The sequence below is a fragment of the Cajanus cajan genome, chromosome 2, assembly GCF_000230855.2.
Source record: "Cajanus cajan strain Asha chromosome 2, NIPB_CcT2T_4, whole genome shotgun sequence".
Taxonomy (NCBI): Eukaryota; Viridiplantae; Streptophyta; class Magnoliopsida; order Fabales; family Fabaceae; genus Cajanus; species Cajanus cajan.
In genome coordinates, this window is record NC_138518.1 from 72,031,468 (window position 1) to 72,086,177 (window position 54,710).

At 31.0% G+C, this 54,710-nt stretch overlaps 7 protein-coding genes and 1 pseudogene across 19 annotated transcripts in view; 4 read left to right on the top strand and 4 right to left on the bottom strand.

Moving 5' to 3' along the window:
* LOC109799474 (cation/H(+) antiporter 15) overlaps positions 1 to 2,539 on the top strand; it is a 39,861-nt gene extending 37,322 nt beyond the window's left edge. The window contains exons 33-34 of the mRNA XM_083068942.1: positions 1 to 940; positions 1,049 to 2,539. The exon at positions 1 to 940 is cut by the window's left edge and continues 68 nt beyond it. Of these exons, the coding sequence (XP_082925068.1) occupies positions 1 to 940; positions 1,049 to 2,296 (2,188 nt within the window). The 3' untranslated portion in view covers positions 2,297 to 2,539. The remainder of the gene's footprint in view (positions 941 to 1,048) is intronic.
* A 2,775-nt stretch (positions 2,540 to 5,314) lies between these two features.
* On the top strand, positions 5,315 to 7,595 carry LOC109799533 (E3 ubiquitin-protein ligase RING1). Of its 8 annotated transcripts, none has more exons than XR_002239876.3 (4): positions 5,315 to 6,369; positions 6,617 to 6,665; positions 7,044 to 7,090; positions 7,182 to 7,595. XR_002239876.3 is itself a non-coding variant. In XM_020360109.3 (2 exons), the coding sequence occupies exon 1, from the start codon at positions 5,444 to 5,446 to the stop codon at positions 6,347 to 6,349; it is 906 nt and encodes a 301-aa protein (XP_020215698.1). In that variant the 5' UTR covers positions 5,315 to 5,443; the 3' UTR covers positions 6,350 to 6,369; positions 7,203 to 7,595. The 8 variants fall into 8 exon arrangements, 3 of the variants coding, with proteins under 3 accessions (XP_020215698.1, XP_020215697.1, XP_082925069.1); XR_003804207.2 differs by having other exon boundaries at positions 7,203 to 7,595; XR_002239875.3 differs by lacking the exon at positions 6,617 to 6,665.
* Positions 7,596 to 7,613: 18 nt separating this feature from the next.
* Positions 7,614 to 8,096, bottom strand: LOC145955185 (putative amino-acid acetyltransferase NAGS1, chloroplastic pseudogene; annotated as a pseudogene).
* Positions 8,097 to 10,252: 2,156 nt separating this feature from the next.
* On the bottom strand, positions 10,253 to 15,067 carry LOC109799623 (tetratricopeptide repeat (TPR)-containing protein). 2 transcript variants are annotated; one of them, XM_020360218.3, is made up of 5 exons: positions 14,568 to 15,062; positions 14,433 to 14,482; positions 14,226 to 14,313; positions 10,798 to 10,914; positions 10,253 to 10,521 (listed from the first exon to the last, which is right to left on the bottom strand). In XM_020360218.3, the coding sequence occupies exons 1-5, from the start codon at positions 15,000 to 15,002 to the stop codon at positions 10,456 to 10,458; spliced, it is 756 nt and encodes a 251-aa protein (XP_020215807.1). In that variant the 5' UTR covers positions 15,003 to 15,062; the 3' UTR covers positions 10,253 to 10,455. The 2 variants fall into 2 exon arrangements, 1 of the variants encoding a protein (XP_020215807.1); XR_002239882.3 differs by lacking the exon at positions 10,253 to 10,521 and having other exon boundaries at positions 14,039 to 14,313; positions 14,568 to 15,067.
* A 4,117-nt stretch (positions 15,068 to 19,184) lies between these two features.
* LOC109799689 (homeobox-leucine zipper protein HDG11) lies at positions 19,185 to 23,530 on the bottom strand. Of its 3 annotated transcripts, none has more exons than XM_020360298.3 (11): positions 23,221 to 23,530; positions 22,887 to 23,034; positions 22,696 to 22,813; positions 22,434 to 22,622; positions 21,875 to 22,357; positions 21,694 to 21,807; positions 21,397 to 21,606; positions 21,118 to 21,301; positions 20,795 to 21,039; positions 20,607 to 20,696; positions 19,185 to 20,511 (listed from the first exon to the last, which is right to left on the bottom strand). In XM_020360298.3, exons 2-11 carry the CDS (start codon positions 22,997 to 22,999, stop codon positions 20,140 to 20,142), a joined length of 2,118 nt encoding a protein of 705 aa, XP_020215887.1. In that variant the 5' UTR covers positions 23,000 to 23,034; positions 23,221 to 23,530; the 3' UTR covers positions 19,185 to 20,139. The 3 variants fall into 3 exon arrangements, with proteins under 3 accessions (XP_020215887.1, XP_020215886.1, XP_020215888.1); XM_020360297.3 differs by having other exon boundaries at positions 23,186 to 23,527; XM_020360299.3 differs by having other exon boundaries at positions 19,187 to 20,511; positions 21,694 to 21,795; positions 23,186 to 23,508.
* Positions 23,531 to 31,954: 8,424 nt separating this feature from the next.
* Positions 31,955 to 32,718, top strand: LOC109799412 (uncharacterized). Of its 2 annotated transcripts, none has more exons than XM_083068945.1 (2): positions 31,955 to 32,423; positions 32,535 to 32,718. In XM_083068945.1, the coding sequence occupies exon 1, from the start codon at positions 32,036 to 32,038 to the stop codon at positions 32,411 to 32,413; it is 378 nt and encodes a 125-aa protein (XP_082925071.1). In that variant the 5' UTR covers positions 31,955 to 32,035; the 3' UTR covers positions 32,414 to 32,423; positions 32,535 to 32,718. The 2 variants fall into 2 exon arrangements, with proteins under 2 accessions (XP_082925071.1, XP_020215553.1); XM_020359964.3 differs by having other exon boundaries at positions 31,956 to 32,423; positions 32,531 to 32,718.
* Positions 32,719 to 33,466: 748 nt separating this feature from the next.
* On the bottom strand, positions 33,467 to 41,332 carry LOC109799410 (Rhodanese/Cell cycle control phosphatase superfamily protein). Of its 2 annotated transcripts, none has more exons than XM_020359961.3 (8): positions 40,976 to 41,328; positions 40,537 to 40,590; positions 40,063 to 40,212; positions 39,628 to 39,790; positions 36,944 to 37,035; positions 36,458 to 36,561; positions 33,912 to 34,175; positions 33,467 to 33,809 (listed from the first exon to the last, which is right to left on the bottom strand). In XM_020359961.3, exons 1-8 carry the CDS (start codon positions 41,288 to 41,290, stop codon positions 33,650 to 33,652), a joined length of 1,302 nt encoding a protein of 433 aa, XP_020215550.1. In that variant the 5' UTR covers positions 41,291 to 41,328; the 3' UTR covers positions 33,467 to 33,649. The 2 variants fall into 2 exon arrangements, with proteins under 2 accessions (XP_020215550.1, XP_020215552.1); XM_020359963.3 differs by having other exon boundaries at positions 33,650 to 33,823; positions 40,976 to 41,332.
* A 793-nt stretch (positions 41,333 to 42,125) lies between these two features.
* LOC109799355 (putative ADP-ribosylation factor GTPase-activating protein AGD15) lies at positions 42,126 to 47,707 on the top strand. Its single transcript, XM_020359886.3, has 8 exons — positions 42,126 to 42,427; positions 43,004 to 43,062; positions 44,433 to 44,523; positions 45,027 to 45,081; positions 45,433 to 45,529; positions 45,635 to 45,833; positions 46,361 to 46,541; positions 47,385 to 47,707. Exons 1-8 carry the CDS (start codon positions 42,377 to 42,379, stop codon positions 47,396 to 47,398), a joined length of 747 nt encoding a protein of 248 aa, XP_020215475.2. The 5' UTR covers positions 42,126 to 42,376; the 3' UTR covers positions 47,399 to 47,707.
* The last annotated feature ends 7,003 nt before the right edge of the window (positions 47,708 to 54,710 follow it).

Genomic DNA, 54,710 nt, shown 5'->3' on the forward strand with positions numbered 1-54,710 from the left:
AAAAGGGGTCCTTAATATTGAAGTCCTGGCAAACATTGGTCTCATCTATTATGCATTCCTTAGTGGTTTGGAGATGAACTTAAATACCATTCTACAAGTAAAAAAGAAGGCTGCAAGCATTGCAATTGCCGGGATCATCTTTCCCATGGTGATGGCACCAGGCCTGTATGCTCTACATCGAAAATTTTACAGCAGTAATGACAAAAATCGCCTTGAAGAAAGTACAAGTAATGCTTATTTACTTTGGACTTTAGTTCTCACTGTTACAGGTTTTCCTGTCCTAGCTCACACACTTTCTGAGCTCAAGCTCCTTTATACTGGTCTTGGTAAGGCTGCTTTAACAGCAGCCATGATCAGTGAGACCTATGGTTGGATTCTTTTCACTTTACTTGTTCCATTTTCAATTACTGGTAAGAGAGCTATTTACTCGGTGGTAAGCACGACATTATTCATTGTTGTCTGCATCTATCTGGTACGTCCAATCATTCTGCGGTATATTGATCGCAAGACAGACGAGGAGGAGTGGGATGATAACCAATTACTCTTTGTGGTGATGGGTTTTATAGCTTGTTCATGTATTACAGATATTCTTGGCACACATGGCATTGTTGGGGCTTTCGTATACGGATTAATTTTACCACATGGGAGATTTGCCGACTTGGTGATGTCAATTTCAGATGATTTTGCTGGCGGGTTTCTGGCACCACTCTTCTTTGGTGGCACCGGAATGAGACTTATATTGACCACGATTTTCTACCAGGCACATTGGCCCTTAACATTGTTGGTTATAGTCTTCTTGTGCGTTCCAAAGATTTTAAGCACTTTATTTGCCACTTTCGTCTTTGGTATGCAAGCTCGAGATGGATTATCCCTAGGCTTACTTCTGAATACCAAGGGTGCCATGGCTCTGATAATGCTAAACAATGCATGGGATCGAGCGGTAATGATCCATTTAAACGTTGTATTTAATTTATTTATTTCTATTTTCTAGCTTCTTTAATTACTCATACCATTGTAGTTTATAAGTTCTCGTGATGTGTTATTGCAGATTTTTTCTTTACCTACCTATGCCGTTATTACTTCTGCTGTTATTCTAATGACTGTGATAGTGTCTCCTGTCATCAACGCCATCTACAAACCAAGAAAGAGATTTCAGCAAAACAAGCTAAAAACTATACAAAAATTAAGAGTTGATGCAGAGCTTCGAATTATAGCATGTGTCCACAATACTCGCCAAGCCACAGGCATGATCAACATCATTGAATCTTTTAATGCCACAAGACTTTCCCCTATACATGTTTCTGCCATGTACCTCATTGAACTTACTGGACGTGCTGCTGCACTTGTTGCTGCACATATGGAGAAGCCGAGTAGCCAACCCGGAGTACAAACTCTCACCAGATCACAAGCAGAGTTAGAAAGCATTGCCAATACCTTCGATGCATTTGGAGAGGCATATGACGCTATCAGAATCGAGACCTTAAATGTGGTGTCAGCCTATGCAACCATTCATGAGGACATATACCACTCAGCTAATGAGAAACGCACAAGCTTAATTCTCCTTCCATTCCACAAACATTTAAGTTCAGAAGGTGCGCTTGAAGTAACCAATGCTGTATACAAGGATGTAAACCAAAATGTAATGCAACATGCACCTTGCTCTGTGGGAATCTTTGTTGATCGTGATTTTGGGTCAATTCCCAAGAAGAACCTTCGTATTCTTATGCTTTTTGTTGGGGGCCCTGACGATCGTGAAGCCTTAGCTGTAGCATGGAGGATGGCAGGACATCCAGGAATCCGGCTATCAGTGGTCAGGATTCTGTTGTTTGATGAAGCGGCAGAAGTACATACTTCAATTCACAATGAAACGCAAGGGATATTGTCTGCTGTAATGGATAGTGAGAAGCAGAAAGAGTTAGATGATGAGTATATAAATTCATTTAGACTTACGGCAGTAAACAATGAGGATTCTATATCCTACTCAGAGATTGAAGTCCATACTGGTGAAGATATTCCCAAAGTTCTCAACGAGCTACAAAAAATTGGTTGTGATTTATACATAGTTGGACAGGGGAATTGTAGGAACACTCGGGTGTTCTCAAATTTGTTAGAATGGTGTGATTGCTCAGAACTTGGAGTTGTAGGGGATATTTTGGCGTCAAAGAATTTCGGTTCGCGCTCATCTTTACTAGTTGTTCAACAATATGGGTACGGAGGAATGGCATTTGCAAAGAATCTCAACCATGTGTCCACCAATATTCATGGCTTTGAGTCGCTTGTCGTGCACACAGAATAAGCATTAGGATTGGTAAGGAACCAACGTATGTAGTACAAGAAAAAGGCTTGGTTAAGTGTGCTTACGAAGACTAAAGAATATTTCATATAGTACCAGGTTTTTGTTTAAGATTAGAATTGGTACCATGACAGTATTCAAAAAGCAACTGTGTCTCATGTTACCATACTAGTGTTCTTTTTTGGTCACGACTATGAATTATTAAATTATAAAAAATTAATTGTAAAGAATTGTTTATTATGAAAATTTAGAAAGGTTGTGTAAATATGATATCAATGATTTTTCACCTTAACCTGTTGTATATGTAGTTATGTTAAATATTTGATAACTTTTGGAAAGAGTTTGAACGTAATTATCTTTAGAAAAAAAATACTTGTTATCTATATAAAAAAAATAATATCAATAATTATTTATTCTGGATATAATTCATGAACATTAGTAAATTCTCCATACTCCATATATATATATATATATATATATATATTTTTTTTTTTTATTTTTTTTTTTTTATTTTTTTTTTATTTTTTTGTCTCATTTGTTTTATGTTGTAGTGCGTGTATAATTTATATTAACAACTAAGATATGCAACATTAAAAAACTGTAAAGATAAATACGAATTATAAAGCTTAAAATAAAGAAAACTTATGTTTTATGAAGCACCTGTGGGCCAACGGAAGCTTGTGAGTTGCATTCATTTATGCTTATGCTTTGCAAAGACATAACAAAACAATATCTCACCAAAATAAATTTAATTACTAAAATTATTCATATATTAAAGGCAAATATAAAGCTCAAATAAAACAGTAAGACAATGAGATTGATTAATGAAATGGTAAAGTTTAAATGACAAAGCTAGTAGTGACATATGAGTATGTGTACATTAGTATCTCACATTTGTCTTTTTAATTTTTAAGTTACTTATAAAAAAAATATATGATTTTTATTCTTTTAAATTTTGAAATCATTGTTTTAGCTTCTTAATAATCATTTTAAGATACTCTTTATGAGTACATCTTGTACTCTATTAAGTATGATTTAATAAAAAGTATGATTAATTAAAATCTTAAATTTTCTAAAATTATTAAAATGATATTTTTATTAATTAAATATTTTTTTTAAAATATTTTAGAGACTTTTAATAATTATGAGTATTTTAAATAAATAATAAATATTTGTGAAAATTATTTTGTATAACATTTGTTAAAGAAATGTGTATTTTATGATATTTTGTTATAATAGGTATTTAGAGAAAAATATATTTTTTTATTATAATTTTTTATTGTTTATATATTTTTATTTTAATTATAATGGTGTTGGGAAAAATATATTTATTTTATATATTATATATTGATTAATTATTAATTATTGTACTTTGTTATAGTTATCAGAGTTGGAAGAAATATGTTTATTTGATATATTATTTATTTATAAGTTTTAATATTTGAGAGAAAGAAAAATAGAACTATGGTTGAAGTATTTTTTTCTAAAGGGTTAAGTGTAGGTTAAGTTTTTTTAAAAGGATTACTACAGTTCTTTATTTTTATGCTTTGAGGAATGAGAGGGAGAATTAGAGCTTATAGGATAACATCTTACATCCTTCATCAAGCTTTCATCAAGGTAAAAGGAGAGTAAGTAATATCACTTTAGGATATGAGATAAGTGTTGGGTTAGGTTTTTTGTACAAAAATTTGATACCCAATCCAAAGAATAATGGGTTTGATTGAGTTGGGTTGAATTTTACATAAATGCTCTAAAAATTCAATCTAAATTGTTTGGGTAGGGTTTGGTTGGTTTAAGTTTATGAGTACCCATACCTTTGAATACTTCTAATATTTTTATTGATGTATGAGAAGTTATTTTCTATCACACTCATAACTTTTATTTTGAATTTTAAAAACTACAGTCTTAAAATATTAGTCACACATGATATTAACTATAGATTCTAACCCAACTGGTTAGTAGGTTCCTGAGTGTTATAAATTCCTTATACATATGCGTTGAGGAATAAACAAAGTTTCACATTTATGAAAAGATTTATAAAACATACACATAATAGATAATATCATACCAACATGGAGATATGTGTGTTTGAACTCCTAGTATCCATTAGTGGGTTAGATTCTCATGCATAAAAAAAAACTACTATATTGGTCCTTATATATGAGACACTTTTCAATTCTTTATTTGTCTCTTATTTATAAGCCCAATTTTTAATTGTTAATTGCATTAGATATATTTTTCTTACAATACCTTTATTGAATTAACATTTTTTTAGATGAAAAATTATAAATATTTGAAATTAATTAAATAAAAATGTCTCTCTCTTATCAACATCAAAGAAGATAAATAAATATATAAATATTTTTTATAAATTTTTACATCATTCTTTTTTAGACATTAATCCATATATATAAAAGACAAAAATTATCTTACACGAGAACGTTTTAAAAAATTTATTTGATAATAAAGTTTTTAGGAATTCTTTTAATTTTATATCTATTTTAATTTTTATTTATCATAATTATTTATAAATTAAAATTTAATATTTTTAAAATAAATTATTAACAAATAAAAATAATTTTACGTTAAAATATAAATTATTTATCATAAATCTAAAATATAATTTATATATTTATAAATATTTACTTATTTAAATTTTAAATATAATTTATATATTTTAACATAGTATTTATTTATATACATAATTTAATTTTAATTTTAATTATATATGATCAACATTTAATATGTGTATTATATACATTGAAATACTAATTAACTAATTGTATGATAAATAATTTAAAAAATTAGAAAGTTAATTTTAAAATAGTATTTCAACATTCTAAACTAAATTAACTAATTTTTTAAATTATGTAATTTAGTTAAAAATTCTTACAGTAAAGAGGAGATACTACAATAATATTCATGAGAAATGCAAATAAGTGAAATAACTATTCCTTAGAAATATAATGATAGGTTGTAACTTGTAACAAACAACCCCCTCAAAAGTAAATTTTTTCCTTATTTCTTTTTCTGTGGCTTACTTACAACTCGATCTCTGTTGGTCTTCCGCTTTTCATTCTCCTTCTTAGTCGCGCTCTATCCCTTCTCTCTTGCCAAATCTTCCTCCCTTCTCTTTACCTTGTGATTGACATGTCTTCTGTCGCCGACGGCGTTACCTCCAACGCTCCTCTGCAATATTTCTGCTATCAGTGCAGCCGCACCGTCTCCATTACTCCTTCCTCTGATCTCGTGTGCCCCAATTGCAACGGTGGCTTCATCGAGGAAGTGGAAAATCCAATTCCGAGCACTCCCCATCCATTCTCTTTCACGTACGAGTTTGGTGGCGACGATCTCCCCAGCCTCTTCGGCGGTCGATCGTCCCATTTCGGAGACGCTGACGCCTTCAACCCTTTGGTATTTCTTCAGAATTACATTCAAACCCTGAGAGCCGGTGGCGCTAATGTTCAGTTCGTAATTGACAACTCTGGGGACCCCACCGGAGCATTTCGTCTCCCCGCAAATCTCAACCTTGGTGATTACTTCTTTGGGCCGGGTCTCGAGCAATTGATTCAGCACCTTGCGGAGAACGATCCTAACCGGTATGGGACACCCCCGGCCTCCAAGTCTGCCATCGAGGGGCTCCCTAACATCCCAATTACGGAGGAGTTGCTGGCCACGGATTCATCACAGTGTGCGGTGTGTAAAGACACGTTCGAGCTTCGGGAATTGGCCAAGCAGATGCCCTGCAAACACATCTATCATTCTGATTGCATCCTGCCTTGGCTGGAATTGCACAATTCTTGTCCTGTGTGTCGGTATGAGTTACCTACTGATGATCCTGACTACGAGCAAAGGGCTCGCGGTCAATCTACAGCTGCTAGTGCTGATTCTTCTGCTGATACAGACACCTCACAGTCACCCAGCGAGCGGAGCTTTAGGGTTTCTTTGCCCTGGCCCTTTAGGCAGTTTTCTTCCGTTGCGGAGACGAGCAATAACAATGGAAACACTACTGGGGATTCTAATCAGCCAGAAACCAGGCAAGAAGATCTTGATTGAGTATCATCAGTGTTTCGAATGTAAGTATGCAACTTCCTGCCCTTTCTTTCATACCTTGGCTTCATGCTGCGCTTACTGTATCATATTTATCATGGTGAAAGAATATGGTTTTTCTGTTTTTACTTTACCGATCAATTAGTCGCTTCATACAAAAGCAATTGGTACCATTAGCAATTAAAGTACGTGAGTTTGTTTTCTGGCTTAAAATTTTTTGGTTCTTATAATATTGACCTGATTCTAATTTGGTCCCTACATCACTCACCGCAGCATACTTCTCTTCTGATTAAGTGTGTCCAGTCCAGTGCCGTAAAATAAGGTCCATTTAAGAAGATAGTGTCCATTCTTGGTTATTTAATAAATTATGCATGATCAATATGGTAATTGAACTTGATAATTTTAATATCAGCAACGATTATTCTACTTTATACTAATACACTAATACAGATTGTTGCTGTCCTAGGTGCTCTGCTTCTCCATCTCTGCTGTCCCAACCACCTATGCTGCCCCAACATAATGCCTATATTATCTGTTGTTATTTTATAATTTTGGGAATGTTTTGTTTGAATGTTACAATTATTATGTTGGATATCTATTTATTGTTAATTCAATGTTGATTTTATCATTGTGTTAATTTGTTATTTAATAAATTATGCATGATAATGTTTATAAGTACCAATGGAATTTAAAATTTCAGATTGCAAAGCAACTATTGGTGAACATTTTTGTTATTGTTTGAAATTAGTAAGTATCATTCCTTGCTATAATTGCTATAATTATTCAATGTGTTTCTTTATATTACTTATATTTGGTCCACTATTCTTGTGAATCATAGAGCTGTCCCATTCGATTGAAGGTGAAGGATCTGATGGGGAGCCACCACAAAGGCGGGAGCTCCAATTCTGCAAGTGATTTTTCAGACCTGTCTTTGCAGTCTGAAGTTCTTAAAATGGAGCTTCAAGCTACCAAAAAGGAAAGGGACAAAGCAATTATGAAGCGTGATGTGTACAAGGAAGTGTTGGAAGAATTTGTTGATATGAAGTTGAAGGACTGTCAAGCGTGATGTGTACAAGGAAGTGTTGGAAGAATTTGTTAAACTGAAGTTGAAGGACTGTGAATGAATGAATTATGTATCATTTTTTTGTTGGGAAATATTTACAACTATGTAAATTAACCTTTCTTGTTCCATCAGATGCTGTGTGAATTTCTTTCGGGGCAAGAGCCTTGAACTCAGCATTTTCATTCAACATTTTCCACGTGCCCGCATCTATACATCATTGTCATCTATACTTTTTTTATAGAAATCAATGACTTGACAAATCTTTAAGCTTGTCTGTCATGATTGAACATAACAAAAGATAACAAAAATAAAACTAAGACTTTCAATGACTTGAGGTGCTAAGGAAATATGTACCTAAATAACCAATGACATTAAGGAAAAGTTAAATCATCAACTCACTTTACAAACGAAGGCTGCAACAGCCAGTTCTGACAAGTAACCACTCATTCGACTTAGCCACTCCTGACCTCCAATAGCAAAACCTTGCTCCCCAGACCACAGGCCAGTACCATTCTCAAAACCAACACCATTATGAAAGGTTGCTAGATGAGATTCTGAAAATGGTTTTCCATTCTGTATTGAATGGACTGCCCCATTAAAATTGTTAAGAGAGTTGAAACTTTCTTTATCAACAGCTTTCACATAGTTAGCAGTTGTTTCACTTTGCTCAACCCGTTTACGAATTAGCATGTCTGCCTCTTGAAGGGTCAAGAAACGAATAAGGTGCCCACTCTCATCAAGTATCGGACCATTTTCAAAAACGATTGCCTATACACTCTGACAAAGCGGTAAATCGAGCAGCAACAAGTTACAAAAACTTAAGCGCGTTAAATTTTCAATTGCGTATTCCTCAATTGTTTCACATTACAGAACAGAGCAAACAAGGTGCAAAATATGAAACTAGCATTGGCAACATAAAGGTTTCAGCTTGCGGAATCAAATTAGGAATAAAACCTATGGCAAAATTCGAAGTTGAAGGAAAGCGCATAAACTTAGATATATATATGTTTCAATTCAATCAAAACACAAATTAAACACACAAATTAGGAAGGAAGCTCACAAACCCTTCAAATGGAATCGCCTTACCGAGAATGTGATTAAGTATAAATTGCGATTGAAGGATAGAAAGAAAGAGGGGCTGGGAGTGAGCGAGGGACTGGGAGTAAGCGAGTGGGGGAGTGAGTGAGGGAACGAAGTGAGAAAAGAATTAGGGTGGGATTTTTTTCTCACCTTTTTTAATTAAAACCGCCTCCACTCACACTAAATCGTCCCGTTGAAAATATCATTTTTTTTTTGTGGCGGTTAAAATAACTGCCAGGAATATAATATTTTGTAGCGGTTTTATGAAACCGCTAGAAAAATACCCCTACTAATTTCATAAATTTTTTTAGTGTACTAAGAAAATCATTTGAAAGTTAAATGAAATGTTGATGAAGTCTTCCTCTGTAAATTCTCCATCTTTACTTCGTTATGATACCACAGTTTTTGAGTTTTTTTTTTTTTGTCACATTTAACCATGCTTCTGTCACATTTATTTTTTACAATATTTAAAACTTAATGTTGATGCTTTCAAATATTGGTTAAGAGCTATTTTTTTGTGGTTTAATTCACTTTCTAGTATATTATTATACCTCTAAAATGTTTAGAAAAATATGAAGTATTAAATAATTTTTAAATTTAAAAAAAAAATTAAATTTAATCTATATATTAAGAACTTTTAATTTAACGATTAAATTGCTGAAATTTGATATAGAACGTGAATTATTAATAAGAATAAGTCTACCAAAACATACTCTTAGAATAAGTAAATCTTTTATATAAATTCAAACACGTGGGAGAAATATTGTTTAAAAAATTGAAAACGCTTCCTTATATCAATAAGCTATTCATGAGTCTTAAATGTCCAACTTTTAAAGTTTTGATTAAGGATATCCGCAGATATTTACGAATAAAATCTGCAATAGATACAAAATCAATATTATAAATGAGTATCAATGGGTAACGGGTACGAATATTTTTTATATCTACATGTTATACCCATTAATATTCAATTTATTTGTACTTGTATGAATTTGATTTTATTTAAAATTTGTTTGGACTTATAATAGTTAAGTATAGTACTTTATTATCTTTTATTTTGATTTATGTGTAATCAAAATATTTTATTTTAATAATTATTGTTTAAACTTTAAACTTATATAATTGAATGTTTAAAATTTATATTTTAAACTCACTTATTGTTATTAGTATAGCTGTGAATTTTATATTTTATTTAAAATTTTATATGCAAATTTTTATTATTTTTTTTAAAAAAATATTACAAATAATTAAAAAAAATTGAATATTTTTAAAATATTTCTTTTAGTAATTACTCGTCGATATCATGGATACCACAAATATTGAAGAAAAAAAATGTAAATATCCGCTCAATGGATACCTGGACGAATATAAACATGGGTATGAAACAGATATTTATCCAATAAAAAAGATAGTCGAGAATTACTATCTATATTCGCTCTACCCATTGATATCCTTGGTTTTCCCTCAAATTTCTCAATCATTCAAATAATCTAGTTCAATTTTAAATTTGTGTTTGTTTATTTAATTAAATGAGTGAGTATGAATGAGTAAATTGACAAGTGAAACACTAGGAATGATAAAGCATATTCAAACCCTATGCATAAATATCCACTAGTAGGGGCATGTATTTACCTGCAATTTTGGATAAATGCCCGTAAAATTGTTCGGTTATGAATTCGGGTACTATAGTACCCACCATCCTGTACTTATTATATATTAATATAATTCAATAAATAATATATATATATATATGAAAAATAACTATATATATGAAAAATAACTATATTTACGACTAAGGTTTCAACAAATCAATAATATAATAAAACAGTATTGTACCCTTCCTCAACTGTAATAATTTGATAAAATTGTCCACTTCGTATCAATCGCTCAATAAAATTGTCCACTTCCTCAGCATATATAAAATTTATTCCTTCTGACATCACTGTAATAGAATTAAATGAACTTTCATCTACAAGCCTGATCTCACCGGTGTATTGGCAGCAGCAAGTTTTTCCTGAAGTTTTGTTATCCGAGCCTGTTTAAACATAAATGTAAATAACAAGAAAAATTCTAGATCCTCCTAAACACATTTCGATGTAATAAAGAACAAATGAAGTCAACATCCTTTCATCTCTTTCGAGGATTACTACAATTATTTAGATTGATGTTTGACATAGCTCACAAAATCCATGGGAAATGCAATCATTTTTCTGACTTACCAGGTTTATTACATCTTCCTTTCCAAAAACCACAGATATCTGTTTGTGATAAAAGAAATACATTGATGAGAATAGCTGAAAGCAAAAATTACCTTGAATGATTTAGAATGACGAATCGAAGGATCTACATCTAAAGATGCTGAATAAGACTGTTCTGCCAAATCAAATTTGTTCATTGCCAAAAAGGCATCACCCTGGCAGATATAAGCCTGCAGAGTGAAGTAACAATAAAGTACATTTACATTTAACAAGGACCATCAAATCACAAGTTTTAACTGAATAAAGGTTTTGTTAAACATAGGCATAGCAAATACTAGTGAAAAATGAACAACCCACGCTGATGATAGGCAAATCATATCAAGGTGAGAACAGGATAGAAATCTGTTGCTGTGACATTTTATCATATGAGATTTTAGTAACAATGTGAGGGTAGGGGAGGGGGCATGGGAGACTGACTTAGCATTAAGGTACTTATATCAGTTATATGAAAAGGTGGGCCTCCGTGGGTCAAGAAACTTGTCTACTGTAAAATCAAGATGGAATTTTCAAAATGTTTCTTATGCCGAAAAAGCTCAACCTCGCGAGTATTTCACCTTTTCACAAATTCTTCACCATTGATTAAAATTTTATTAAAAATAATAAAATTTAGTGAGTCTTTTTGTAATTTTTAATTAATTTTTTATCAATAATAAAGAGTGTGACAAAGATTCTTCTTCCATAGAATTTTTCATTTTCATGTACTACTTCTCTGTTCTCTACTATAAGAAAAAAGAATATATTTTTTGCTCTTTAATACTACATCTGATTGTACTATTAGTAACAAATTAAATTTTTTTAATCCTAATTATAAATAACAATTATTAATTTTTAAAGTTATTCAAGCTAAAAACCCTTTTATACCCTCCATTTATTATTGGCTTTATTTTATATCATTCAGACTAATATTAGATATAACAACCACTTAAAGTAAATAATATGTTTGAAATAAAATTTGAATTTGTGATAGAATTAATTAAAAATAATCATATCAATTACATTTCTTGATTTTGATGATTTGTCCTGTTGTTTATAATTAGGACAAAAAATAATATAAGCAAATTTTAACTATTTTTATCTTATTTAATGATATTTCTTCTAAAATATCTCTATTCTAAGTGACTTTTCAGTTATACTATCTTTTTTTAGACATTTATAAAAAGAATAATTTAAGAAAAATATTAAGAGATTAATAAAATTTAATGTAGATAACTAATGTTCTTAATATGTATAATTTTTTTTAACTTATAATAGAGAATTGAGGGAGTACTCTTCATCCCTAAAAACTTTCAACATTTTAATTTAGAACACGCAAGGCAGCACGCATTCTTTCCCAAAAAAAAGTTAATAATTGTATGTTGTTATTAGCGATGGCAGAACATCATTAATAATAACCCAAACTATACTTCAGTACTTCACACAAATAAAATCAGTTGAAAGTTTTAAGTATTTAACTTTGACTCAGCATGGATAACTTTCTCTGTAGACACTCATAAGTGAAGAAAATAAAAAGAAAAAAAAAAAGTTTAGTTTCTCTCAATAAAACCTACATTTGCACTTTAACTTATGTAGAAATTTTCTCTTCTAACTTGTTCAAAAGCTAAGGCGCATAAGTTGAATTTAGTTTATGAGAGAAGTTAAACCCACTTGGGTTGCCTAGTGGTGAAGGAGTTCGTATAGTTTATCCAAAGCTTTATGTTCAAACTTTGTTGTCATCAAAAACAAAAAAAATAAAAATAAAAACCTTATAAAAGAAGGTTGATTCATTTTATCATCTTACTTGTTAATTCACTGTTTTAAATAATAAAAAACTGTTGTTTAAAATTTGTTTTTCCCTGAGCAAATCTAAAAGTTTGCCCTTGAGCACTTGAACAGAACCCTTAAAGAAAAGGGAAGCTGAAAGGAAAACATCTCCAAAGATGGAGGAGTTTTAACACATTCTTTTATATAAACTTATAAAAATTAAAAAAAAATTAATTATAAAATAAATAATCTAAATTATATTTATAAAATAAAAAGTAAGATAAAATTATAGAGATTAAAATTATAAGATTTCAATAATGTTATAAAACATTAAAAAAGAAAAGAATTAATAAATAGTAGAAATAAAAAATTATTAAAATTATAATATAGAAATTCAAAAATTTAAGACACAAGACAAAAATATACTTAAAAAATTATTAAAATTAAAATATAGAAATTTAAAAATTTTAAGTGAAAAGACAAAAAAATATATTTAAAAAATTATTAAAATTAAACTATTTAAATATATAATAATATTATTACAAATAAAATTAGAATATATAAAATAAAATAAAATGACTAAATAATTTAAAAATTTAAAGAATAAAATATCATAAATATTATTTAAATAAATTATTAAAAATATAAAATATAAAATAAAATTATAATTACAACTGTACCAGTACCCTCCCAAATAATATGGGTATCGTAAAAATTCTATAAAAAAACTGTTGTTTAAAATTTGTTTTTCCCTGAGCAAATCTAAAAGTTTGCCCTTGAGCACTTTAATAGAACCCTTATGGTTTGTTTGGATGAGGAATTTTACAAATTCAAGGAGTTTTAAATTCTTGGTATTGAATTACTTTGATTTCAATTTCTATCATTCTTAAAATATTTTGTTTGGATGAGTCAATTCAAATTTTTTAAATTTTAAATTGTTAGGTTGAATATGATAATTTGATTTCACCATAATAAAATTGATTTTAAAAATATATTTATATGTTGAGATTTTAAAATTAAATTTTATAAAAATGAATATTAATCCATTTTTAAATATTTAAAAATTTTAAAAATTAATATTAGATAATATTTAATAATTTTAAAAATATTTTTGAATATCCAATAATTAAAAGAATGAAGAGATAAGATAAAATATATAGGTGAAATAAGAAAACAAATATGAGAAATTTCAAATTCTCCCATTTTTGGAAGAATTTGAAATTCTACTACTTGAAGGAATTTCACAAATGCTTGGATTTCAAATTCTTTGTAAATTCCTCATCCAAACAAAGCATTTCACCTCAAAGAATTTTAAATTCTTCAAATAAATGAATTACCCTATATAAATTCTCCATCCAAACATATCATTAAAGAAAAGGGAAGTTGAATGGAAAACATCTCCAAAGTGTTTCTTTTTTATGTTTTTAAAACACTAGTTTAGGAAATCATTCCGATACTAAATAATTTTTTAAATAGAAATTGATTGTTGAATAGTGTAGAATTGTTTTAGAAAACAGTTTTTAAAACAAAAAGTGAGTAGGGAATCAACAGAACCTAAGATTTTTTCTTCTTTTGCAAGCGCATCAATCATGAACCACTAATCTTTAAAGGGGTGCCTCACGATGTAATCCCAATTCCAAAGTATAGTTTTTTCATATCAGCGAGGATCGGAACCAAATGATGAACTGGAATACCAGTGCCACTCCAAATGTCTAGGAAAGAGTAGAAGAATCCGAGTCACCTCAGAATAGCCGGGAGCTAATGCCAAAGCCTTTTCAGCATCTTCGAGGGCACCAGAGTAGTTGCCCAATTCCAGTCTTACATATGACCTAAATATCAAAATACATAATAGCGTAGTTATTTTAACTCGCGCCAAATTGATAAGGGATAATTATGAAACTAACTACCAACCAAGTAACCAACGATACAGAATGCATAATCAACAAACCTGCATTTAAATGCGACATGCATGCCACCAAATGGTTTTAAATCTATAGCCTGCATCAATTATTTTGAAAATGTAGCACTGCACAATCGGTCTCCCTCGGAATTCAAGAATATTTCCTTATTAAAGAATGTGTACCTGTGAGAGCAGAAGCTCAGCCTCAGTGAAATTTCGGTTCGCAAACTCAATATCCGCTCTCTTCCTCAGAGCAAGCGCATCCAAACAACTATTGGGGTCATAGCCTCCGGCGTAGAGAGTCACCATAAGCTCGGCCGCCCGAGCAGCCGTCCCGCAGTGGCCGACGATGAGGCCATCAGGCAAGAGCACCAAGTTGGGGCCGCCACCGCACCGCCCCAAGCAGCCGCAGGACTTTACGGCAACGTTTGGAGGAGCTAGGCCAGAGAGGGTTTCTAGGGTTTGAAATGAGCCCTGTCTGCGGCAGGTGCGGTTAGTACACACCCGAATTTCCTGGACTTGCTGTGCTTTGGCGCGGCAATCAACACGACAACATCGTTTGACGGGTATGGATGACGCTACATAAGAACTAAGCAAGACATTGTGACCGCTGTCCATCTATTGTTTCAAGTTTAAGCTCCACTTCAATCTGTTCTTTTCAATGGAATAGAATGTGGTATGGAACCACATTATCGTATCTAAAAATATTAAATAGTATATTCACCCCAAAAAATAACAATAATTACAAATAGTGTCTGCCATTAGCTCCGTAATTCTTCCAAATATGATTTTTTTTATATTAGTTTTGAAGAATTTTCGACATTTATTTATTAAAAGCGACTCTTTATTTTTATTATACTCTAAAAAAATTTAAAACTTATCTTTTTTCCTCCCTTCTCGGTCTCTCTCAAGTCCTTTTTAAATTAATTTACTTCACTATTTGTAATTTTTTTTATTATAGCACAGTAGTGAAAACTAATATTATGTTTTATTGTTGGTGTGAACTCATTTTCATGTGATTTTTATAATATCTATGATTTTTTATTCTTAAACTTAATAAGAAAAATTTTACATAATTTGTCTCGATCGACATTTTTCACAAACTTTACGAAAGAAGACCCTTATTTTTATAGTTGTAATTCCTTAATAAGTTAATTTCAAATTAAATTATTGAAAGAAAATAAGTTTTATTTCTTGAATTAATAAAAAAATAAAAATAAAAATTGTGTTCCAAATTCAAAAATGATCATTATTTTGTAAAATACTAAATTGATCTAAATTTAAAGAATAAAAGATAAAAACAAATATTTTGAAAGTTAAAAGACTAAAATGAATATGAAAAATAAAATAAATAACTAAATGTATAATTTAACTTAATTTTTTTCTAAATATCTTTTCACGAAAATATGTATATATTGCGTAAATATAAAAACAAAGCATATTTCCATTATATAATGAGGTTTTATTATAAAAATAGTTTTGTATTCTTGTATTTTCGTAGTTTGACCCATAACACATAATAAATAGCATAATATAATTTTTCAAACATAACATAAGAAGAGAAAACATAGTTAAAACAAATTTTGTTTGACAAAGTTTGTTGTTATGGTTGAGTTAAGCTAGTGATGGGCTCCTCATCGAGGCTGGATAATAGTTCTATTTGTTGAAAGCTGGTCATAATTTGACGCACACAGGGTCTTGCCATTGAACCTTACCATCTATAGTTTAATAAGCTCCAGAGTTTCATTTTGCTTGAAGATGGAAAACGTCGCTACTACATCATCGTTTTGTAGAAGTTTAACAGCTTCGTGTATAAAACTATCACACCCTATTAATATAAAGAGTTGATAATGAATCTCAGACACTCTTTGGGAATTGTTAGATCTAGTTTATCATTAAAAAGAATATTCTTGAGGGCATTAAGTGTTATGCATACAGTGATCTTAAGTGAATTTGGGACAACACACTCAAACTTAATTCTTTGGAAGTTGTTGTCTGTCTATTATAATAAATAAAATAAAAAAATTGTTGAATTCATAATTTTGTAAGAAAGGATTTGGGAGAAACGTTGAATGATGAAAATCATAAATGTTTATCAACGTCTCCAAACACGACCATTTATATCAAGAGAAACATTGTGTATATACAAAAAGAAAATGATTGAAATTGTACCGATGAAATAACTGATTTTGATTGTTTAAAAATAAAAATGAAAAAATTTAGGTTAAAAAAAATATTAATGAAAAAATACCTAAAAAATTTATTTTTATCATTGTTAGATAAAAAATAATATCTTAAAATATTATCAGTTGATATAGTTATTTAAATTTATATAAAGAGATCATTCTTTATAATTATTATTTTAAATAAGTATTAAAAAGTGGTATTAAATTTAGCATTCAAAATGTATTATGTTGCCAATTATTGTTTAACATTTGAAATATATTTTGTCGCTAATTATGATTATGCCAATTTAGCATCCAAAATAATTCAATTACTTTATTTGTGGCATTAAGCGTAAGTCTCTTGTTCTGTGTTTTTTGGTTTTGTTTTAATGTGTTGATGTGTTATTGTTTGACTTGTAAATGGAACATAATAATGATTATTATGCTATAATGATGTGAATTATGCTCTGTTTTGAAAATGATTGAGAATTTAGCCTATAGTAGTAGGTTTTTCCTATGAGAATTTTGAAACTATAGACATTGCTTGTGAACATGCATCATATGCATTATGAAAAATGATTTTTTTAAGATAATGTTAATTGTACTTGGCTAATGGAAGTCACAAAGGATTGTATACCCCAGTTCTTGGGGAGATTACATCTGGTGGGAAAATCCCAATGGGTCATATTACTAGTTAAAATTGTGGTAAACGACTACTTGCTAGTTTTAGATGATACATGTTACATTTATTCTTAGTCCATTTTTGTAGTGTTTTTTAATGGTACACATGCATGAGAGTGTTGCATTATACATATGTAAGTGATTGGGAATGATATCATATGTTGGACGGTTAATAGTTTATGTGTGTGTGTTTTACTTGTAATGCTTGTTATATTCTGATGTGATGTGAGATGTATCTCACTCTTTATAATTTTCTATTGTTTGTATTTAGGTTGATTGCAATTTGCAAGTGAGTGTGTTATAAATGCTAAGAATGTAGATATAGAGAATGCTTATACCCTCCGACAAATTCAAAACTTTAAATTAACGAGAGAACTTATTTATAAAAACAATACACAACTAAGATGAGTGAGAAATTAAGAAATTAAATGTAGTGATTCAAATGTATAAAGTAGAGTATGACTATTGAGCTAATATTTTGACCGGTCATAACTCATTAAAATCAAAAGCAATATTAAAAGAAAATATGAAATCGTTCATTATGTATCCATGTTTGTGCAGTTGTAAGATTTTTAAGGTTGATTTTTTTTAATAATTATGCTATTATTAATGAAAAGTACTTCTCGATATTATTAATAATTATTTTTTATCAAAAAAAATTAATTGATTACATATTTACTGAAGTTTCTTCTTTCAAATTATTCCTTTTTATCCTATTTTTTAATTGAAATAGTTTAATTTGATTCATTTATAATTAAAAGTTTCATTTATTTAATATTGTTTCTTTTAATCAGACAAAATGATAATATTTTGTATTGTTTTTGAAAATAAAAAAAATGAATTCAACCACTAGAATTGATCGCACGAATTCTAAGTTCGAACTCTGGTCTTGTAATTATAATTTCAATAAATAAAAATAAAAAACTAAAATTAAATGAATCAATTAAATACAAAGAGGAACAAAACGCTAATTTAGTTAGATATTGAATATACATTATTAGACTTTTATATCATTTAAAAATCATTGAATCATTTTGTATTTTTTTATCTAATATTTATAAAAAAAATATTTTTAACTTCCTATTATGTACTTATAAATACATAATAATTTTTTTTAAAATTATACTTTTAATTATTTATTTTATTTTTAAAATTATTTTTAACTCTGTATCTTTAAAAATATCATTTTATTCCTTTATCTTTTAAACTTTAATCAATTTGATCCTTATGAAATAATGATCCTTTTAATTTTAGAATACAATTTTAGAATTTTTTTAATTGATTTAAAACTTAAAAAAAATCCATTTTACATTAAAAAAAATATATGAAATTCAGTTGATATTTAAACTGAAAAGGGCTATAAGTGAAAGTTGGATGAAAAATAAATCGAGCAGAAATTACTTGTAACTTTATCAATGGAATGCGAAAACTTGAGTTGATGAAATTGAAGGACACTGAGTTGATGAAATTGAAAGACACGTAAATTTATCATTTGTCACGAGAATAAAACAAATTTTAGGTATAATACCTTAACTTTTTAAAGGGGGAAAATATCGTGAAGAGAAAAAGATTGAAGATAAGGAGTTTCTCTTATTTACTCTTTTTTTTTTTATATATTAGGAGTTTCAGTTATTTGGAAATAAGAAGGGGAAGAAAAAAAAAACGAAGAAATAGAGACAGGGAGTTCTCTTATTTAAATATATTTATAAAAAAAAGGAAAGAAATGGTGTAGATCCAAAACTTTTTACTATCTATTTTATTCTCTATACAATACACTATTATAATAAGACAAATTGTATATTATATTATTTTATATAAATATAGAAAATATTTTATGTAAAATATAATATAAAATCGATATAAAGTAAAGTTTAATTTTGTTTTTTAACCGATAGGAACTACAATAAAAGTAAAAAGATTCAAGTAGATTGAAATTACATGTTTTACACTTCTTGTCTCACTTTCTATCTTACGAATAAAATTTTGCTACGTTAATTAAAAATCACGTGACTTCTTACCGTTCTTCATCTTGGCGGGCTTAGGCGACTCCGCAGGCACCTTTCCGCTCGCTTTGAACAACTCTCTTGGCATCAGCACCTTATTGAGCTTGTAAGCTACAAGCGAGTCCTAATGTATGAGAGTCGGAGGAGGAAAGGCAGTGAAGAAAGGTGGGACCACTAGGATGGATATGAGATTAGAATTAGGAAGGAAAAGCTACATGCAAGTCATGGTTGGCAACAAAATTTTATTTGAGACGAGTGATTTAAATTCTCATCTAATTCACCGTTATTTTTTTATATTTAATAAAACATGTAAATATGAAATGAAATATATTTATAATTAAAATAAATGATACACTTATCTTTAATTTCTTATTATATATATTTCCTCATTTTAAATACCAAATTCATGTTTTAATTTTCACGTAAATTGAATTAGTATCTCGAAAATCATGGGGCACACTGATGATGTCAGGCCGAAAAAAGCATCCAAACTGTCGATATCTGGCTGCCCCACCAGGCCACCACCTGGGCACCTCCTATATAAATCCATCCAACCCCTGAACGTCTTTTTTTTTTTTTTTTTTCCTTCTTCAATTTATATTATATTAGGAGAAAAAGTGAGTTATTACAACCAATAAATTATGAAGATGAAGTCAATACCCGAACCATACACATTTTGCTGGTTAATCTGTGAAGGTAAAGACCACGTATGGTGCGTTCTTGACTCCCTCCAAAAAGCCAAAAGAATGGTAGTTGATGTGACATGTACGCCAGCAGGCAGTTTGAACCTTGAAACTTGAAAGCAAGCCAAAAAAACAGGTAGCTCTACCACCACCACACCAACATAATGCTCCTGATGGGGCATTCAAAGTCCGAACCACTTCTGGTAAGCATATTTAATTTAATTTAGGTGAAGGAAGCCTTTATTTGGTGGATAATGGAGCCAATAAGATTATTAACATTTGCCACCGAGTCCATATTCAGCTTGGCAGATGGCAAGCTGCTCACTAGAATCTGGAGTGCAATTGTAACTAGTGAACCCCCAGACCCAGACCTGATTGAATTTGAACTCGTTGATGCCCCATCTCCTTCCTGCTCACCCTGCCCATCAGGCAAAATGCTAAATCCGTTTGGTAGTAGGGGAATGTGAGAAGGGTCCTCACCACTCATTGCTATGTTGATGGATGCCAGATCAACCGGGCAATAAACCACAAGTGAACCACACGAATCTATGCAGCTCTCTTGGAGTATTAACATGTTCTCACTGCTTTGCAACCCCTATATATTTATATATATATAAACACAGTGAACGCGTAAATTATTTGTAAAGGGAATTATCTCTAAAAATAAAATGGACAAAAAGACCGTCTTACTCGAAGAACTGATATACTGTTACCAGGGTGCGAACCATTTGCTATGCGCGCAACCTCTTGCACCACATCACCGTTGGAAAGAACATCCCACTAAACAAAAAAAAAAAAAAAAAAAAAAAAAATTTAATTTAGAAAGCCTCTCCGAGTTCACAGCCATCAAATAACTCCATTAACTTGACTATGTCAACCTGAGGTCTTTTTCTTTCATCCTTGAAGAAATTGAAGACAGTGTGTGGAGGGGTGGGGAGCCAAATGGTAGTGGCTGCACTAAGTACCACACCATTCTGGACAGTGACTCTCACTCCAATCTCATTCAACCCAGAGAGCGTCGTCCATCGGTGCCCACTTGATGTGCTAACGCTGGCACAGAAATTGGTCACCATCCTTTGAGCAAGTTTCATCATGCTCCTCTTGCCCACAGGAGATGAAATTACTGAAATTTAAATCCCGTGTTAAGGTAAGAAAATTAGACATTACCTTACAATCTGTATATTTATTTATATTTATATACCTCCTCCAAGATTATCCCGGGTGGGATTGCTTGTAACCATAAGATAAGTGAGTCTTTCACACATCCTCTGGAGGGTAGCAAGCCATCTTTCAGCTCCAAATGCCATCCCACTATAAATAAGATTTCTGTAAAGCCGATGAGGCAGAGTTTTATCTTCAATTTCTACATGTTCAACCCAGGTAACCTACATGACAACTTAGAAGAGTAACTACAAATGTGTCTTAAGGTTAAGGTTCCATATCAGAGTAGCCGACCGCAGAGATATTGTTTAACATTTACCTTGGAATGCCCGTTAGGCATGTCCTGGAACAAGCAACCAGAAGGACGACGATGAGACCGAAATTCAGGAGCAAAGTGGCTATCTTGTGGAAAATCATAAGAAACGTCCACTACTGCCCACGTGCCTTGCTCAATTTGCTGACAGTAACGCAGGAAGTAGAACTCCCGAGTAGAAACAAGTGGAGATAGCACTTGCAACTCTTCATACATCTGAACAAAAAACAAAGAAGGAAAGGAGTTGCATGTGTTGAAGGGCATTTATAAAATAATTATGTATTTGCATCCAGTCCAACTTACCAATTGCAAAGAACCACTGCAACCGCCCATAACCCCAGAAGATATGACCTGAATTCTCTTTGCCACCGAGACAAAAGTGGGAAAAAGTTCCGTCCACTTGTTCTGCAAAATCAACTATTGACAATTGAGCAATAGAGAAAACTCAATGGCCTTCTACACAAAAATAATGGGAACAACTTACTGGGTCCATAAAGATTTCAGCCAAAGCTAAACTATTCATGAATACAACTCCAGAATCTCGGGAAGCTTCAACGCGAACATTAGGATTCTTGGGACGACTATTGGGCTTGGGAAACATTCTTTCATAGGCCTCGCAACTAAGAATATCTCTCTCATGGGCGTTTGACTTTGACCTGAGCCACAACGGTTCGTTAGTCTGCAAGAGCCTGAGTAATTCTTCCATGGCATTGGAAGCAATGTCTGACATGAGGGACTTGTCCATGTCCAAAAGGCAAGGAGGATGGTAAGGCAAATTTGGCACTGATGAAGAAGTCCCTGCAGGGAGAAGATCAAGATTAAGGGAAGGACCTGGACCAACCATCCCTTGGTTTCCAAAACTTGCCATGGACAAGTCTAGAGATGACATAAGAATAGGCTGAATTGGCGGAAGTTGAGAAATTGGTCTTCCAATATACTTGGCAGCAATGCTAGATACTCTGTCAAGCTGCAAATTAATTAAAAGACCATTGAAATGGATGTATAAAATTGGAAAAAAAAATTGTTTTGATAAATTATATAACCTCTTCTTTGAGGTGGGCGTTCTCTAATCGTAACTTCTGATCATCATAATAAGAATCGTCGGTGAGAGGAGGGCCGCCACAAGAAGGGCATATAACATTCTTCAAGGCCTCTCTGATTGCGATGTTCTCGCAACGTATCTTGTCATTGTCAGCTCGAAGAGCACAGTTGTCAGCTCTTTCGTGCTGGGCCTGAAGTCGGACATGCGTAATGATTAATGATGATATGCTGGGGGCATTCACATGAATATGTATGTATACCTACCTTCATCTGGGTCCTCCTGTTCTGAAACCAAAATTTGATCTGCCTCGGGGCCAGGCCTAACTCTCTGCTCAAGTGCAACCTCTGCTTCTCATCTGGATGGGGGCACTCTTTGAACATTCTGAAGAAAAGACGGGCATGGAGTTAAGTAATAGAAAATTGAGAATTTATGAGTGGAAGTGCAAATGGCTTACGATTCAAGCCTCTGAATCTGGTTGGCAGTATGACGATGATAACGCTTCCTCCTCTCGTGGGAATCCTGCTCCCTTGGGGACTGCGACCCACCGCCTCCGCTCCCGTACTCCATTTCAATTTAATTTCTCAGTTCTCACCGTCACAACTCTATAACCATCAACATTTTAAGCATGCTACGTATTAATACTAAACTATATTATATAAAAATTAAAAAAGACAATTAAGCATGCTGCTTTAGAATGTAAATGTCAATATTCAAATAAAAATATTGATCTGCAGTGAACCTCAACCAACCAACCTGAGATGAGAAAGAAAGAATAATAAAACACGTACTGAACTCAACTAAACTCTATCTGTCTTCACTTATTGTTTTTGAGTGCAATGAGTTGAAGAGAGAAGAAAGAAGGAACATGTCGCCTCTGTTGAGCCAAAAGTGGTAGAATGAGAATGGCATAACCATTACCAGCTTTAAATGACCCCGCCTGTGCGCTCTTCTTTACCAGGACGCATATGCCCCTTTCCTCTTTCCTCTATTAATAATATTTCTAAACCCATTTCTTGCCATTCGGCTAAAACAGATGCAAATAAAGAAAGCAATACCACCAACATCATCAAAATCAAAATAAGTGTAAAAAAAAACACTAAAATTAAGGCCTTAAAAAATTATAATTCATGTATAACTTGCGTTATTGAAGTTGAAAATTTCACGTAAGAAGAAGATGATTTTAGTTGAGCGAAATAGGGTAAAGATGTTAGGATTTGTAGTGATAGTGCTTTGGGTTTTCATGACATTTGTAAGCATTATAATAGCAGTCAATGTTGGTAGGAAAGATGTACACTCCTAACAGTTTGTAATTGAATGCAATTTGATGGTTTGAATGCAGTTTAATGGTTTGAATGCAATAGTGAACTATATTTAATTGAATTGATTTGCAAAAATAATGAAGGTTTATCTGCACTGTAAACAAATATGTTTTGAATATGTTTTGAACTGAAATAGTATTCAATTGAATTCAATGTTTCATATCTTGTTGTTGTAGAAACACTAAGTTACGTAACTTAGTATCTCGAAATATATAGCATCGCATATTACTACTTGCATATTTATAAGTTATACAACTTACTACATTCAAATATTAACTATTTTTATAATACTACGTGAATGATGGTAGTTTTTGCATAACACAACCAAAAATTATGTCATACATTAGTACCTACAGATTTAATAATTTTCATTTGACTACTTGAATATTGCACATAGCATGCTGAGACAGAAAGACACAAAATTGTGGTCCCAAAAGGTGGACACTGCACGATGCACATTGTTTATAATTTCATTGTCATAAAAAGGTACAATACGGTCCCCAAAAGATGAACATGATTAAATACACATTTTGTAGCAAAAGTAATCCTAAAAAAACATTTATTCCTTACTCCTCTGTTCCTGCTATGGTTCTTTTTCTGGTGCACTTGGTCCTTCTGGCGTTGGTCCTTCTGTAATTGGTGTTTCTGTTGCAGCATTCTCGTCATTCAGACCTACTAGCTTTTTTGTTGTGGTTACTCCTTTGGAGGGTCTTCTTGGCACCAATTTTGGTTACTATTAAAGGCCTCACTCAAATTATTCATCAATAAATCACACTTTGTATGAGAGGAGAATTTATGCTTACACTATGCTTTTCTGTCAAGGTTATATAACCACCAATATGCAACCTCATTCAGATCTCTAATTTGTTGTATCTTAGACTTCCACAGTTGTTCATACGTTGCTTTGGCAGCACCCATCATTAAGTCTCTTAGTTGCACACCTCTTCCAAATTTCTTTTTGAAATTATTGAACAAACGTCTCAAACAGAACCTGTGTTCAACTAGGATAGGAAACTCTTTAAACACTTGTAGCAAACCTGTACAAAATGACAGTTAATACAAATATTACCAAAAACTTACACAATTATAGTCAGTAGGTATGAATTAATTTACCTTTTGTTGGTCACTCATGAAAACCCATTTGTTGGTATGTACATCACCAATATCCTATAAAAGCAAATTCAGAAACCGTTTCCATCACTCTTTCGTCTCAGTTTCCACAATAGCAAATGTCAAGGGCAAATATTGATCGTTTGGGTCTCTAACAACAAGCATAAGGGGCTGGGCGCCTCAGATCCGCTGAGCGCCTAAGAGACAAAGAGCATCTTTCTTCCGGGGCCAGATCCGCTCAGTGGATGGTAGTGGCTGAGCGCCTAGAAGGCAGAGAGCACTCCTTCTTCCAGGGCGAAATCCGCTGAGCGCCTTGGAGTGGCTGAGCGCCTCTCCTTTGCTGCATTTGTTGAGCTCTCTAGCTTGAATCCGCTCAGCGCTTTTCAATGATTGAGCCATTTTCCTTCAGATTTCATAACCTACAAAATAAGCACAAAATTGGGTCAAAAGCTTCATCACTCCCTATACTAACATAAATCAAAAGTCCCTCTCTGATTCTAAGTGTATATAGACCAAAATTATATCAATATGTAAAAAAATTGTGCTAGATAAGTGTCTCAAATGCATATTTAATCATATTAGTTAGACACTTATCAGTAAGTCACGTTCAGGGCTAGTCATTTCAACAGGCTCTTCATCCTCAACAACCCAAACTACTTTAACTCTGACACCTTCTAAGTCAGGGTTATGAACACTATGAGCAACATTTTCCTGCTCCTCCTCAGTATCATCATGTTGTTTCCTTGCAACTGTCTTCTTTCGAGTACGTTTGACTCAACCAAATTGAGGAACTTCTATATCAAATTCATCATCTAATCCAGCAGCCCTCTCCTCCTCTGAATCATCCAACCAAACATCCCTCACAGAGCCATCATCACTGTCACAAAAATTATCCCCAACAACACCTTCATTGCCACCATCACAAATTGCAAACATTTCCACTTCCACATTGTTAGTAATTGCAAAGTTTGTCATGTCTAATGCAACACTATCACAATTAATCTCTTTGAAATTAGAAGGACCAAATTTCCACCACAGCCTAACAGAATGCTCTCCATATGCTAAGTCTTCTTTTACAGTTACCATGGCTTCAAAATAGGACCACCTATCCATATCCATATTCTTCACATGCACTGGCTCGCTGCCTCCAACATAATGCATCACGGGGTCTAACTCAAAACGACCCCCGTGATAAAGTTTCAAATTGAAACCCATTAACACAACTGCAAAGAAACCAAATCTTTGAGTCAAAAAAACCTTAGCAACAGAACAGTTAAAAACTATCAAATTGTAAACCCTAATAACATAACCAACCACTTGCCTTCAACACAGATGAAGAATGGCAAGGGGCTTCGTCCATAAAAACTTTGGCAGTGCTTCAACAATGACAACAACTACCTCTATTTATGGCTACAAAATCTCACCTCCACAAATGGTCATCGAAGAATGGTGCTTCAAACTTCTAACCCAAGAAACAAACAACCATGTACAATGCGCATTTCCAAATTAAAGAAACACAAAAACGGAGCAGCTTCACGAAAAAGGAGAATGAAAATAAAAATCAAAACGAATTACAACTTCAATATTTTCAAAATAAAAAAGGAACAGTTTTCAAACATGATTTTGTGAGTTCATGAAGGTTGAAGATGAACGGGTTTCTGAGTTCGTAAATTTTCAACATATGTGCCAAACTAATTTTTTTAAAAATTTACAAATCTGACGTGACAATTTACGTGAAAAATGAGGTGGTATTGTGTGCTGACATGGCATATAATGTTGGGCGATGACGTGGCAGTCTGTTTGCCACATCATCATTGAACAGATGAAACTAACGTCAGGTACTAATTTGAAAAAAAAATATTAGTCAGGTAATTTAAACAAAAAAAATTAAAAATAATAATCTGAAAATCGACCTAATTCGAGATAGATTAAACATATTTAAACCATTTTTTATTTATCTATATATATATATATATATATATATATATATATATATATTTAAAATGCACTTTAAAATTAAAGAAAATAGTTTATATTATCAAATGCGTAGATCAACTAGAACATTATTGTTTTTGCCCAATAAATAATTTTGTGTTTAAATATTGAATATATAACTATGTTAAATATTATTTGTATAAAAAAAATGTATATATATGAAAAAATTTATTGTTCATCATAATCATAATTTTATTTTTCATCATAATCATAATCCTATCTGATTTGAGCTTAAATAAATTTTTAAAGAATGATAGTAAAAAGAGATAAAGTTAAAATGATAATTTTATATTATTCTATTTCGATGTTCCCAAAAAAATATTTCTGAATATGAAATCAGTAGATTCAGTACTAAAAGAAAAATGGAAATATCCGCTGGATTATTCGTACAATGTCCCAAAATAAACATACACCGAGGTTGTATGAATCATTATTCTTTTTTTTTCAAAAAAAAAAAAGAGAAGAAAAGTTTGATATTGTAAGAAAAATACTTATTCTTAATCCGGAATGCTTCAATTCTAATCAATGAACACATATACAACAAAAAAACAATATGAAACTATTGTTTCTAAGGTTTTTCTTGTTCATAATGCAATTAAACATATTTTTTAATGATAAAAAAGTTAATCACTTATACACTATCAGTAAAAAAATTTTACACTGATAATCAATTATATTTTTTAGTTGTATTATGTCATTATTAAAAATAAATATGTTTATAGTAACATGATATAATTAAAATATATAATTAGTTATTAATATTAAAATTTTTACATTGATAATATATAAATGATTAACTCATAAAAAAAATTAAATATATTCTTTTTGGCGTGTGCATTAAAAGATAAAACGGTTGGTCTTTATCCAAATTGGCTTGTCGTTACGGTATATTGATTATGGTGATATTCTTATGAAGTAAAAAAAAAAAAAAAAGCGTTTATTATAGAGTTCATCCTTTTCCAAAATATGCAATTATAGGAAGCAAATCCGTCGTTTTTCTTCCGTTTCTGTTTTAATGTATTTTCCATACCATTTGCCTAATTGCGTTGATTATGAATTATATATATATATATATATTCAATTTAACAATTAAATTTATATATTTAATTTTAATTTAAAATTATTAAACAGTATAATACTTAATAAAAGTTATATTTGAACTTTATATATATATATATATATATAAGCATAATAGATAATATTTTATTCTGCTATCTCATGTTCAGAATTTCAGATAGACTCTCCCAGCCCTCATTGGTTTGGGGATCTAAATTACACGCCTATATAGGAAAAAAGTACAATAGGGTTCAGTTATAAAAAGCAAAATTGGGTATCAGATATGAGCATTCAAGTTTCTGGAAATTTCTTTGGCTATATATTGAATAAGAAATCTTAACTTACCAAAACTACATTAATGGTCAACATAAACTTATCAAAACTACATTATGAAATTTATGAATATATGGAAAGAACAAATCTACCAGTCATGGCATTAGTAATTGAGTTTGTACCAAAACAAAATATTTTTTATAAAAATATTTCTGTAATATTCAGTATTAACTTATTCGCTAGCAATACTTTTGCTATATAAATGTTGATTGTATTAAATGTTCTGTGTGTAAAACCAGGCATCATATATTTATAAGTAATAAAAAGAAAAATAAGAAGATGTATTGGATTGAAATTTTAAAAGATAATTTTAAATGAAAATGTCTTCCAGATTTTAATTTTAATAGATTTTAAAATACTTAAATTTTAGTCCAGACTTTATAATTTAGATTTTAATAGACTTGAATAGATGTATATTATAAGATTTTAAATTTTATGATTTCACATGAAAACATTAACTTGTAAATAATTTTAAAAATAAACAGTTAAATTTTAATAATTTTAAAAATAAACAGTTAAATTTTAATAATTTAAAAATTTTAATAATAGATAATATTTAATAATATAAAAATCATTTTAAATATTTAATAATTAAAATAAATAAATATTGATAAATTATACATTAATTGATAGATAAAAAATATAAGAGAGGAAGAATAAGAGATAAATTAAAGTGAATAAAAAAAAAAGAGAAAAAAGATAGTGAAAAGAGAGAGAGAAAGAGAAAGAGAAGCAAGAAAGGCAAGATAGGAGAGAGAAAAAGAGAAAAAAGAAAGAAATGATGGAAATAAAAGGAAAAAGGTCATGCAAAATCTCAAAAGTTTTAACGAGATTATTTGATGAGTGAATTACATGTAAATTATATTAAAAAGTCTCACAAAATACATTATTTAAAATAATCCATTGAAATCTCTATATTTTTTAATATCATCAAACTTTTTTTAACTAAAAAAAGTCTTAATTGAATACTACTAGATCTGACTCTTAAAAAAATTGATCATCTTAATTGAATATCATCAGATTTTGATGAATTCTTATTTTTTTTAATTGTCTTGTTAAATATCACATGATTTTTTTTATATTAAAAAAGTATTGAATGAATACTACAAGACTTTTTATAATAAAAAAATCTTTTAAAATTTATTGAAATCCTAATCCAATACACCTCCCTAAAAACTGGACAAACTCATTTCATGAAACTAAGAGATTTTTTCAATTAAAAAATATTAAAAAAAAATACTAGTCATGGGTGGTATTCGATTAAGATTTTTTCTTTGCAAATGACAAAAAGTGGTGCTCTTAGTGAAGAGATGAGAAGGAAGGCACATGGTTCTTTATCTTAGTAGGTACTTATCACAAAAAATAGTAGGAGAAGTCAAAAAAAAAAAAAACCAAAGGGTGGTAGAGAGAAAAACAAGAGTAAATCCAAGTCAAGATACAAAAATGTGGAGTGCTATTATTGTAATAAACTTGGACATATCTAAAATAATTGTTTTCTATGGAAAAAGGAGAACAAAGGTAAGAATGGTAAGTAGAAAGAGAAGGATCATGATGATGATCGTGTCACCACTATTACAAGTGGTGATCTTATTCTTTTTTGTGATTATGAGTCTATTAATTTTGTATCAAATGAGAGCATGTGAATTATTGATAATGATGTTACGCTACACGTTATATTGAGGAAGGAACTATTCACATCTTATACTTTTGGTAATTATGGAGTGTTGAAAATGGATAATGATAGTGTGTCTAAGATAATTGGTATTTGTGATGTTTGTCTGCTAACCAATATGAGAATGTAGTTGTTGTTTAGAGAAATCAAACATACTATTAATGTTCGTTTTAACGGTATTGCTAAAATATTAAAAGAAATTTAAGGTAAGATACACCCTCTATTAGTCGATTATGAAATATTTGTTAAATGATTAAAGCTAATTTATGCAGTATTTTACACTTAAGTAGTTTTGAAAATTATATATGTAAATAGTTTTTTTTAATTAATTACACTTTTGGAGTGATTTTTTTATGGTGTCGTTATTGTCATAAGATAGATGTGACATGTGAATTTTTTTATTTGATCAGAGTGATACATGTGTCATGTAATTTTTTTTAATTTTGTCTCAGTCGTGTCGATGTTGTATGTCGTTACGGTTAATAATGACATTAACAAGATTATAATTAACTGTAATAACTTGTTAAATGACATTATTTGTAGTGGTAATTTTTTTTTACTTTTTGGTCGCTGTGGTCTTTCAATTTTTTTCCCTTCTGGTCACTATGACCCATACCACTATCCCTTTTTATTATTATTTAATTATTTTTCTGATTTGTTTTTTATTTTTAAAAGTTGATAAATAAAGAAATTATTTAAAAAAATTTAAAATATGCAAGATTTGTTTAACAAGTATAACAATTTTTTTTAACATATATTTATTTCATTTTTTTTCATTTTACGTAATTTTTGTTATCTTTTTTATTTATTTTTTTTAAATCAAGCTATTTTTATTTATTTATTTTTCTAGTTTGTTTGTTTATTTATTTTCAAAAATTTGATAAATAAAGTTCTATTCTAAACAAAAATCTTATATATTCTTTTCTTCAAGATCAAACTAGACTTTACATAAAGGAGTCCTCTACTAACACAAAACTCATGAGGAATTACTTAATTTCATAGTTTTTCAACACAAAATAACTTACCAACCCAATAACATATAATTAATCAAAATTAATAACAACACCCTAAAACTCATAGTGTTACAAAAAATGGGTGAAAACATATCATTTTACATAATAATATTCATGAAATTTAAGTAAAAAAAGGATAATTGATACAAACATAATAAATTTTGAATTATATAATAAGTAAAATTAAATTATTTTTCTTGCTTTATGTTTTATTCAATTTAGTTAATCAACTAATTTCTATAATATTAAATAAAAAAGTATAATTAAATATATGTTGAAACGTGTATTATACATTGTGTTGTGTGTATTATTTTTTATTTTAATTTAATATTTTATTATATATACCAAGTTAATTTATGTTCATCAGAATAACAATTTCGCTTACCTATTATCCAACTTAATTATAATTGAGTAATATAAATTTACTCATTCCAACCTACAAAAATTTTAATTGATTAGTTTGGGTAGGTTGAATTCATAAGTTAATCATTACCTACTTACACTCCTAGTGAATAACTCATCTAATTACTCTAATGCACAATGATTTGTTTAAATTTTGTGTAAAGTACATATATTTTGTGAAAATGTAAAAAATTAAATTAAAATATTTTATAGAAAATTACTTAATTGGTGAATACTTATTTAAATTTAATTTAATTTTTTCAAATGATTAATTATTAAAATAAGTATTAATTTAATTTATTAGATCTTATGGCAAAAGTCATAATATGAGTGATTTCTAATATACTAATAATATTGTTTTATGGATTTAATTTAAATATATTTGATGTTTAATTATATATTATTATATAATATGAAATATTTTAAATTTAATTTAGATTAATTTTTAATGTATTAATAATATAATAATGATTTATTGTTTTATATAGTAGGGTAGTGGTTACATTTCCTTTTTTTATATATTTATTTTATTTGGATCGAAGGAAACAGGGGGTGAGTGGGCCTAATAGTACAGGGCCTGTGAAAAAATGAAAAGTTCGTAAATACGTGTGACAGAAATAGTTGTGATTGTATTGTTTAATTCGGGGGATACTACTACTGATTGGAATTGGAAGAGGGTAGTAGACAGAGAAGAGAGGTTGGGATGGCGGATCCGTACGAGCGGGTGAAAGGCGGAAGGTTAGCATTCAAAGGAGGAATCCTTGCCAGCCGCTCCAAATCCATTGACAAGAAGGGGAAGAAAAAGAAGAACAAGAACAAAGACACTAACCCTAACCCTAACCCTAATCATGAAGGTCAAGAAGAAATCCTCCTCGATATGGACAACGACAAACAGGTTGAGGGCGAAGGTCAGGGTCAGGGATCGGAATATACTATCGATGCAGCAAAGCGTATGAAGTACGAACAACTCTTCCCTGTCGAAGCCAAGAAGTTCGGTTACCAACCCAAAACCAACTTCAAGTCAGTTGAGGATGCTCTCGATGATCGCGTCAAGAAGAAGGCTGATCGTTATTGTAAATGAGTACTCTAATGTATGTCTATTCTTCCCTAATTCATTTATCTTTTCTAGTTCCCCCAATCCAATCTCAATTAATTGCCATTTTCTCTCTGCTGATTTCAATTACAATTTTGTCTGTAGGTAGCAGGGGTGCCATGGACCATGCACTTTTCCCGCTGCTGTAATGTATTCTGTTTCAGACCTTTGAATATTTCGAACGGATCATTACAATAGTATGTTTATGTAGAATCATGTCTAGTTCTTCTATCAGTTACAGTGATTAATCCTCTTAATTTTTTATGCTAATGTGGGATATGCACTGCTTTCAACTAGTGTCTCATACCGATACATAATTTTTAGATTCCAAGAAACATGGGATCCAAAGTCCATTTTTTCTTGAAGAACAAAGGGAGAAAAAGATAAAAGCAATAAATTGTTGCCTGCCTTTACTTAAATGTCTGTTTGCTGAAAAAACATACGTGCTCACTTCGTCCAGATTGGTGGTTGTCTGGGAAATGAAAAACAGCTCAGTTTGATTTCTCAAATCATACTGTGGGTAGGGTTTCGATACGATTTTATAGCATGTGTTTCACTCGGCATACCATTGGTGTAATTGGGTGTCTTCGATTCTACCACATTTTAAACACTAGAACAATCTGTTTCACCAACGAGACTAGGGTCTAGTCTCCACAACACAGCGATTCAAGGTGTTCACATTCTACATTCTAAAAAAAATTCCTATCTTGATGTGTATGTGTGAATAATAACTTTAATGTCCATATCCTTACACATTGGCCGCCTATACAGTTATATTCAAATCTACTAGTTAATTGGAATATGATTTCTAATTTATTTATTTGACAAACAGTATGTCAATAAAAAATACGTGGAATGCATGATGATAACATTCTAATGACGTTAGCTACAAGTTTACACATGGATTAGAATCCCAGCATAGGTAACTGGAAAAACGAGTTCTCCATTACATACAGTCATACACTGCATGGAATTTCATAACTTCACATTTTTAAATTTGCAGTATGTTTCTGTCACGGCTTTTACTTTATCTTTTGATCATAAGTTGAAACTTTCAGGCCTAACTTCATAAATTCAAAAATACTTCAATTCCTGTAAATAAAATCTAAATAGCTAGATACATGGGAATTTATCGACAGTTGTACTGTTCCGATACATACCAATGCACACATGGATAACAACAAAAATAGAGGAACTAGCTTTTTCCATTGGTTATAATGGCCTTCATGTTGAAACTTTCATTTTCCCTTGCAAATGCATGTCCCGATAGTTGTGCCATTTTTTGTATCTCTGCATTCCTTTCAAAACAGGTCTAAGCCGAGGAGCAGTAGTGCAAGTTAAACAACAACAACCTCTTAGATCCTTTACACATTTTGCGCAACACCTGCATTACAAAGGCTAACATGCTTGACATAATGAAAATCACCAAATGCAAAAAAAATAAGTATTAAAAGGAAGACAAATGCAACAAAGAAAGGAGTCTTACAGAAAAAGCAAATTACAATCAATATTTGCACAGTTCCTATGTCTCAATTCACTGACTTCCAAAGTACATATGTAGCATTTTGCAAACTTATCATCTGTCGTCAACTGTGCTTCAGTTGTGTCTCCAGTATAGTAAATAGAAGGAGGTAGAGACAGACGGGAGTCAAATACAAATAAATTTCCTACCCATTCTGCAGGACCTTCATTCTTTAAATAGTGAGAAACACCTCCCTTAAGGGTATACAAATTCTGAAATCCCTGCTGCCTGTCACATGGCATCAAAGCAACGCAATGCACCAAAAATAGCAACATGAAAAGGGGAAGAATGAGTAAGACAGTAAATTCTTCAGTTCCATGAATAAACCATTTTTCCTAATCAAGAGAAGAGACAATGGGCAGGTTGGAGTACAAGTATAAGGAAGGAGGCAGAGGTTACAGTGCTTAGGTAGAAAAAAAAAACTCAATAAAAGATTATTGTTGATATGGTGTGTTATGTGATATAATACAAAATATTAATCCAACGATCCCATTTAAACTGGTAATTAGCCAAGTAGTGCTACTAAATTAGAGTTTGGTTTTAGGGCTTAACCCCACATTTTGTTAGGAAGGTGAGAATTATCCAAACTTTATAAGTTCTATATAAGTCATATCTTTAGTAGATGGAAAACAAACTAGCTTTAGCACTACAATTAAGGCAGACCAAAGAAGCCACAACTAGGATGCGATAGGGGTGTCCACAACTAACACATTTTGATAAGTCCACTACATAATCATAAAATATTGTCAAGATATTTTGAGGTAATTTATTCTAACAAACTTGACAGGAGTAGCATTCCTTTGCCTATTGAAAGGGATGAGCAACTTTGCTAAATAAAATGAGGTTAATAATTTTGAGCTTGAATTGTTTTTGTTTTAAAGTAATTAGTGAAAGCGATCAATTCTTTTTTAACTGTGCCTGTTATATCATCAACGTGTTTCCAATTTTTTAAAAGGATCGTGAGGTAGCGGAAAAAAATTGTTTATACTTTTCTTTTAAAAAGAGCATTTTAATAATAAAAAGGCAATTTTTCTACTACTACCATTATGTCTACTCCAACTTTCTTCTAGCCAATGCATGTAACAATGGTTAAAACATCATTTAGTTTTCTAAAAGTGCATGTCATTGATACTTTAGTCCCTGATAGTAAAAAAATTCAAACAATACCCTTCAAAGTTCTAGTTATTTTATTTAAGTCCCTAAAAACAACCGCTTATTGACATTATAATCCATAAATATATGTTAATATTATCATTTAAATCACATGTTTTTTTGAATTTTAAACCAAAGTGAGTAATGTTTTACACTTTTATCAAGGACATTTTTTGAATTTTTATACTTTTGGAACCAAAATGCCAACAACATATACTTTCAAGTATTCAAATGATGTTTTACCCGAACTCTACACATGATAAAATAATCAATGGAGGTGTTTGCCATGTTTTTACCATAAATCATTTAAAAGTTTAACACTTTTTGAAGTTAATGGTTGAATTTGGATGGTTACATGAAGTATACATTGCAGTTTTCTTGTATAAAAGAATTGAAACTAAAAACAAAAAAGAATTGTAAAGTGCTTCATATTTCATTGGGCGAGATTTTAACTACTTAAAAAACAATTACTAAATGATTTTTGTGTTTTCATTATAATAAACAATTTTATTAAAAGCTGACCAAACATGGAATAATTTAAGACAATTGATCAAGGTTTAATTGTTTAACCATGATCAAACTATAGTCAAATTAAATAACCAATATAAACAAAAAAATAATAAAAAAATTAAATAACGCAAAAAATAATATTTAAGAAATATAATATCATAACTTTACGACACTAAAAGTACACAAACAAGTCCAACTCAAATATATCATGACTAGTATTTTATATAACTAAAGTTTATAATAAATTAAATATACAAATAAAAATCATGTTTGAATATATAAATTATTTTTAAAATTTGTATAAATACATATTTTTAAATATATAAATTATATTTTAAATTTATGATAAATAACTTATATTATAAAAATATTTTTTTTATTTATTGATAATTTTTTTAAATATTAAAATTTTATTCATAAATAACTATGATAAATTAAAAATTCAATTAGATAAAGAGTTAAAAAAATTGTTAAACCCTCCTGTAGGAGGAAAAATTCCTAAAAATTCTCAAGTAAGATAAAAATTCGCATTTAATGAGTTGATATTTAAGTCCAAATTTAAACAATACACATCAATATCGATCAGCAATAGCAATTTTACATTTAGAATAAAAAATAAATGACAAATATCTTAGGCTGATTTTTCATTTTTTTTTTTAAAAAGGGGTCAAAACTTCATCCCAATAAACATTTTTCTTTGACATGTCGTGAACTGATTTTTTTGATTGTTTTTTTGACTGGTTCTTCTCAAAAGTTGGTTCTATGATTCTTATTAAAATACTTTCTACTTTTGTTTCCTCAATCAAAATATCAAGAACACTCTTTGGTATTCTCTTATAATAACTTACCTTAGCATTGTAGAATATACATCACAACGAATCCCACCAGTGCAATACATCAATATGGTTGCCTTTTCTTTATCCACATTTGATAAAGGGTCTGAAGCAGTGATCTAAAGAGGGCATATCAAAGAGGAGTACATTAATATTCATAATGGAGAGATAAAACTTTGGATTAGTGATTCACATATCCCAATCTATTACCTAGGCAAAGCTCATAACTAAATGAGAAGAAATCTTTATGCGAAATCAGAATTGACAGCTAGAGTGCCGCATTCATCATAAGTCATAACAATTTATAAATGAAAAAAAGTTTTTTTTTTCCCGTGATTAACAACGTCAAAATTCAATGCAAGAAAACTAAGATTTTATGACATTACTTTGATATTAAAAAAAAAGTTATGCAACTTGATGGCATGTTTCACTTATCACGAGAGCATCTCAATCCTAAATCAGTCCACATTAGGTCACTCAGACATCAAATAATAACCCAACCTCTTCCTGAGACAGACCAAATGAAGTGTTCCTAAAGCAGTCCACACTAGGTCGCTGAGCCCCACGAAAATGTCCAATATCCCACTCATAACCTGAATAACAGCAATGATACTGTATTCATCCTTAGAACTAATCATTTTAAACAATAATTTTAAAACAAACAGAACGGAAACGTCGGAAAATATATCAAGATATTTAAAAGCATGATTTGAAGATCTCAACAAAGGGCAGAAGAACCAAAAAAATTCTGATCTAAAATTAACTATCAAGAATATAAAACCTGGATACTCCAAAAATATAAAAGTATGGGTACCGTACCTATGTCAGACACCAATATTCCTCGAATACTTTCGGATACATATCTAAAAAGTTATATATATATATATATATATATATATATATATATATATATATATATATATATATATATATATAAAGAGAGAGAGAGAAGGACTCATTTACTCAAAGAGTATGGTAAATTTACTCTATTCAATAATTCATGTATTACATCAAATTTGAATGATTCAATCATTAAATTAAAAAATTTTAATCTATAGATTTACAAATTTTTTAAAATTTAAAAATTATATGATACTTCATTATATAGATCCAAATCAATAGATAATTTTTTATGATTATTCGTCAATTAAATTAATGAAACAAAAAATCAAATAATTTTCAAACTTTTTAAAAATTTACAAACTTGATTTATGCATTAAGAATTTTTAATTTAACGTTTATATCTTTAAAATTTGTTATACAACATGAGTTATTATGTGGAGTAAATCTACCGAAACTTACTATTGAGCCATGAGTTAGTGATTCATTTTGAGATGAAGAAGGGTCATTTGTATTGCAAAGGCAGACTATCACTTTCAAAAAAATTTGCTAGGATCCCAACTCTTTTGAAGGAATTCCATGACTCATATGAAGGGAATCATTCAGGATTTTTTAAGGACCTACAAAAACCTAGCTGGATTTGTTGATTGGGTGGGTAAGAGGTCTGATATCAAGGGCTATGTTGCTGCCTATGAAACATGCCAGAGAAATAAATCCAGCACTCCATCTTCAGCTGGTCTATTACAATCTCTCTCCCTATTCCTACTAAAAGTTGGGTTGACATATCAACGGATTTTATAAGTTCCTTCCCAAAAGCTCAAGGAAAAGATTCCATTTTGATGGAAGTGGATAGACTCAACAAATTTGCTCATTTCTTTGTACTTGCACACACACTCTCAGCCAAGAGTATTGCAGAGCTGTTTGTCAAGGAAGTTGTCTGTCTGCATGGATTTCCTTCCACCATTATATCATATATGGAAGGAATTCTTTAAGATGACTGGAACCTGACTCCAAATGAGCATTGCCTATCATCCTCAAATGGATTGGAAAAATGGAGGCCGTCGATAGATGCTAGCAGGTTTATTTACACTGTTCGACAGGTACAAAACCAAGGCTGTGTGGCCTTTACACTTACCTTGGGCAGTTTTGGTTCAACAAGAATTATAATGCTTCCAGTTCCACAAAGATGCCTCCTTTTAGCGCACTGTATGGCAAAGACCCTCCCCTTTCTAAGAGACCACTATCTCGGGTTGAAGAGATTAATCAGCTCGCTCACCAAAGGGACACACTGTTGAAGAAGTAAAGAGAAAATGTTGAAATCCCTAGATCAAAGGAAAAAGTATGTGGATCATCATCACTGAGACATACATTCGGAGGTGGGGGGTTGGGTGTAACTGAAATTACAGCCTTACAGAATGAGATCTTTGGCAAAAACGTGTAATGAGAAGCTGAGTCCATGTATATATGGTCTATAAAATTCTAGTCAAAATGGGAGTCGTAGCACATCAACCAGAACTTCCCTCTCATACTAAAATTCATCCGGTATTCTACGTGGCACTCTTGAAGAAAGCTACACAGCCTCCACAAAGGGCTCAACCCTTACCTGAAGTATTAATGGAATATTATGAATTGCAATTATTCCCAAAAGTTGTACTGGATTGCAGAGTGAATTATGCTGGTCAACAGGAGTGATCAAATGGTAGCAGCTACCAAAATTTGAAGGCAGATGGGAGGAAGTTTTTGATATTGCTGCAACCTTTCCTCACTTCCACCTTGAGGACAAGGTGCATCTTGATGGGGCAGGTATTGATAGGGTGTGGCCTCCTATTATGAAGAATTATGAAAGAAGAAATAAGGAAAAAGGTGTGCTAGCTACATAGTTAACATAGTTTCAAGTAGTTAGGAATGAGAGATGTTTGTACATATAAATTACAATATAAAAAGGGAGAGCGGCTTAGGAGGGGGGCATTTGGAAATTTTGGGAATTCGTTGTTGGGAGGATTCTAGTCCCTTGAAGAAACAAAGCCATTCTTTCTCTGTAATTCAATTCATTCTTTGGGGTATAAACACTATTTCCTTCTTTTCTTTTCTTTGAGATTCATTTTCATTATATTCTGAACCAGTTTCTATAACTAACAAATAAAGATTATCTCATGATGATAACTCTTCAAAATTGGTGTTCAGTACCTCTTCTATAATGGAGAGAAGGAATTATAAAACGACATTTGATCCAAGCACCAAATAGTCTGAAACCCAATTAGAATATAATATAGGAACAGAAAAATGGGGAAAGTTTAAATTAAATTAAGAAAATGAAGGCAGATTCACTTTTATAGAATCTATACCATTTCTGACATCCAATAGAATGTAATTTCTGTAAGGATCATCTTTTGCTGTAAGATTGGTTTTATTTATTGCTTCCAATCTATCTCTCCATTCTGAAGGTGATAAAGGTATTGCCCGCATTGAAGGATCAAGCAATGAAATATGTGATATACCACCTTCAAACTGTAGACAAATGAATGTCATAAATTGATAATGTTGTCTTGAAGCTATAATTCATCCTCAACATAAAGACATGATAATAAAGACATGTAAAAATTTGTTATAAAACTAAAGCACAGGGAAGTCGTAGCCAATAGACGAGATTTGATCACCCTCAAAAGAAAAAGAAATGGATCATAGCCTCAAAATTGGAAGAAAAATAACAAGACAGTTATGTCAATCCTAACAAACTTAATTTGTAAGACAATATTTTACAGCATACTGATATGGCTTACCTGAACTAGTGAAGGCTTATAACGCAACTTCAATGTTGGAAATGTATGTCCATTTTCTGATGGAGATATCTGAACCAAGATGTCAGAAAACCTTTTATCCTCTCTTAACCAGTTGACATACGCCAGAGCATCTTTTGATGGCCCACTATACTGCAGTAATATATCACAACAGAATGACATATTTGGACTGTTAAATACTGTGAGGAAAGGAAGTCTTCTAGCTACTTTTATAAACGTTGTACTAAGATAAGTAAATATCTATAGAGCTATTATATTCACTTTCTCTTCCATCTCATTTCCGCAACTGTAACATCTATGACTTTCTCTCTCTTCCTTACACCTAAAAATGCAGGTGTAACCATTTTCCATATTCATCACCCTTGGCATTTCCAATCAGGTTAAACAAGAAAATATATCTCTTTCTACGGTGCTACGCATAAAATAATTCCTAAGCAGTACATCGGAAAAACTGACCTGCGCATTAATCCCTTGTTCATTCAAATAGACTCTTCCATTGATGTCGAGACCCTGCTAAAAGACAAAAGTTATACCTGGGGAAAGGCGGGATTCGAAATGAACGTTGGGTCAAACAATTAATTTGTCATTATTAACTAATCACATCAAATTAACTATTGCTGAAGCAAACCCGTATAGGTGAATGCATTCATGAAGAAAATGATTTAGTAATAGCAATACTTTCTACTGTGTTCAGGATACCAAAATTAGAGTGTGTTTTTGAGAATTTCTACTTAAAATAAATTCAGCAGACTCTCAAAAATGCCATTTAAGATAAACAAAAATTTAAACGTGGTATAAATTTTCCCAAGCACATGGTCATTGGAAAATTAAAATTAAAGCTCCAAATACAATTTAAAATAGAAAAGGCAACAAGAAAAGGAAAATGAAAGCGAACCTCCAATTCCAAGAAAGAACGGTGTTTGGCGACTTCAGCTAGTGGGTCTTGGATGAACACAAAATGGTAGAAATTGACGACAACAAAATCAAAATCAAAATCGTCCCTTGAACTTGAGGGCTGTGTTAGTGCAGCGGGAACCAACTTACGATGGATAAGAGCGACAGAAGAGGAGTTGCTGAATTTGAAATTGGATTTGAAGAAAGGCTCTCGTAATTTCAACACAAAACTTGTGTTGCAAAAGGAAGCGGTAACTATAGGAGCGAGAGCGAGTGCATGTGCACCTGACCCAGACACCTCACTGCACCACCTCATCCTTTCTTGCCCCTCTACGTGATGCCACCGAATCTGTGAATTGTGTTAACAAAATATTGAATCACAGCCAAGGCCCAAGCCCAACTCATGTCCACGGCTACTAGCACTAAATTTTGGGGCACAGCTTATAGAATATTTACACGGCAACACGAGGACTAAAAGATTTAAGTAATTCAAGTTTATTAAAAAGCATGAAATTGTCAACAAGTAAATTTAAATTTAAAATTTTAAAAAGTCATTCAAAGTTAAATTACTTATCTGTAATAATTAAAATAAACTTTTGTCACTTACATTAATCTTACCTGTCCAACAATACAGCAGAATATATGTAAATAAATAATCCAACAGAAAAAGAGAGAGAAGGGCGAAGAGTGAGCGCGGTTGTAATGGATAATATAATGTCGGATAATATTGTTGTTAATATTTAAAGGATTATTTATAAAAAAAATTAAATTATTTAAGAAAAATCTAACAGTTTGAAGATAAAATAGATGTCATTTTAAATAGATGAATTAACATATTTTTTTAATGGAAAATGCTAACATGCTCTTAATATACCGGTTAAGGAACAAAAAGTAATAAGTATTTATTAAAAAGTGATACTCTCCCTTATAATTTTATTTTATTTTTAATAAAAAAATTAATATTAATTTCTTAAAGCACTATACTTAGCAAGACATTTTTTAATTATAATTCCCCGTATCATTCCAAAGTAGTGGTCTCCCCTCTGATTGCCGGATTGTGCCCGCAATGATATGTCTGTCAATGTCATATATCGATATAATTATGTTTTGGAGAAAGGAAAAGGAAAACGTTGGAATTTGCAATTGCAGTTGTGGGGTGTCGTCAGTTGATTTATTTTGTGTTGGTTAGTGATGTCAATTGCCAACCAAGTTGATATGTCAAAGTGTGAAAGCAAGAGGGAGTGATGATGTTGACAGAGTTGGAAGTCACGCTAAAGCAGAGACAGCAATCCTTTTGTTTGGGCTAATAAAACTGTTTTGCTTCGTTTCTCAATTGCTGAACAACATTTTCCTTCGATCCTCTCTTCTTTTGCTCTTCCCTCACTACGAGTGCACCGTCAACATGAACGGGAAAGCCTCCATCTCTAAGGAGCTCAATGCCAAGCATGCCAAGGTTTCATCAATCCATATGCTACTTCTGTTTAACAATTCATAAATATAGGAGATGCATGATTTTATGTTTATTATTGCTTGACGCTTTTAAGTCGCTGTCTTTTGTATTGGAGCCATGGAAGGGAGTGATTTTTGAAAAGAAAGAACCAAGATTACATAACAGTGGTGATGCTATGGCAGCTTTCCCGGTGCGGGAAGAAAGAACTAATTAAGATGATTGCATAGCATCTTTTGAAAAGAAAAAATAAAATTTGTATCAAAGGATATGTTGTTTGAGCTCTTGGAATGAAAGTGGAATACTCATTTCATTTGCATCGCATCTTACTCTGATATTTTTATGTCATTCTATTCTAATAAACTTTTTTATCTAGATTAATGCTGCATTCACTGTCTGTTTATTTCATTTTAACATGAGTTAGAAAGTTAAGCTTTTCCATATCAAAATTGCCGGTACATACTAGACACGTAGTTGCAGCATTTCTGTTTGTTGTTCTGTGGTTTGTGGTCATCGGCATGACCATATTTTCATTGTAGTTTTGCTGAAGTTTCATTTTGTTTATGTTGCGTCTTTATGCAGATATTAGAAGGACTTCTTAAGTTGCCTGAGAACAGGGAATGTGCAGATTGCCGGAACAAGTATATACATTTCAGAACTCATTATTTTATTTTATAAACAATATTTTTTTTCTTTCATTTGATATGTTTTTAGTTCTTAAAGATATGATAATGTTTGTTTTTAACTTCTCAAAATATGTATCAGATGTGATTCTTATCTTTTTTACATAAAATTTTAAAAAATTTCTCTCATTTAAAGATATAAAATTATATATAATACATTTCAATAGGTAAAAGACTCAAAAGGAATCGATTTATTTCTGAAAGATTAAGATTAAGAGCGAATATTATTATCCGACTAAAAACATATTTAATTTCTTAAATTAAAATAGATCATTATCAACACGCACATCAGTTGTGCCCGGTAGTAAATGTGGATATTTAAATGGTACATATAATGAAATTTGAGAGTACTTTTTTATATATAGTATTTTAATATATGTTATGCGAAATGAAGAAGGAATTAATTGGTATTTTTATTCCTTCTTCAATTTGCAATTAAGTTCCGATCCTCTGATTATGGAGATATTTGAGGATTGTAAATATCTCGATAAAAAAATTTACCTAACAAGTCATTTCAATATGGTGATTCAATTAGCAATGGGACATATAATGAAATTTGAAAGTACTTTGCTTTTTTTCGTGAAGCGGATAAAAGAAAAGCCATTTACATTCGGAACAAAATCGAATACAATTTTAAACTAAATGATGTTATAAAAGTTTAATACACAAAATTTTTAATGGGGTTTTTAAACTAAAAAAATATAATTAAATATTTTATTTTTACAAATTTTTTAATTGATCCTTAAAGATTTTATAATGACTTAAAACCGTTAGAACATATTTTTTTAAGGAATTTTAATTTTAACAACTCAATAACAAAAAAATATAGTAAATCAAACTATCAATCAATTATAACTTTTTTTAGTTTAAAAAATAATTTATTTTTCTTAGAAATTCAAAGATCTATTAATAAATGTTATAAATAAGTTGAACTTTTTCTTTCTACATTATTCTTTTCGGAATGGGATCCACTGCAGTTATTTTCGAAACTGCAAGATGTGAAGTTCACAATAACACCATTAAAATGTTTAGGTTGTTTTATGAAAAAATAAAAAATAAAAATTTGTAAACACCATTTTAAAGTTTACGAGCCGTTAGATACAAATTTACACGGTCCAGTTGTAAACACCAAGTGCTTCATGCTAGAACTTCTCTAACTGCAGAGGATCTGCATTCGTTCTTTTCATACTTTAGTTGTGAACTTTCTCCTGTAGAAGCAGGAAGAGATGTTCACTTTATATTGCATCATTATTATTGTTTTTCTTCCAAACCTACTGGTTGTTTTGGAATCCTGTAAATTTACCTTTTGATTTCCCAAATATTGTCAGGGTACCACGATGGGCAAGTGTGAACCTAGGAATTTTCATTTGTATGCGATGCTCAGGAATTCACCGAAGTCTTGGAGTGCATATATCAAAGGTTTACATTCTTAATTGCTTCTTTTAGCTTATCAAGTTCTCTTATATGCAGAGACTTTTGAGTTTTTACATAATAAATGCTTGAGAATTACGACAAAAATACCACTGGATGAGCTAGATATGTAGAAGTGGGATTATGCATGCTCACCTCCTATCTACACCTTTTATTTTTCCTCCAAAGTTGCCTCATACTTCTATCTGTCAATCACGTGAACCACTTGGTATAGACTATAGCAGAATTTATTTCTTTGTTGCAAATAATTTTCTTTAATGATTTTCTAATTGTGTAGTTTTTGTTATTTTCTTAATAAAATGTTTTGTCTACATAACTCTATACAAATAGTTGCAAATTGGTAATATAAAATAATTTTCTTTAAGCAATTCGGTATTTTTGTCTTATAGAGAGTTATAATAAAGCAATATATACTAACCTGTTCTTTACGTACATTTTTCTTTTTATATCAGTAAATTGATAATGATTGAGCCTTCTCATTTTGCAACTAGGTGCGGTCCACAACTTTAGATACATGGTTGCCAGATCAAATTTGCTTCATGCAAGGTAAGAAACTATATAATCTGTTTCTTTCTTTCTTAATGAAAAATAATTTTAATTGAATTATGGGTAGATGTGAGTGGCACTCGGTTATAAAAAAAAATGCAAGGTAATCTGTGAGATTCTTTTATTATTACTTTGTCAGAAGAATTGAATAAAATATATTAGTAAATAACACAGATAGTCTACCCCTACTCTAATGTAGATAGTGATCGAATATCGGAAAATATGTCGTTTGCATCTTTCTTCTCAATACAAAAAAGTTTTTAACAAGAAAAATTGATTTGTTTATTTTATTTGCTGTAATCGTTACCTATCTTAACTAAACTAGTTCCCGAATTTACATGTTTTACGCAGTTATGGGCAATGAGAAGTCAAATAAGCACTGGGAGGCAAAAATTCCACCAAATTTTGATAGAAGTAAACTGGGAATTGAGAAGTTTATCCATTCCAAGTAAACCTCTAATGAACTTTTTTTAAGACATTGTTTGAAACTAAAAGATGATTTCCATGTACTTTTTGTTTTCCGAATATACTTAACTTGCTTAAGGTCTTTTAGGTATGTGGAGAAAAGATGGGCTTCAAAAGATGAACTGCAATCAACTTCGTCAGCTGAAATAATTTATAATGTTGATGAGTCACGAAATGGAGGGGCAAGGAGTGGTAATCTGAAGAACAACAGGAGACTTTCTCTTGAAGAAAGCATTCTTGCTAACCACGTGGCACAAATTCTACCACCAATAACAAGATCTCGTGGGGTAATCATGTTATTCATAAAGTATTATAACTGTGACACATGTTAAAATGTTTGGGACAAAATACAAACTGCACACGCGTGTATACTCTAACAACCCCTTTCAAACTCAAGGTGCGCTATTGAACCGTTAGAGAATGAAGTCAGCAAAGAGAGTTAAGTTTTGTGATCAATTCTGGAATGAGTTAGGTATGTTCAATTTGAATTTTGAAGGATTGTTGAATGAAGATGATCATTTGGGTAAATAAATCACTAAAATAACACTGAAAATGATATCATATTTATACAAAATAGAATATAACAAATATTTATAACAATGAATGATCTATCCATCTAACAATTTACTTAAATTGATCTTATATCTAAATTTCTAGTCAAGTTCATATAGGTCATAGGATCCAAGATTGTTGCAAGTATTACAGATTTAAGGCGCTTGTATCACGTATATAATCGTTGAGCAGATAACTGATTGTTTCATGTGTATGGTTGAGCATATAGGATATGTTTTCTAAGTGTATCTATGCAATTCAGGGTTTTATAGACTCGCAAAAGAAGAAATCGCCTCCATTAAAAAGGCCATCCTCATCAGTTGATTTTGACAAGTCCACAGGAAAGAGCAATGATACTGGTGACATTTTCAACTTGCTTTGCATCTATGACGATCCCCAGAGCTTCTCAGCCGTGCCTCCTTCAAGTTGGGCAACATTTGATTGTATGATATAAAACATACTTATATCTATAATCTTTTATACTTTTTATTTATTTCAATTGATAAAAAAAAAAAAAGTCCTCACTGAATAGTGAACTTTGAAGCTAGTAAAGATGTTTGACATTTTACATAGAATTAAAAAATATAGACAATTATCTTCACTTCAACAAATTCTTTCTTGTTCTGTTCCTAACCCTTTAGTTGCATTTCACAACAAAAGATGAAGGGAAAATTCTTATGTTTAACTTGAAAAGAGTTGCTCTATTTTCATCCATTATTTTCTCTTGATCTAACGATTCTAATGAGTAGTTAATCTTTGATTATTAGATTGAAAGAAAATAAAAGTAATGGTGAAGAGTAATTTGATCATTCTTTATATAATATATATATATATATATATTTAAGTTTATAGCTTGTTCAGCTAATCATTGGTGTACATATCACAAATAATTTAGTTACAAATGACGCTGTGATGTGGCATGAGCATGAAGCTGCACAAATTTGGTGTATGCATCGCTTTTCATTTCAATTTTTAACAATAAAATTTGCACTTTCATAGTTTGGTGAGTCTCGAGATTTGTGTACATTCCCTTCCATATCTATACACTTATTATGCTTTGTAGTTATTAAATTACCTGAACTAAGTCTAAGTTAGATTCAATTTGTCTTATGATACAAACAATGATTGTCTTTTATAACAGGGTACGTTTTAGACTTGTAACTGTCAGTTGCTTTTTTTTTATAATCATTTTATACCATAATACTGTACTTCTAGTCTTTGGTAAATAATTATAGCTTATTTGATGTTGTTGTATTTATTTAAAGAAATTATTTTTTTTTAAACAGGTTCGTTTGAGTAGAATTTTTTGAATCAACACAGTGCAGCAGGATATAACATCTACATCACTTTGGTGTTGAGGTGCCCATGAAATGGTTTGATTCACATCGTAGTCCAAGGTTCATTTTTCTCACAGTATTAACTAATTTGAGATGGACAAAAGGATGGGGAAAATAATAGTTATATTTCTTCTTTTACAAACTTTTCTTCTCCGGTCTGTGACAGGGAAAAAAACGTTAAATTTAAATGACTTGCCTTACATTTGTCCTCTTAGCTACCTTCTCATTTCTTTTTTATCTAAATAAATATACAATGTTAGCATTGCGTTGAATTTTGGTTGCTTAATAATGATTGATTTCGTCTAGAAAAGTCTATTAATCTTACAAGTTGCAATGCCACTTGTAGTAACAAGTGTTAAATCATATTGGGTCTTGGCCTTCTCGCGGGAGTTAGTCTAACGAATCTACAAGTCTAAAACAAAAATTAAGAAGAGATTTTCAAGTTATTAAAGATATTTTATTATTTTCTTGAACTCGCCAAGATACAAAATTTATCGACAGAGAAAGTTATAGATGAGGCGGATTCTATCGTGAGGTACTAGACCAAATGGTTCACCAATGGACTAACAAAACAACTGTTATAGTAAATAAATATTATTTTAATAAATTAATAAAATTTTATTTTAAAATAGTTAATTGATGCTGCATGATTGTGTTTGATTTTCTAATTCACTGAGTCAAGTGTTATTACAAGTGATTTACTACATGTCAAAAATATTTCTCGTTACATTTTATCATAGTATATCTCAAAATATTAACTAGATTAAGAGGTATAAGTAGTGGTGGACTTGCATAGTATTTGGGGTGTGCAAATGCACCCTCTCAATTTGAAAAAAAAAATATATAATTTTTTTATATTTTGACTCCATAATTTTATGTATTTGAATTTATTACTCTTAATTTTTTACTTATTACCAATATTTTTTTCTTTAATAGTTGTAATGATCAAATTAATACGAAGGTGTATAAAATAATAAATAAAAATAAATAAGTCTTGATGATCAAATGAATACTTGGTAGGTGTGTAAACCAATAGTAAAATAAAAACATATCTAGTATTAATTTATGGGGAAAAAAGTCTTTAATTTCATTAAACTAGTCTATTTAGCCGTGTATTGTACACAAATTTAGATAAATTTTTTTATAAATAATAAATTAGTTTTAATCTAGTAAAATAAATTTATTTTATATTTTATATGATTTTAAAAGATGATGCAATTATATAAACTTAATACCCAAAATTGATTCTTTAAAATGTTTAAAGATAATTTTTTAAAAAAAAAACCATGATTTTATTATATATTCACTATAATTAAAAATAAATATTTATTATATCTAACCAAAATTTAGATATAAAAAAATTCAATTTTTTACTTAAATTTATTAAAAATAAAATAAAATGAATACCTTATCTGGGTTATTAATAATTAAGTTCAAAAAATTGATCTTTAAAAGATTTAAAGATAATATTGTAAAAAAGGATTTAAAGATAATTTGAAAAAGGTAATAATTTTTTGTGTCTTTATATATTTATTATAATTAAAGAGAAATATTCATTATAATTGATGTTGATTTCGATAAAAATAAATATTAATTTTTTTTGTAAATTATTTTTAAATAGAAACATATTATATTACAAATGATCTTTTTCAAACTTAAAAAAAATTGTTACACTTTGTTGCTATTTTTTTTTTTCATTTTGTTGACGATCTTAATGTACTTTAATTTTATGTAATTATTTTTGTCAATTTTTTTTTGGAATTTACATAGTCATCAAATAATGGGAGAAAAGATGACTGTTTAGAAGGAAGTGATTGATGACTATACTTTAGGATTAAAATGATTGATGACTAAAAAAACTCAAAAAAGTTAAAAAGAAGGACGAGACTAATGCAATGAATGGGAGTATGGATGATACTTTTGCAGCTTAATGGTGATAAAGACTCGACCAAGTCATATATAGAGAATCTTTTATCTATAGAGGGAGAAAAGATCTTTACTGTTATTAATAGTCTTGTGAAAAAAATGGAACCTCTAGAAAAAGAGATCTACAAGGAAAAATTTGCCTATGATGATGATGATTCAGAACTAGACCCTTGTCCTAGTGACACAAGAGGCATTTGAAGAATGATGCATGTACTAACCACGTAGAATACCGAGATTAAGCTCGGTATCCAAGCGTTACACGACATCGGCCAACATAAAGGCCCATCATATATTGGGCCACGATTAATCGCGGGCCCAAATCAACCTCATTCGAAAAAAAAAATCTTAATTCACATCGAGGTACGTGTACTATACATACAAAACATTCATACTACCAAAAATTAACTTGAGCATCAAAATCTCTTTTGCAGGTACCACCCTATTTCAGTAGTAGACGTGCCGACCAAAGGAGACTCACCGATATTGCCAAGCAGATCATCCCTCACGACCGATCTCAAGTAAGAACATCTGACACCCACCGTGATGTCATCTTTGTCGGAATCCGACAAACGCAGGTAGCTCGACCCATTGAACTTCACTAGGCTCTGCTACCAGAAGAAAGGGAACTTCGGCTCCCCTCGTGATGGAATACCTCCTCCGTCTTCAGGTCATTATTGATAGGACGAATCCGCACAAACTCCTTCTTAAAGTTCTTATAAGATTGGGAGTAAAGTTGAAACAACCCTCCAACCTTACTCCCACTTAGAGACACCCAACCTAAGGGAGGCTCGCCCAGCTTAAGCTGGTAGAAATGAAGAAAGACAGACAAAGAGACATTCATCCCCAGGGCCGAGCACAAAACTTGAAAGGCCCGCAAAAACCCCCAACTGTTGGGATGCAATTGACAGGGGGCTACATTCACAAACCTAAGAAACCCACACTCAAACTCGGTGAAAGGCAAGCAAACCCTAAGGTCTCTAAACAAGCAGCGGTACATGTAAAAGAACGGGGTATTCACAGTACCCGCCATATACACACGCTCACCGGGTTGGCAAGGCTCAACCCGGATAAGTCTAGAAATGGCCTACTTGCAGATCGTCAACGACTTCCACAACACATTCACCTTGAGAAAAGTCCTAAACTTACTCTCGAACTCACCGACATCCCACTCATAGCCAGGGACAGAAATGGTGGGGTGCGAATCCTTGGGGTTGTTCCCCCTTTCTTCTTCTTCTTATCGTCAGCAACAACAGCCACTCTCCCAGCAACCACCACCGCCTCCTCACGCGCCAGAGCCTTTCCCTTGGCTCTCCCCGTGGTGCCCTCAGGGAGGATGGCCCCCCGCTCTCCCTCACCGGCCATCACTCACAGTACCACTAACAGAAAGGGAAAATGGAAACAGAGGAGAAGAAGTACCTGGTACTCCTAGAACTCTGACAAAACACTTGGAGACAACGACGACCGATGATGAATGTGTTGCCGAAAATGATGACGGAGAAGACAGACGGAGCCAAAGAACTCAACCCGCAAATGAGAAAACAATTAAATATGCAAATGAGGAGGAAACCAGTTTTTTAAAAATATGGAAAACGACAAAAAGGGCAACGCATTTAATAGGGCTCATAATGACAGGGTGCATCCCATCATTACAAGCCGCCACTCTTCATTACAAGTCGCATTCCCGTTTCGTGAAACAAGGCGACGCCTTCATGACACGTGGCGCTTCGCCTAAGAGGCAGAGACGAAGGGTCGCGACCTTTCACCAAACTCAGTATCACCTCTTCAACCCGAGGTTCTCAGAGCTCGGGGGACTAGTGTACTAACCACGTAGAATACCGAGATTGATCTCGGCATCCAAGCACCACACGACATCGGCCAACACAAAGGCCCACCATCCATTGGGCCACGACTAACCGCGGGCCCAAATCAACCTCATCCAAGAAGAAAACCCTAATTCACATCAAGGTACGTGCCGACCAAAGGAGACTCACCAATCTTGCCAAGCAGATCGTCTCTCACGATCGATCTCAGGTAAGAACAATGCAATTTGTAAAAGAATTCAATGGTTATCAATGTGTTAGGTAAGCATGTTACATAAAAAAGTGATTAAGAACAAGGTACAACGTGAGTGGGCATAGATCAATGTTGTTCATATTACTAATATGCTACAAGACTATTTCCTCATACAACTTGCAACTTAAGAGGATTACAAACATGCTTTATTTGAAGGTCTTAAATGATAGTTGATCAGTATATTGTGGTTTAAAGGTGGAGACTTTTTTTTTTTCAAAAGTGAGAAAGATTGTAGTTTAGATGAGAATATTGAACCTCCTTATAGAGTTGTATAATGATAGGTTCATATGCAAGTTGACAACAAGTTAGGCACCATGTTGGAAATTGATAAGTTAACCTCTATACAGTTATGGAGGCATTTTGCAAAAATATGTGTAGAGATTGACCTGGGAAAGAAGTTGGTTTCCTAGATCAACATATTGATTTATATCTTAAAAATTAAATATGAAGGCATGCACTCTATCACTAGTACAAAAATCACTTTTAAAATCAAAGTTTTAAAATCGGCTCTTAAGAAGCCGATGTTAAAAGTGACGCGGTAACAATTTTGTAAATAATGACATTACTTTTTAAATCGGCTACCTTTTAACCGATTTTAAAAAGTCTCTGATGCAACTTTTAAAATCAGTTCTTAAGGAACCGATGTTAAAAGTAACTTTTAAATTGCAGTACGGGCAATTCTAATTGCAGTACGGGCCGTTCTAACTGAAAAACGGGTTGTGCTGCAACCAGAACGAGTCGTTCTGATCGCAGTACGGGTCGTTCCAGACTACAGTTTTAGGCCTTTTGAGGAAACTGGAACGACCTATGTCAATTTAAAAGTCTAACTTTTAAAATCGGTTTATGCATGACCATGTTAAAAGTTACCATGTTAAAAGTATAACTTTTAACATTGGTTAATGACCGATGTTAAAAATGTCCCTTTTTAAAATCGGCTCTTTTAAAATCGGTCAGAGAACCGATTTTAAAAATAAGAAATGACTGATTTTAAAAGTGTTTTTTTTTTCACTAATGTATGTTTTAAGTGTGGTAAGTATGGTCACAAATAGTCATAGTGCATGGATTCAAGTGGGATAGAAGTTGATCCTAGAGCACCTAGTCTTGAGGGAGCATCCATGGAGGTTGACGGTGGTGTGTAGAAGGAACCAATAGTATCATAAGGCATGAGTAGTTTCTTGAGATACTTTAAAAGATTCAAATTGTTACAAAATTTGTTTCGGATCTTTAGACAAAATATGATGTATATAATTATTTTAATATCCAAATGAATAACACACAATTTTATTTCACATTTATTCTTTAACCTTATATTGATCAGCCAATCATTACAAAAGTGGAAAAATTAACTTTGAACAAAATGATTAAAGTGAGAGTACAACAGTTTTAAGTATAAAAGTCACATTCCTAAAAAAAAAAAAAAAAAAGGTAACGTGTATTATTTATAAATAACAGCTAGAGGTTAGGATGATATAAATTGTAAAAGAAAAGTTGGAAAGAAGGTTCACAAATAAATAAATGAAATTTGCTATATTTTATAGCCATCTACAATTTAACTTTATGTTTTCCTTACAATTTTCCATTTTTAAGCTTTATTTAAAGTTTTCTTCGTCTAATTTAGCCTTTTCTCTATATTTATCCGCAATTCTTGTTTTTCAACACTTTAATTTAGAACTACCACAATAGGAATTTTTTTGGAATTAATGGACTAGAAACTCAACCTAAAGACAAAATCTTTTTTCTCAAACCAATCACTTATTTGAGAATCTATCAGGTATTAGCTAAGGTAACTACTCATAATTTTTTACACCAACAATAACACACAATAATAAATAAATAAATAATTCATACGTGTAGTTTTTTAACACATCATTTTAACATAATTTTCTAATCCATAATGATTCCAATTAATTAAAAAAAAAGTCTTGGAATAAGAAAATAGTTAAATATGTAAAATTGCGATTCACATATCATTTAATGTTTATCAAATTTTTAGTTTAAATAAAAAACTGAATCATAATTAAATTCAGACAATTGTTAAGAAAAATTAATCTCTTACATGAATATTAATATTTTGATAAATTATTCTTTAGTTTTTGGCCAATTTAAAATAACAATAGTGAAGTTTAAACGATAATCACATAGCATTATTGATAATGATACGTTGATGTGTTGCGTGTAGATAATATAATATTGATTCATTTGGATTTTAAGAAGTGGTATTACAATCGGAATATCTTCGTCTGGAATACCAAAAGCCAATTCTGATTACTTTTTTTAGGCAAACTAACAAATCAGCGTCTGATAAAAAATTTGTGCCTAGTATATACTTTTTTAAAGAAGCATATTCCATCATGCCAAAACTCATTTTGCTTAATTATTTTAATTAGTTTGTAGTTCCTTTTTGAACTTTTTTTTATTGAAATTAAATGAAAAAAAAAACTAATTAATTTATAGTATTTGTTTCAAACGCCACTCGAAGTAATGTTTGACTCAATAATTTGATCAGTTTTTATTTCTTTATCTTTTTCTTTAATATTTCAATAAAATTTATCTTTTACCCATTATTAATTAAGATAACTTCAATTTCCACCCTTTCATAATACTATTTTTTTAAAATAATTATAACAGCAAAATATAAATTTAGGATCACCGCACAAATTTATTAAATTCAGTTGATCTCAATAAATTTCATAATAATTTTTTTGTGTATATAATTGTAACAAGATGTAAATTTAGGATTAGTGTACAAATTTATTAAATTTTTTATTGTATCCTTTCAATCATAAGAAAGTCTACATAAGAGTAAGAGAATGATCCAACTTAACCTTTACATCTTTCATAAAGAAGATTAGTGGATAAGGATAATTTTCTGATATTTTATTGAGAGAGTTTGATCAAGTAGATAAGTATCCTTACTTGTAAAACTGCTCAACATTTATCTCAAGACTTAAATCCTGACATAAAATCTAATAATTAAGAATTATGATTGAGCACCAAAATATGATACCAATAATGGATAAATTCTCATAAAATTTTAAGATTTTTGGAGTCCATAAATTCACAACAATTAGGTATAAAATCTTCATTTTAAAACAAAAATAAACAGATTATACTCTTTGAATATTCTGGGTTTGGAACTACAACTAGGATTTTTTAAAGGCAATCCTTCATCTAGAAACGCTTACCATTAATTAAGTTCATTTCTCTTCTTCTTTAGATGTTACAATTTTAAACTTGTCGTGAATGAATGTTGCGGATTGGAATACTCCAAATTTT

Excerpts from the sequence above, each read along its gene's own strand:
- LOC109799623 (XM_020360218.3), bottom strand. The coding sequence starts at position 15,002 with ATGGACAGCGGTCACAATGTCTTGCTTAGTTCTTATGTAGCGTCATCC. Across the intron at positions 14,314-14,432 it reads CATGTCGCATTTAAATGCAG|GTCATATGTAAGACTGGAAT; the intron begins GTTTGTTGATTA and ends TTTGATATTTAG. Across the intron at positions 10,915-14,225 it reads TAGCTCCCGGCTATTCTGAG|GCTTATATCTGCCAGGGTGA; the intron begins GTGACTCGGATT and ends TTCACTCTGCAG.
- LOC109799355 (XM_020359886.3), top strand. The coding sequence starts at position 42,377 with ATGAACGGGAAAGCCTCCATCTCTAAGGAGCTCAATGCCAAGCATGCC. Across the intron at positions 44,524-45,026 it reads TTGGAGTGCATATATCAAAG|GTGCGGTCCACAACTTTAGA; the intron begins GTTTACATTCTT and ends TTTTGCAACTAG. Across the intron at positions 45,082-45,432 it reads TCAAATTTGCTTCATGCAAG|TTATGGGCAATGAGAAGTCA; the intron begins GTAAGAAACTAT and ends TGTTTTACGCAG.
- LOC109799689 (XM_020360298.3), bottom strand. The coding sequence starts at position 22,999 with ATGGAGTACGGGAGCGGAGGCGGTGGGTCGCAGTCCCCAAGGGAGCAG. Across the intron at positions 22,358-22,433 it reads ACGCCCACCTCAAAGAAGAG|CTTGACAGAGTATCTAGCAT; the intron begins GTTATATAATTT and ends ATTAATTTGCAG. Across the intron at positions 21,040-21,117 it reads CCGGGATAATCTTGGAGGAG|TAATTTCATCTCCTGTGGGC; the intron begins GTATATAAATAT and ends TTTAAATTTCAG.
- LOC109799412 (XM_083068945.1), top strand. The coding sequence starts at position 32,036 with ATGGCGGATCCGTACGAGCGGGTGAAAGGCGGAAGGTTAGCATTCAAA.
- LOC109799410 (XM_020359961.3), bottom strand. The coding sequence starts at position 41,290 with ATGAGGTGGTGCAGTGAGGTGTCTGGGTCAGGTGCACATGCACTCGCT. Across the intron at positions 40,591-40,975 it reads GTTCTTTCTTGGAATTGGAG|GGTCTCGACATCAATGGAAG; the intron begins GTTCGCTTTCAT and ends GTCTTTTAGCAG. Across the intron at positions 37,036-39,627 it reads TCTATTGGATGTCAGAAATG|GTTATGAGTGGGATATTGGA; the intron begins GTATAGATTCTA and ends GCTGTTATTCAG.
- LOC109799533 (XM_020360109.3), top strand. The coding sequence starts at position 5,444 with ATGTCTTCTGTCGCCGACGGCGTTACCTCCAACGCTCCTCTGCAATAT.